We start from the raw sequence: 72089 nt of genomic DNA, 5'->3' as shown, positions 1-72089 counted from the left end.
GAAAAACCCTTGAATGAGTAGGTGTGTCCAAACTTTTGACTGGTAGTGTATAATATGACAGGTGTAATAACATTCCTATAAACAGTGGTCTTTCATTCCGTAAGTTCTAGACCTCAGCTGAATCTGGCAATGAATGGTGTGGCTGTTGAACAAGTAGAGGACAATAAATTACTTGGTGTTACCTTAAATTGTAAACTGTCTTGGTCAAAACATAAAGATTCAAAGGTTGTAAAGATGGGGCGAGGTCTGCCCGTAATAAAGAGATGCTCTGTTTTTTTGACACCACACTCCACAAAGCAAGTCCTGCAGGCTCTAGTTTTATCTTATCTTGATTATTGTCCACGATTATTGTCCACGGGGCCCGTGTAGCTCAGTTGGTAGAGCATGGCGCTTGCAACGCCAGGGTTGTGGGTTCGATGTGCTGCAAAGAAAGACATCTTGCTCTTCATTGTGATCAGAGGGCTAATATTAATACTCTGCATGCCAGTCTCTCTTGGCTAAGAGTTGAGGAAAGACTGACTGAGTCACTTCTTCTTTTTATAAGAAACAATGTGTTGGAAATTCCAAATTGTTTGCATAATCAACTTACACACAGCACTGACAAACACACACTTACCCCACCAGACATGCTACCAGGGGTCTTTTCACAGTCCCCAGGTCCAGAACAAATTCAAGAAAACGTACAATATTATACACAGAAATGAGTGCATGGAACTCCCTTCCATCTTATATAGAGCAAGTGAACAGCAAACCTGATTTAAAAAAACAAATAAAGCAACACCTGATGGCACAACGCCTCTCCCCATGTTGTGTGTATGAACTGAAATGTATGTGTAACTGATAGATGCACACACACACACACACTACATGTTAATGTTTTTAAATGTATGTAAATTGTAAAGTATTTTGTCTGTAATGTCTTTTCCGTTATGTGTCGGACCCCAGTAAGACTAGCTGTCGCCATTGGCTTCGGCTAATGGGGATCCTAATAAATTTAAAAAAACGAATCAAAATTCCTGGTCCTGAAGCGCCGCAGCTGTAGCTATACATTATAGTGTGTGCAAGATTCACTGTCTGAAACACAGGTCTCCGCTAATCATCAAAACCATGAGGGTTTTGTCACAGCCCAGCACTCTCTGACACAGCTGATAATCAAGACCATGACTTGCTGAATCAGGAGTGTTAGTGCTGGGCTGGGACAACAGCCTGCACACACTGCGCCCCCTCAGGACTAATAGGGAAGACCACTGCTATAGATCAAAGTCAGACATGACACTAGCTCACCTGGACTCCGAAGAGGGGCGTCCCACATCCATTGGGTGGGGATGGTTTGTAACCATGCCAGGGTTCTGGTTTGTAACCTGCAAGGAAACAGCAAAGGTAGAGGTGTTCTGAGTTATCCCACCTTCTTTTATCTTGTTGAGAGAGATAACCTGTTCAGAGAGACTACAGATAGTGTTGGGGGTCGCACTGTACCAGTTTAATGTTTACAACCCAAGATAGCTAAAGTGGTGCTCATCTTTTTTGTATGTGGATCATAATCACTTTCACAAGGGTGGCAACCATCCTCCAGGATAGCTACTGTGTGTGCAGGCTTTTGCTCAATCCCTGGTCTAACCACATTGTAGCCTAAACAAGAGCTGCTCAACAAGACCTTGATAAGCAGACTTGGGTGTTTCAGGGCTGGATCAAAAGCAAAGCCTGCACACACAGGAGCTCTTCAGATGGAGGGTTGACCACTAACAGTGCAGTTCTACTTTGTGGGGGGTTAAGTGCCTTGATCAAGGGCACAATGACAGGAGGTGGTAGGTTTACATGGGATCAGAAACAGCACTCGGTTAACCAGAAGTAAAATTCTCTCGCGAAAACGTGTAATTTCCTGTTTACTTCTGGGGGGATTACCTTTGTGGAAAGGAAGGAAGCGAAATCCGAGAGGAAGAGGCGAAGCGAGAGGACCAACTCGGCCAGAGATCTGTCTTCTCCAGCAGGTGGCGGTTTTGTTTCATTCGCTCACCAAGCGAGGAGTTTTGTATGGAGGTCAATGAGAGTGTCGAATTTGGTTTAAAAAAATAATGGAATGGCTTATTTGCTACGTGAGGTTTATTTGATCTTATAGAAGTTTCGTAATGCATAGGTTGTTACGAGTGTACTGATATAAGTAGGACACGTGACATCAGGGCAACTTTGAGAAACAACACTTTATAATGGAGTTGTTTCGAGATGTCAATGCATATTCATGATAATGAGGCTAGTAGGCTTGCATAGCATATCTCTCTGTTGAATACAGGCGGTTGAAGTCTACAACCCTCATCGAATATTCAAAAAGTATTAAAATAATTAGATGTATCCACCAATCTAAATAAAGGATAGACAGGAGCTAGACAGCCCACCGTGCAGCTTTGTGGGTCAACGACTCCCATTGTTAGGGAGGAGAGACAAGTAGGCTATCTTGTCAGTATATCCATCATCTTTGGCGAAGTCTCGTCTCGCAAACGGAAACTTGGCCAAAACCCTCCTTCTGCTAATTTCGCCCGTGTTTATCATGGCCAAAAAGCATTTTTTTTCTTTTTACGATACAAACTATTTTGATTTTGTGGCTGTTGAATCTAGTGGAAACCGTTTATCATCCGCACAGGGGCTTGAAAACCACTGCATCAGTTAAAGCAGTAGAAACAATAACATTTACATTGACATTTTAGTCATTTAGCAGACGCTCTTATCCAGAGCGATTTACAGTTAGTGAGTGCATACATTTTCATAACAAAGCGGTTGTCGGTAAAAAGCTGAAGGATGGGGCTGGAGAAATGTAACCACTCTCAAAATCATAGACAGAGCTATGGATGCAAGGACTGATCAGCCATTATATCAAAAGTATAGTTTAACCATGTTTTGAGGCTGTAGTAGGCTATTTGTTTAAATTTTATTTGATTACAAACATTGTAGTAAAACACGTTTTTGTAACTGGGGTTCTGATGTTGTATGCCAGTTGAACTAAGTTCATGAGGCATTTATAAATTATAGCCTATTCTTCAAGAATCAATGGGTACATATCATTAATTTATAAATCAAAAAATGGATGTAACTGCTGATTGTCACTTTATGCACCGCCTTCGCTCAATCCTGGCAGCATGATCAATCGTCCAGAAACATGCATAGGCCTACATCTCTTTTCCGTGAAATATATTTTTGCATTTTCAAACTAGTTTTCATTGTGAAGGCAGATGCTTTTTTATATCAAAAGCAATCACCTTTGCATGTGAAAACACAGAATCGTACTCATTACTCCACGTGCTAATTACGTCGACCTAGCGGTGGGTTTTGAAGCGGGCACCTGTCTCTCGCCCGGTTCCAAAACAAACGCAATCAACTTTCACCCGATGCAAAACACGCCAATCCGGGCGCCCGGGCAGATTAATTGAATCCCCTCAATGCTGCTCATAATCGCATAATCCTACATGAGCCTTGACAGACTCTCGCCGTTTCATCTGTCCACAAGAATCTGTCCCCGAGAGATTATGGTCTGGTCTCAATGAAATAGAGTAGGCTGCCTATGCATGGGCAGAGAATCAAGTGGCAGTCATTTTTTTCAAGAAAATTACATTAAATATGATTAGACTACAGTTTACTAGTGTCTGTAAATAAATATACTATTGATAATGGAAAGAAGTGGATGGCACTCAACCAACGTTAGTCAAGGTGCAATAAATAAATAAAATGATTGAAAAGGAAAAGGCGTAACGCGCGCATAGGTTACCATTATTTTCAATCAATATGAATTACCCATTTATTTGTCTCCGCCTGCAAATCGTCCTCCTAAAAGGTAGGCTATATCCTATATACAAAACGTAGTGAAAATAAGTTCAAGAGAACGCAAGTGCTCTCAACGTTCTTGCTGCCTCAAATTCAGTAGCCTTACATGCGAAGTAGAGTAGATTTTAGCCTATGCATGGGCGGATAAACACGGGGCAGTTATCTTTCGAAGGCAATGTACTTCCTAAATATGAGTTGGCTATAGTTTACTACATTGCCTAGAAATATATATTGATCATCCATGTGTCACTGTCTGAAAATCGTCCCACTCCTAAAAGGTAGGCTATAAAACGTAGCTCAAGAGAAAGTGCAAGTGTCCCCAACTGCTCTCTCAAACTGCTTCTAGTTTATTGGCTGATATAGCACAGTAATACCGATAGCCTAATATAATGGGCCACTTGAAAATCTCTTGAAATTCAACCTATTTCTTGGGTTATTTTTACACATTTTATATTGCTTATATAGGGCGCAAAATTGCTGCGACCATGGCTGGCAAATGAGCTGCGTCGCATTCGCCGAAAATAATTTTGCTGGACTTCGGTTGGGTTCGGGACCAGTTCTTGCGGTTGCGGGTGGGACTCGGACAGAAAGCCAGCGGATGTGGTGTAAAAAGCTGCGGGTGCGAGCGGATGCGGGCTGAATTAGTCAGTCCCGTGCAGACCTCTATTGCAGGGCGTGACAATGGGCCAGTTCGTTTTGCATGGTACGATGACCCGGGCGAGTGAAGATTTCAGTGAAGGACCATTGGAATAGTCTAAAATATTTAAACTCCTCCCCCCTGAGGCACCGGGCCATGCAAAACGAACGCCCACATTATCAACGCTATTTATACATATTTGGACATTATACAGAGGGATACCATAAAAACAAAATGCATATTTGTGTATGCCTGTGAATGAGGCAAGCTCAACAAAGGTCAAACTACAATACAAAAATAAAAGAAGCTGGGGTTTTCCAAACATTTGATTTACCTACAACATAACATTTTACATTTACATTTTAGTCATTTAGCAGACGCTCTTATCCAGAGCGATTTACAGTTAGTGAGTGCATACATTATTATTATTATTTTAGTAAAAAAAAAAAAAAAAATCGTACCCCCTGTGGGAATCGAACCCACAACCCTGGCGTTGCAAACGCCATGCTCTATCAACTGAGCTACATCCCTGCCGGTGATTCCCTCCCCTAACCTGGACCAATTGTGCGCCACCCCATGGGTCTCCAGGTCGGGACCAGCTATGACAGAGCCTGGATTCGAACCAGGATCTCTAGTGGCACAGCTAGCAATGCAATGCAGTGCCTTAGACCACTGCACCACTCGGGAGGCCACAGGGTCAACACTCCATAGTGGCTCCATCAACAGGTAAACATGCCTATTTACACATTCAATATAAATAATTATAAAGTAACCAAAACAATACAATTACTGGGCAATATAATGTAGCCATTACCCTTATCACTGTATGATTATGTGCTTGTAGTCATACATTTGTCTTTCAATTTCTTCTTACCTTTTATAAACATTCATATTCGCTCTCTTAATTGATACTCCATATAATGTGTAGCAGAACAAACAAATTACATACACAACAACCACTAAACAACCTTTGCATAGGAGAACAATTCTACAAAATTATCAGCTCATAGATCCCTCTTGACTTCAAATTTGCATATGCAGGAGTCTCTCTGGCTGTCCATGTAGGGTTTACACCCCATGTGCATGACAGCCTCAAACAGCAGGGTCACAGTATTCTCACACGCTGTAGAGAGAGAGACATGGAAACACGAGTAGATCATGTTATACAGACATATGAAACACACAGAAAAACGAATCAAAATCAGTTTTTATTTGTCACGTGAACTGTTTCCAGCAGGTGAATGAATGCAAAAAAAAATTCGGGTCAAATCACCAGTTGGCAACCCATCCCTTATGGGATTAATTGACACATAAACAAACATTACAATAATTCACTGTGGTAATTAAATGATAATTCTTCTTCCGGTGTTCTCTGCATTATGCATCGCATAAAGAGTGAAAAAATGTAAGGTAAAAAATCAATACATAATAGTAAATAAGGTTATTCAAACAATTATATCCCTAGAGCAGTAAAATAATATACATACATACACACACACTGTATACTGATAGCAGGTATAAAAGGTGCAGCGAAATGCTTGTGCTAGCTCCCTCAACATTGCAGTACTATAATTAAGCAATAAGGCCCGAGGGGGTGTGGTATATGGCCAATATACCACGGCTAAGGGCTGTTTTACACACGACGCAACACAGAGTGCCTGGATACAGCCCTTAGCCATGGTATATTGGCAATATACCACAAACACCCGAGCTACCTTATTGTTATTATAAACTGGTTACCAACGTAATTAGAGCAGTAAAAATACAAGTTCTCATACCTGTGGTATACGGTATGATATACTACGGCTTTCAGCCAATCAGCATTCAGGGCTCGAACCACCCAGTTTATCATCAATAATAAGACTCAAGTCAAAAATTACAAGTAATAGAAGACGTAGTACACATAGTAATATGGATGAGTTGTATGATTTTCCCCACCAGCAAGATTGTTAGCCTGGTTAAACCAGACTGAATGCTGCACTTACCAGTGAAGTGAAACAATTGACAATTGTGAGCGCAGAGTTCAGTATGATTTAACCAGGCTACAAGATGGTGTACACATTATTGAATTAAATGTGAGGAATGCTTGACACTGGGAGCATGTCAATACATGAATCAGGGTGGTGTTCATTAGGCAACACACGGGAGAAAACAGACAAACACTCGTCGTGTTCCGTTGTAAAACGTTTTCTGTTGCATGCCCTAATGAACATAACCCAGGTGCCATCTTACCTTGGACACTCTGGGCCAGTCCCAACATCTTCTGTAATCTCCTACAGATGGTCTCCAGGCATTCCTGGAACTCATCGTCACAGTCGTGTTTATCACGGTTACAGGTGTCATAGCAACGGTCGTGCTGGTTACAGCACTTGGTCAAGGACGGGATGCCGATGTCAAACTGTAGAGTAGACAAAAGAGATGGCCATTAGATCAATGCTCACAAATATTAAATGCAATATATGACAGGTGTAATCACATTCCTATAAACAGTGGTCGCTGTACAGGGTCGCCACACTACTATGGCTGACCCTGTAACACAACACATTTCATTGCACCTATCCGGTGTGCAGTGAAATTCCTGGTCCTGAAGATCCACAGCTATAGCTTATACACTATAATGTGTGCAGGCTTCACTGTCTGAAACACAGGTCTCCGCTAAACATAAAAACCATGAATTGCTTAATCAGGAGTGTTAGTGCTGGGCTGGGACAACAGCCTGCACACACTGCGCCCCCTCAGGACTAATAGGGAAGACCACTGCTATAGATCGAAGTCAGACAGGACACTAGCTCACCTGGACTCCGAAGAGGGGCGTCCCACATCCATTGGGTGGGGGTGGTTTGTAACCAGGCCGGGGTTCTGGTTTGTAACCTGCAAGGAAAGAGCAAAGGTAGAGGTGTTCTGAGTTCTTCTTTATCTTGTTGAGAGAGATAACCTGTTCAGAGGCTACATAGTGTGTTGGGGATCGCACTGTACCAGTTTAATGGTTTACAACTCAAAATACATACGGTGGTTCTTATCTCCTTTGTTTGTGGAACATTAATCACTTTTAACTGTGCTTTTGAGTAAACGGCTTGTCTGCATAATAAGCAATGAGCAAAGTAGTTATGGCCATGTTTTATTTCCACTACCAACAATGATTTACTGTGTGTGTAGCCTGAGAGAGACCTTACCATCGCTGCATTCATAGTGACACAATCCATCATGACCTCCAAATAAGTCCAGAGCAACGTTGAGGTATTTGTCAATGTTATGGATCCCATTGCGAATGGTTTTTAATGTCATTCGCCAGTCAGGTGTTTCTGGTTCAGGTTCCTTACTACAGGAAGACACACAGCTCAGAAATCCATAGGAACACAGTAAGCCCACGAGAAAAACCGAGATGCAACTGTTATGATGCATGACGACAGCACCGGATGCTAGAAAATAGTTGCAATTGGTCGGCATGTGACTCCAAAGTTAAATGACTCGACCAAACGTCGGTAGAAAATCATTTCACACTTTCCCAAATGTTGTTTCAATATAAATCCTATTCGACGTCAACTGATCCGCTGTCATAGAATTCCCTTTCCGGGTTGTGGGAGTAGTCACATGACAGCAATACGCCTATCAGTGACAACATTTACATTTGCACTTGTAGTACACGTGGTCACTCATAACGCATCAATGTTCAAAGTTCATGCATGCCAGCGATACCAAATGTATGTTCATGACTGATTTGATGTTTTTTTTAAACTGAGAAATTGACTTGGTTTCTGTTTTAAGGCAATATTAAATCAATAAAAGTGATTTTCACTGTAGGCCTATACTCTATGTAGTTTGCTACGGATTCTTCAGAAAACAAACCACACTACAATTCACATGTGGATTTACAGGAAAAAACAGCAAATTACCCATTCTAGTAGACTTGTTCAGTTGCATTGCAGTTTTATGGATCACAGTACCGACCTGTTTGGGTACCAAGCTGGAGCATGTAGCCATAGAAATCCATGTCAACACATCTTTGACCAGCCTCATAAATATGGTGAGGCCATATTGGGTTGAGAATAAGGCCTCCTGCAAAATGAAAGTGAAACTGTATACAAACTACTAATAGAGTAAGGGATCTGTATGCCAGGGAGACTATTCAGGTGTGGAAAGCACAGGCCTACACAGTCTGAAAGAGTGCTAATATAAAACATTTAAAAAAGATGCAATATCCAGTCTACTGTTTAACCTGCACTACTATGCCATCTGCTTCATAGCAAAATTGCACACGCTCTTGTGCTTGGAACAAATTAAAACTGCTTCTGGTAATAATTTATCGTTTATTCAAATGATTAGTCGAGCAATGAAGAAAAACCTTGTTTTTCTACTTAAATAACTTTCAAAACATTCAAAATGAAAAATGTACAACTTGATGAAGAAGAATAAGTGAGTTTAGATGTCCGTTTGATTATGGTTCCAACTTCACATTTTTCCCAGGCCAACAAAGTTCTCGAGTGAGACTGTGGTCATTTCTTCATCTGCGGAATGAACTTCAAGGTCCATGGAACTCTACACAAGGTTCCACTGTGGTAGCTAGGAAGCATTCTCTGGGTTCCTCACGATATTAGCACTGCTAATGTATGGATTGGAAGGAGGGCAGCATCTCCAGATGAGCCTAAACATCTTGTTAAGTCAAGCAGGTGAAGTAGTTATCTAAAGTGAAGAAGATTGTGATTTGCTTGTTACAGCAGAATGCTTGGCGCCTCAATACTCAGAGGCACCACCACGATGCCTTCTGCTTTTACCGTCAGTGTTCATTTCCAGAGTGGGTTCTTATTTCCGGAAAACACAAAAAAGACAAGCAAAGAAAGAAGAGAAAAAGAGGTTGTGGTTCTCAAGTGTTTTGGGAGGTTGGTTGATCTATTGTTCAGTCGGTTCATTGAGATGCAGCAAGGCAGCTCCCAGGGAGGAGGGGGTGAGGAGGATGGAAGGACGGTACTGGGGGAGAGACAACTTAGAACTTCAACAGTAAGGCTAATCATTTTTATATATTTTTTTCTCCTTTCCATCTCCATGGTTTTTCCTTAAAAAAAAAACATTTACATACATATATCTATTCATATATCTCCTCTAAAAGCGTTCTGTGGGAGCCTGCGGCGTCGGGCGGGCTCAGCCCCCCCTGAACAGGTCATTTAGTCTGTCCAGCTCCCTGCAGTTATCCATGGTCATCAGCTCAGCTTTCTTACGCAGGCGGTCGTCCCTGTAGACCTTAGCAGCGTACATCAAGTCAGTTTCTGAGAGAGAAGGGGGAGATGAACAGAGAAGAGTCAGTCAATATCAACCATATCACACTAAGCTACTTTGAGGGAAAGCTTTCGTCACAAAATAGAATGAAATGAATGCGTGTTTGTAGGGGTAGTTGTATTGCATCACATGGGGCTTATTTGATTGAAGTCATCACTGTAATTATACCCTGCGGGGGGTGACGGGGTGCGTGCTACACCACTGCTTTTAACTATAAGTTAAGTATAACTATAAAAAAAATCTAAGATGTGTCAAATAAATGATCAAGCTCAGGGCTCCAGCTATGCATTTGGTTTGCTAACTAAGTGGCTAGATGTCAAGATAAAGCTTCTTGGTTACAGCAGAGACATTCAATCTCCTCCTGGATCAAGATCCCTGTTGCCTAAATTGTTTATTGCACCCTCCCCATCATAAAAAAAAATACTTCTGGTAATACCGTATACCCCGGTATGGTACAGAAACGGTATGACGGTATGAAAATCTGGACACCGCCCAACTCTAATAAGACTCTTACTCGTCTGCCTCTCCTTCCAGCAGTTGTTTCTGACATTAGACACGTAGTCCTCCTCCACGTTCTTCTCCAGCTTCTGCAGATTGGAGCCCTTGTACTCGGACTTGAAGTCTCTGTTGACGTAGTAATCTACACGCAGGTTCTCGGTCTGCCGTTTCACCGTCTGCCCTGTGGACCTGGAGAGGACAGGCATCAGTCAGGTTACATGTCGCTGTTCTGAGAACAGCTAGATCCACAGCTCTTTTCATGCATCATATCTTTATACCAGGTGAAGAGAGGAGGCTATGGGCATGATCATACACACACCCGAAATGTTTCAGTACTTTACTGAAGGTAAAGGTGTGTCCGTTACATACAGCATGCATCACTATTTGACAGTATTTTTCAGCACTGAGTGTGTGGAGCAGTGGTCCAGAATAAAAGGTTTGTGTCGTGTTCAGCTGGGAGAAAACATTTTGAAAAGGAGTGGTACCACCGAAATGCGTGATGTGTCCAATAGGAACACAGATTTTTGTTTTCCGTTGCAAAACCTTTAAGTACCGTGAGCCATACTGAACACGACCCTAGTGTGTGTGTGTGTGTGTGTGTACGTACGGTCTGGAGTAGAGGCTGTAGGGGGGTGTGGACACCATCAGTTGGCTCAGGATGGACACCAGGATCAGTACAACGATGGGTATCAGCTGGATAAACATGGAGAACCCTCCCTGGACAACAACACATTACAAATCATTAAACATATCAGTAAACATACACTATTTTGTCCTCTAGCTCAGTTGGTGGAGCATGGCGCTTGCAACGCCAGGATAGTGAGTTTGATTCCCGGGACCACTTATATGTAAAATGTATGCACGCATGACTAAGCCGCTTCGGATAAAAGTGTCTGCTGAATGGCATATATTACTATTTAATATGTAAAGACATGTACTGTCCTGTTAGTAACTTTGCACTTTTCCTGCTTTCCTATGCATCACACTGAAATTAACTAGAGCTCATCCCAGTCAAGACTGGAAGAGTTGTGTCCTTCACAAAATTAGAGCCTGCAATATGCTGCCGAGACTCCCATAGCTGTAGAAGGGGGTCTGCTGGGGAAATCTGACCTGAAGTTATCCCAGACTCACTAGGTATTATATTGACAGTCACAGTATTCAGCTGGCAGTGCAGATGCCAGACATACGTACCTCTCCCCTCTCCTCTGCTCTCTCCCGTCTTTGGTCCGTCTGCTGGCTGTATCGTGCCCTGCCGTTGGTGAATGTGTGGGCAGCCGCTGTGGAGAGGAGTACCCGGTTAGTGACTCTGCTAAGACTTGCAATACAATACTAATTTAATAAGCGTTCATGTTTGAGCAAGACAATTGTATTTAATTAATGTAATGAATTAAGACTTGTTTATTAAAACATTGGAGACAAACTCTGGAACCCCGTAATGAAATTAACTTCAGGTGTATGTGTGTCTCTTACAAGAGGGGAATCCTCCTCCGAAGAACATGTTGAAGAGGTCCTCGGGAGTGATGTCAGCCTCGAAGCCTCGGTGGAAGTCAAACCCTTGGCCGTGGGCGTGGCCAGGGCTGGTAGGTCCTCTGCTCCCGTGAGGTCATACTGCTTTCTCTTGTCCGTGTTGCTGAGCACGGCATACGCGTTGCCGATCTCTGTTAGAACCACAACGACACACCCTCGTGTCAATAAGTGTCACACTAAATCAGAGAAAAAGGACACCAGACATTGGCTCGGTTCCGACGCCCCATTTTACACTGATCTGCAAACTTCACATCGGGGGAATCCCAAAGAGACCCAGACATGGAAACTCTGCCAGTCCTCCAATTAAATTAATGGCAGGTCAAATTAATGCTGCTAACAATGCTGTGGGGGGAGACCCGGTCCGATCAGTGAGGGAAGCAGAAGAAAAGTAATTTTTTAAGCTACTTTATTAACCTGAGCTGATAAAGCGTGAGTGAGAGAGCGAGCGAGAGAACAGTGCCGCTCTAGCAGGCGGGAGAGGGAGGGAGAGACAGCAACCAACCAAGCAGACTCGCTATAGAAGACTAATAGCTGCCATTGCTAGGTTATTTATCATCAAATATGAGTGCGTAGTGCCTGTCTTGACTGCATCAAACCGGGAGAAGCAAGTTAAGCTAGCTAACGTTAGCTAGCTAGGCTAACTGAGGCTGCAGTGCATGCACTTTCTGATCCTACAGTTACAAACAACTCCATTCAGAATATTAAGTAGCAGCCTGCCTACCTGTTGGTACTCGGTCATTGTAGCCTATCCTTCTCCTTTAGCTCCATTATTTTAATACCATCTTCGATTAGATAGCTCCTAACTTTAGCCTCACACGGCGTGAGGCTCATGATCTCTCTCTCCACACACACACACACACACACACACACACACACACACACACACACCCGAGACCCATGTCAATCATATCCGACCTGATACATTATTTAGAATTCTAGGTCCCGGAATCGGGTCTTGGGTACAGGTGGCTCTACACTACAGCTAAATGAGTGATTAGCCCCGCACTCAAAAACAATCCATGCAAAACATCTTACTTTTGAAGGCCTCTGTGGCTCCGGGGGCTTGGTTTTTGTCTGGGTGGAACTTTAGCGCTAGTTTCCTGTAGGCTTTCTTCAGCTCCTCCTCATTGGCCTCCTTACTGATGCCCAGGACTTCATAGTAATCCTTACACCGCTTTATCCTGGAGGGAGAGATTGTAATAAACTATGGTGCTAGTAGTCCTAACACATCTTTATCCTTTAAGAGGTTACAGTGGGTCTGATTCATCAGGGCTATATTACACATCATGTAGCAAAATAGACATAGGCCTAGTTTATTACAATGCAGTGGATCTGATTCATCATGAGGGTTGTAGCACACAAATCAAATTTCGCCCAAGAGCAGGACAAAAACCTCTAATGGATATTTTTTAGCTTCAAGAACTAGCGTTTGGAAAGTTTAATCAAAAGACAGTACAGTATGAAGATAGGCAGAAACTGCTTCTCCAATAGAAATCCTCGATCACACATGTAGGTGATGTCATGTTGACGTTGGCTAGCTAAGCTCATGTGCAGAAACACGTCATCGGGTCTAACGGTTGCCTCGCGCCGAACTGTGCATGTGCAGGCCGTCAAATCAAAAGGCACTCCTTCGATATAAAGTAGTTTTTGACGAAAATGTGTACATTTGTCACTTTCACAATGTTGGAGTAATAACATGGTCAACTACTTAAGACATTGTCTCAAATCTAGGTTGTGCCTTTAGATTTAGAGAAAACGAACAACTAAGGAAGAATTTTCATTTCTGGTCTGTTGGTCTGTTTCGCAAGCGTTCCCGGAAGTCTCGCGATGTTGCGCCTCTGGGGCTGCGTTTCAATCTCAAAGTAGACCGCCCTCGGCCCCAAACCCTCAGCCCTTGAATGACGTTTTACATCGTCACATCCGAGTGTACCTTAAATGTCCTTTGCCCAAGCGAGGGCGAGTGATGATCGGAGAGGCAACGTCCTTGGTGGGAATTTTGAAGTTGAGCTTAAAAAACAACCAACCTAAAGCTATTAAATGTACCTAGTAAACTAACGTATCTTTTATAGTTTGGTCATTTATTCCAATACATTTCAGAATTCCAAAAAATATGTTTATGTATTTAGCTACGTTTTATAGGCTCCTCACTATGAGACTAAGCCAATTTGCCAATGCTAAAATCAATATATATATATATATATATATATATATATATATATATATATATATATATATTATAGCAAGCTAGCTTCATACTTTTTTCTGACATGCCAAAAATGTAGCCTTGATAAAATTGGACACTTTGCAGCCACCAGAGTTTGACATGTGACTACAGATTGAATTGTGGGTCATTTCAACCCCACAAGTGACCAACATTGTTCACTCGCTCCCTCGAGCTAAATCGAGGGCTCAACGTTAGTGAATTGGACCTCCCCTTAAGATGGCAATCAAACTGCATCCGGTTTCAACAGGGATTCCCCCGAGGGAAAGTGGCTAGAGCAAGGGCTGAGGGGGTTTAGAAAACTGTGCTCCTGGAGCACCATTTGAAACCACAAGAGGGCAAATCAACACTCGTGGCAGAACAGAGTAGGAGAGTTCAAACGCAATACACCGAGTCGATTGCATGACCTGCAGAAGAGATTGCCTCCAGTCTCCAAGGATAACCACCTGAGATACTTGCCAGACATGTTACATTAGCATTCAATTAGAATAATCAAATATATAAACAATAAAATATGCTCTCGGATGTCACTCAGTGTACCTTTCAATTGAGGTTAAACCCTACGCTGCATGTAAGCCTGTTTTAACCCAAAATACAGGTTAGCCTCTGAACATATAAACAAATACAGCATCCTAGTAAACTAACATACTATCTGTCTAACGCTCTTCACTATGGGACTAGAAGTTGGTCAGGCCTACCAAGAACTATGTGAGTGTTGCCATAGCGAGATGTGTCACAGCTCTCTTTTGTCTCTCTCAGTCCCTCTCCCTTCCCCTCTCTCACTGGCCTCATGGGCACCTTGCCAAGTCCCAGAGGTTCCCATAGCGATAGCTGGGTGTGTAGAACACTGCGGAGACTGCAGTGTCCTCATTGAGCAGTTGAATAACGGTCCACACACACACCATCAATGGGGCAAAGCCAACCACAACAAGCCATCCAAACAGCTCTGCCATGAAAGACTCGCATAAAAATACACAGATAACTCTTCCGCTGTCATTAGCTAAGCAAACACTGCAAACCCAACTGCAAAATGTTGAGCTGAGTAAGTGTTTCAACAGCAGCCTTCTCCCATAGAACAGTAGAGAGAAGTTTAGCCTGAGTACACCACACTAGACTGGGGGATTATGAGTGCTACTGTAGGTCAACTGCAGGGTTAATTAAACGCAACATAAAGATGTTAGAGCAAACAAACATGGAGCCCAATAGAACCATCTAACTACAGTCAAACGACCTCGCTAGGGGAAGGTGGTGGAGGCCTAGGCTACACTTGGCCCAATATTAGAAACACTTCTGTTCACCAGAGACATCAGTCGCTCGGAGCTCCCAGTCCCAGCCACCTCCCTGGCCTATGGGGACAGCAGTGATGCAACAGTGACACAGAAAGAGATGTGTTAAACAAGAACTCTCAGGGGAGATCATTCTAGAACCCCTCCCCAAGGTTGGTATGACCCAGTGTCCAACAATAATCAGTGTCCGTGTCCAAAGACCCATACTAGCTTACTACATACTATTTAGCACGTACCGTTTAGTAAAAAGTGTGCCACAGCCGCAACGCAGTAGCGGCTCCTGATTGGGTGGGGCAGGCCGAATGCGGGTGGCTTTTTCCAAATTCAACAGACATGCATCACATTAACCAGCCTGATAATAGTTCATTTCCAATTTGATTAATTTCTCTAAACAGGAATGGAGTTGTAGGCCTACTCAGGCTGGTTATAGGCAGACTATCACATTCAACCTATATCATAGTAGACCATGTAGCCCAGGGGTGTCAAACTCATTCCATGGAGGGCCTAGTGTCTGCTGGTTTTTGGTTTTTCCTTTCAATTAAGACCTAGACAACCAGGTGAGGGGAGTTCCTTACTAATCAGTGACCTTAATTCATCAATTAAGTACAAGGGAGGAGTGAAAACCGTTTCCCATACAATAATCTGTACTCTTAATTGTTAGTTCCCCCCTCAAAAAAAGTTTGTTTTGGGCGACTCCACTGACCCAGACTTTGAATACCACTTCTTTAAACCAGGATGGTCATCTGAACACAATGGATCGGTTACATCACTTGCCTTTATATAATCCCCAGCAGGGATCTCCAACAGGTCGATCAGTAGCTCGCAGCCCACCTATGAGTAGCTCGCCAAACAATTCTGAAAGTACATGCAATTTTCACGTGTTCCACCGCCAACTGTCATAAACAAATCTCACAAGTATCAGACACCACAAGCTCCCAGCTACTATTTAACCAACGCAATATTGACATTATCCCACCCCCGGCTAGCCACTATTGGCTTAATTATTTTTTTTAAATTAAATGTCTGCCAATTAATTTCCAGCAATATTGCCTGTGTGGTGCGCACGTTTGTTTATCACTCAGTGTGTAGCCATTTGATGTGATATGATTTTTAAATGTTTTTTTAATGTATGCACTCACTAACTAAGTCGCTATGGATAAGAGCGTCTGCTAAATGACTAAAATGTAAACGTTGTGTCGTGCAGAAGAACAGCCCTTAGCCGTGGTATATTAACCATATACCACACCCCCTCGGGTCTTATTGCTTAATTATTTTACCAGGTATATTGACAGAAAACATACTGCACTACTTTCTCTTGTACACTAAGGACCCGGGAAGAGTCACAGGGGAGAGGAGAAGAATGGGCCTATTTGAAAGCTCAAAAATAAGTTGAAGCATGCCATACGTTGATTTTTTTTAAAAAGTAGCCCTAATGCTAGAAAAAGGTTATAGACCTCTAATCCACAGGCTAGTAAAAGTTTGTGCGGACATGGATTTTAGAAACCCAGGCATAAGGGTCTTACCATGATAAAAAGACTAGGGGGATTAGGCTAGTAAGGGTTAGCTACTGTCAGAAGGTCAAGCATAAAGCACTGACTAATGGTCCCTCGATTGAGACAGACTGACACTGAGAAAGTGGGTTAGTTATTTTTGGTGTGTAGGATACACTTTCAGTTTCATCTAAAATATATCTGATTTGTGTGTTCAGAGAGCATGCTCACGTGAGGTGAGACGGATCCTTGTCAATTTCCTGTTGTGGGAAGAACCACCATCAGGTTATCATGTAACCTATGATCTATTTACACACAAGCAACAGTGAGGGAGAGGTGGGGGAATTTACAATCCACCATTTCCTCATCTTCACTTAACAGGTAGCCAAACGAAAAAGAAGAACACCCAAATGTGTCACAGTGTCAGCCTCCTAAATTCCCATTGATTGTAAAAACTCAGGGTCAAGTGATACTCACAACAACCCCAACCAGGCTGAAAGTGGCCCTCCCTCCCTAATCGCCACATGAGAACGCACCAGAGTGAAGCAGCACAACTAGACACACAGGCCTGCCTGCTGCACACATGAGAAGTGGGACAGAGGGCCGCACCATATGGTTGTCAGGGAGGAGTGCAAGAGAGCGGAACAGACTTTTACACACAGATAGCCATTCCCAAACAGATTACGGGACTGAGCGATCAAGGGAAAAAAAGAAAGCAAAAGGTTCCTGCTCACCTCTGCACTCCCTCCACCTGGTCCTTGGTGAAGCCCTTGGTGCTGGGCTCGCCCCTCCGGCCTCCTGGCCCTCCCCACCAGGCCGGGCATTGGTGCTCTCCGAGGAGCTGTCTGTAGTGCGCTGTCTGCAGTGCGCGCCATTCCCCGCAGAGCTGCCGTTCCTCGTCAAGGTGTCCAACAAGGCTAGGAGGGAAGAGAAAGCGAGAGAGAGAGACAGAACGAGGCATGACGTGGCACATTCAGAAGGAGAGACAAAGCTAAGCATTTCGAAGAGAACTCACAGGGCCAATTTCCCAGAACCAGATTAAGACGGGTCCTCGACTAAAAAGCGGTCTCATTCTCAATCGAAAGTGTTTTTTTTAGTCAAGGACTAGCCTTAATCTGGTTCCGGGAAACTGGCACTCAATCTTACAGGGCAAAACACTAGGCTCTTGAAAGTCAGACTACCATGCGAGCGTACATCAGAGACACACACCGAAACTAAGGTTACTTTGTTCCCAGAATCCAGTTGGCTTCCATAGACGAGCTGTAGTGGAGATCTGGTCATGCTTCCATGAGAGCCGCCGGCGAATATATCCAGCTCTGGTTGCTCAATGAGAATGTGCTAAGCTTTTCCACCAACACAAAGCAGCTCTCTGTGTCTGTCTTCCCATGACCACTGCAGCAGCAGCCTAACCAACAGTCTGAGTATACTGCCCAGTGTTTCACTGTTCTCTCCGGTAGCACTTAAGCCTCTGCGATACATCGCTGCTATTCCTGTGAAAGCTTACACAGGTAACGGAGCACTATGTTTGATGGACACGGCGGAGGGAGAATAGTGACAGGTCGGGATAAGATACTCATCTTTAATGGTTGAATAAGTAAACTTATTAATGCATGATACTGAACTGAAGAGGGTGGCGGTTTTTCTTCAATCAAGATGCAATCTTCTTGAATCCATATATTCTTCCTTGAAACATGAGTTTTTAAATAAATAATGAAATAAATATAAAAACGGAATATGTCCGATCTGGTTTTCCCTGGCCCACTGTCCTATCAGACCTTACTGTGGCCCGAGCTTAGCCCTGGCTAATGCTCTACCATTGTTCCCCTCAGCTCTAGGTCAATCATTCAATTAAGGGATTGAGGTGGACAAGCCTGTTCATCTCACTAACCTCGGTCCTGCACGAGCCACGCTAACTCCTCTGCTCCGACAGTGGAATCCCCTACAAACTCCTTACCTTGTCCTGCACGAGCCATGTTACCTCCTCTGCTCTCAGTGGAATCCCCACAAACTCCTTTCCCTATAAATACCCTTCTGCCGAGAGCGTGAAACAGCCACTTTTCTATTTCTTTCCTTGATATTGAATACTGCATTGGTGAGGAAGAGCTTGCAAGTCAGCGTTTCACTGTAGTGTTTACACCTGCTGTATCCCATGCACGTGACCAAATCAACTTTGATTTGAGTGAGGCAAATAGGCTACTATAGTCATCTCCCCGGTGACCATTATAAAAAACACTCTTGAATCAAACCTTGAGTACTCAGTACAACTAAATATGCCTAGTGAATGTAAATGGTCATGTTGAACTGTATGATGTGACAGTTAGGCTAACAGGCGAATCATTGCTGTCAATTGTCACATAGCCAAGTGTTTAGCTAACAGAATGTGTTCTGTTTTATAAGACAAGTGGTACGCTTAGGTTTTATTACAATATGGCTGCTGTGGAAATTGCCATCTACCTTGATAACAAGGTTAATAGGTACCCTTCTGCATGACATACTAGCATTGACATAGGCCTACTATTTTTTTTTTTATAACCCATGATATGTTACCTGTCACAGATGGCAAAAATATATATCATTTTAGAAGTTTTGAAATATGATTGGTAGCTGGCAGGCTGCACGATTGACCATAATGCAAGCAGCCGATTGCAAGCACACGATTAACTCACAAACATAAGTGTTTCATTACAGACAAAAACACTTTTAGGACAGACAAAGCAATGAATTACAAAATATCACGGCTGCTGTGAGCAATAAGCAGATCAATTGATTATTGCCTGAGGTAGCTGTTAGATCATCATCATGCATCAATACAACCACAACCAGGCATGGCTTGTGGCAGGCTAGCTAGCCAAGTCCCTTACTAAACTAGTATCAAGCCTATATTGATACCAATTTTAAATTACATTTCTCTCATGAGGACACTGGAGACAACCCCTAGTTGGCTAACTTACTGGTGCATAGTCATCACTTGCTTAGTCAGTTGACCTTGTTATTGCGAAAGAAAAATACCATAAATTAGGGGAGATAACATCCCAGACTGGGAGCTTGGCTCCACTGACCACATAATGCAAAACTGAAATTGTTGGCAATCCAACATTTAGCTAGCTCATACTAGGCTAGCTAACGTTAGTAAATTATAGCTAGCTAATTGTACAAGTTAGCAATAGCATTGCCAGTTGGCTAGTTAGCATAGCCAGTCCACATTCGTCACTGGGCTAAAACAGAACTATAAAATGAAACATAGCTTGTCAATTGAGACATTCAACAGTGGATGATGTCAACCTTATCAAATCAACAAAATTGGCTAAGAAATGGCTAACGTCAACTAGTTAAAGACCTAGTATACATACTGTTGGCATGCTAATTAGCAATTTAAAGAAACGTCACTCTTCCTTCGCCGTGAGCAGTTTTTAAAGCGTTAATTACGTTAAGTTAACCATTTCATAATTTATTCGTTTAGGTATTATCCGTGCACTGCAAGTGACAACATTACAAGGCAAGTTGCCAAATCGTATTTTAAATCGATGTTTAATGTGTAACGGGCTAGCTAGAAAACGTCAGCTACGCTAGCTAACGTGGCTAATGAACTAAAATCTGGTAACGTAGAGATTTACCTTTTGCTTTGTGGGTTGGATAGAGCTTCTCTGCTTTATTTAAGAATTTCACCGCCTTGTCTTTGTCCCTGCTTCAAGAGCTTTAGTTGCTATATTTATACATTTTTCTGCTTCGCCTCTGTTCCCTTCCCATCTTTCTTCCTCCCCCGGCTCTCAGTTGGCACTAGTAATGGGTCGTTCGCGAACGAACAGATCTTTTTGGTGAACGTCGGGAACCGAATCACATCGGTGAAAGAGCCGTTCATTTGGCTCCCTGAATTGCATACTGCTACTACTGCTTTTATTTTTTATATCAAGTTTTTATTATTTCAATTCACAGGATCCATACAATACATTTATAGATTATTTTTTTATCCTCCTTACTGGCAATCTGATAGCATTTGGCAATCTGATAGCATGTAAAATAAATGAGAGAAAAACTAATAAATATAATAATATAATAATTATTGCCATTTACGTTATCCAAGCGCGCCATACATTTATTTATTTTTTTTGTATGAGTGGTCCCACCCCTACCTTGGCACAAGCGCCGTGCTCTACCAGCTGAGCACAGAGGACCACTGAACAATACATCATAGAGCCTCAGAAATAGTGACAAATTATTGATACACATTCATGGATGTAAAGGCCCGTTGGTTAAGAGTTCAGAAATGTCCGCTGCTGCTTTTTTTCCATGTGTCCAGAGTGGACACCCTGGCCCTGTGAATCCTGGTGCTGCTACTCCTTTTTGAGCTCAAATCTTTTTTTCTGCAGATAAATTACAAAATAATTATCTAAAGAGGGTGAATCTTCACTGCAGAAACAATAAAGTGGGAAGAGCGTGTCAATCTGGTCCACGCTGATTTGTTTCAGTGCCATCTAATAATTTGGCCAGGTAAAAATGTATTTGGAGGTGCGTTTCATGATCTGACATAATGGTAGCCTAAATTTTGGGCTTTACCTTGGAAATTAGCATTTTTTTCATGGTTCTAGTTCGATTTTTAAAGGGACATTTCTAAAATGTCAAACTTCATATTCATCATGTCCAGCACCACCACAACATATGTAAAAACCGCACGTTTATATGTTTTGCAGTCAAAAAGATTGGAAACATCTTCCTATGAAGTCAACCAATTAGACAATTAGTAGGCAATGCCTTCTCATAATTGGTTAAAATCATGACACACACCAATGATGTCACTGGAAACACTTACCTTCCTCTCATTTTCCAATAAACATAGAAACGTGCTGCCATTTTCACATATGTTGATGTTGGGAAGGTGCTGGAGATGAATCTGAAGTAAAGAAATAAATACAAAAAAGTGACATTTCCCTTTAAACATTTTAACGAAGAGCCGTTTGGGAGCAAAATGAGCCGGCTCTTTTACGTGAACGGAGTCGAATGAGCCGGCTCACCAAAAACACTCTTGAAGCATCACCGCAAAACACTACAAACACATCTGAGCGTTCGAGCAGCACTTTCGTCAGTGATCCTCGGATGCTGCAATCATTCTGAACGCATACAGTGGGATTGTTCTGCATTTTTCAATATTAGAGCATAACTTCCAACCCACTGAGATATACACTACATGACTAAAAGTATGTGGACGCCTGCTCGTCGAACATCTCATTCCAAAATCATGGGCATTAATATGGAGTTGGTACCCCCTTTGCTGTTATAACAGCCTCCACTCTTCTGGGAAGGCTTTCCACTAAATGTTGGAACATTGCTGTGGGGACTTGCTTCCATTCAGCCACAAGAGCATTAGTGAGGTCGGGCACTGATGTTGGGCGATTAGTCTTGACTCGCAGTCGCCTCCAATTCATCCCAAAGGTGTTCGATGGAGTTGAGGTCAGGGCTCTGTGCAGGCAAGTCAAGTTCTTCCACACCGATCTCGACAAACCATGTCTTTATGGACCTCGCTTTGTGCATGGGGATACTGTCATGCTGAAACAGGAAAGGGCCTTCCCCAAACTGTTGCCACAAAGTTGGAAGCACAGAATCATCTAGAATGTCATTGTATGCTGTAGCGTTAAGTTTTCCCTTCACTGGAACGAAGGGGCCTAGCCCAAACCATGAAAACAGCCCCAGAGCATTATTCTTCCTCCACCAAACTTTACAGAGTTGGCACTATGCATTGGGGCAGGTAGCGTTCCCTGGTATACGCCAAACCCAGATTTGTCCGTCGGACTGCCAGATGGTTTAACGTGATTCATCACTCAAGAGAACATGTTTCCACTGCTCCAGAGTCCAATGGCGGCGAGCTTTACACCACTCCAGCCGACGCTTGGCATTGCACATGGTGATCATAGGCTTGTGTGCAGCTGCTCGGCCATGGAAACTCATTTCATGAAGCTCCCGACGAACAGTTCTTGTGCTGACCTTGCTTCCAGAGGCAGTTTGGAACTCTGAGTGTTGCAGACTACAGACCTTTATTTATTTTTATGCTTTTCAGCTGTCCCGTTCTGTGAGACTGAGGCCTACCACTTCGCGGCTGAGCCGTTGTTGCTCCTAGACGTTTCCACTTCACAATAACAGCACTTACAGTTGACCGGGGTAGCACTAGCAGGGCAAAAATTTGACGAACTGACTTGTTGGAAAGGTGGCATCCTATGACAGTGCCACGTTGAAAGTCACTGAGCTCTTCAGTAAGGCCATTCTACTGCCAATGTTTGTCTATGGAGATTGCATGCATGGCTGTGTGCTTGATTTTATACACCTGTCAGCAACATGTATGGCTGAAATAGCCGAATCCACTGATTTTAAGTTGTGTCCACATACTTTTGTTTGTATTTATATACACACACACTGTACCAGTCAAGTTTGGTAAGTGCTCAGCATATGTGGGAACTCCAATACTTTTGAAAAAGCATTTCAGGTGACTACTTCATGAAGCTGGTTGAGAGAATGCCAAGAGTATGCAAAGCTGTCAACGCAAAGGGTGGCTACTTTGAAGCAAATATATTTTGATTTGTTTAACACTTTTTTGGATACTATATGATTCCATATTTGTTATTTCATAGTTTGTCTTCACTATTACTCTACAATGTAGAAAAAAAACAACCCTGGAATGAGTAGGTGTCCAAACTTTTGACTGTTACTATATATATATATATATATATATATATATATATATATATATATTTACACACACACACACATATGAAACATGTCAGTTGCATTTAGATTATACAGTAAACACGCTATAACAGAGCAAACCTCTGATTTGGATTTGTGTACAGTACTACCAAAGTCTGAATAGTAACAAAGAGAGTCCTCTGATAAAACTGACTGAACAGTTAATTTGCTGCTCAGGGAACATAACAGTAATGTGCAGTTTGTAGGTGTGATGCATTTTGTTATTGAGATCTGACAGTGACAATAAATGTGCTCATTGTAGGATCTAATTGTCAGTGAGTTAATGGCAGACAATTCATTAAAAAAACAAAATCTCAAATTCATCCATTACAACGAATACGTTTTTATTTGTCAAAATATTTTGAGCAACCCATCACTTAGTACAATGACAGGTAAAATGTTGCAATACCATTACACCTTCATATCTGCAGGTAATAAAGTACCATGTGTTCAAATGTAATTTAATTGGTTCAATATTAGCACACAATTAAAACAGAGCAGAATGTATAACAGCATAAACTATAAGAGAACAGACAAAACCGTACAGGTACATGTCTTTAAAGACTCAAATCATAGGCTATTCAAAAAATAGAGGCCAAATCCTAACTTAAGACCAAGTGTGTAGCTCACTTTTCTTGTAAAGTGAGCTACATGCATCGATTACAATGGAAGATTTGTGCTTTAATGAGTTATGCGCTCAGATCTCAAGTCATGAGTCGGCCCTACAGAAAAGGGTCAAATTCTCATATTGCAACATTTACATTTTAAGTGCAGGCTTTTTTCTAAGTGTACTCTACCATACTATAATCAAGGCTCTTACAAGTCTGTACACCTCCATACAAGTTAGAATGGACCCAAGACATTCAGCAATTCCACGCTGGCAGTAGCTCCCGACCTTAGCGCCCCCGAGCTGACGGGCGCTGGGGTGGAAGTTTGGCCACCGAGGTCCCCATTGTGTTAAGTGCAGCATGGATACGGAAGTGAAGCCTCGACTCCATGCTATAACCCTTGTAGTTCATCCTGTAAAACATCCAGATAAGTCTTAATAACATGTCTTCTTCATCCTAGGCAGTAAACAATGCATCTAAAGTAGTGCTGGTTTCAATAGAACACTTACTTGGCATTTTCTATGGTGGTGGTAGCCTTCCCCAAGTCTCCTTGCTGCTTGTAGAGAAGACCCAGTTCATACATGCTGTATGGCACAAGGTAGAGGTCATGCTTGATCCTGTTTTCACTGTAAAAAACAAAAAACCACCACAACAAATCAGATTGTAAGAAAGCAAACCGATCGATTACATTTGGGGATGCATCTCAATAGTCTTAGAACATGGTGGCATCTCGAGACTATTGAGATTAACCCCCGGGCTGCACCCTGAGGAGCAACACTACCCACATTCCTAAATGATCAGTGAATGGCGATAATGGCCCTTGTGAACTCTGACTGTCACTTAAGTGAACCTTTAGGCCATTAAAATGTAAACGCTTAATGGCTGCCCAGCTTCACCCCAAAAAAATGGCACAAAGACTAAATATAATGTCCCAAGCTTGAAGTATAGAGATGCACAACTTCCTCTCGGATTATGGCTGAGCAATGCCTCCATTCTATTACTTTTTTACACACAAGCTAACTATTAAATTATATGAATCTGTATTGTCCATGTACACCCCACACAAGAAAAATGAAAACATGACTAATAAGATAGCCGTACCTGGAGATGACGGGTTGAAGCAGAGCTGGGCCTGGTCCAGATGGCCCAGGTGTTCAGACACAGACCCTTTAGCATCTGGGACCATGCACTGGTCATCCACATGGTACTCTGATGGATCTGGGAGGGGGAAAAAAAAGAAAAACTATTATTCTGTATTAGACAGGGGCTGACAGACCAGAAATCGGCCCTGGCATTTCTACCACACCGGACCATAGATTAGACCTAGAGCATTGTGACGGTAAACTCACTTGGGTCATTCTTCAGTTGCTCCTCTGCTTTCTCGATAGTGACCAGAATGCTCTGTGTCAGTTCAGGCCTTTTGCCAACGATGGTGAAGCCGCTCCAAACATATATCATTTCCTGTTATGAGGAAAATGCATTTTAGACCTAAATAGCACATTTAAAAAAAACATGTGAACATGTTTGCTTTGAATGAAGTAAAAATAAATAAATAATTTTTAAAAATTAAGTGTTCACCATGGCAGGAATCAACAGCGCCACTGGGGTTACGGCACTGTACCGCAGAGCCTTCTTCGCGGCAAACTTCTCAGTTGGGATGGATTTCCTGCAACCGCAGCCGCAGGCTCTCCACTTGCCTATACAGACATTAAATTAGCCATAGCTACAAACCTTAACAACCCACCTTCTCATCAGTGTGACAGTGCCTTTGGTTCAGTTTATGATTCATGTAAATTACATTTATGCTGTCCTGAAAATAGAGTAATCTTTTTTGGGGGAGTGTGGACCTACTTTATTTTCAAGTTGTATAGTATCTTTGGGTGCCATACAAATAAAATGTGTCTTTATTGACAAAACATACCTGAACAACAGTTCCACATTCTCCCCGGTTTTCTTCACCTCCTCCCTGGCATCATGCTGAGGATGGAAGCTTTCTGGAACACGTACATAGCCTGCCAAGAGAGACCAAAAGTCAACATTTCAAATGAAAAAAAAGGGGGTAGACAGCACACAGACCTCCAGTTTTATAACATGGGGGAGCTGTAAAGAGCAGGGAGGAAAGACAGTAGCGTATGGTAAAAAAAAGAGGCTGGGGAAGAAAGAGGAGAGGAGAGTTAAAACTCAAATTACTGGAAGAGGGCCCTTAATCTGTGACCGGGAAGTCATTCCTAAATGTTTTAGTTAGGCGCTAGGGCGGCAGGTAGCCTAGCGGTTACGTTGGGCAAACCGACTCGCTGGTTCGTATACCCGAGCCACAAGGTGAAAAATCTGTCGATGTCCCCTTAAAGCACTTAATCCTAATCTGCACCAGGGGTGTCGTACCACTATGGCTGACCCTGTAAAACAACACTTTTCACTGCACCTACCCGGTGTATGTGACAAAACTACACCCAGGAAGTAAGTCCTAAATGGTTTTAGTCAGGCTGCTACAGGTGTACTATACCTGGGACCACTTGCTCTCTTTGCAGAGAAGGTCTGCATACTGGTAGGCCTCCAGCCAGTCCTGCTGGAAGGAGTAGGACCACATAAGCTCCCAGTAACACAGATGGTGGATCTGACGCCACTCCTGCGCGCCGCCATGCACTCCAGGAACTTCTTCTGGGCCTGGGGGGACGATACACAAAACGGTGAGATATGGTTCTTGTTAGACAGAGGGCTTGATTTTATGACTTGTAGCATAGCAGACGGGGTCATATTCATTAGGGCACGCCATAGCAAAATGCTTTGCAACAGAACACAAGCGTTTCTCATTGGACAAGTTTAGGAAGTCTCTCCCAGTTTGTCGGTTTTCTTCCGTTTGGTACCAATGAATACTGACTCCAGGAAAATGTATGAAGACACCATTCTTAAAAAGGGAGATTACTCACAAATTCAAAGTTACCCTTGAGCACAGCAATCCTGGCCTGGTAGAATAGGAATGAGGGCCCCCTGGAGAACAACCACAGTCGATGTTAACGGGAGGGGGGGTCAAGTGGGAAGACTTTGCAGGAAGGGGACTGTTCACTTACATTGGGGAACTTCTCAATGTAGGGCTCCAGAAGAAGTTCAGCCTCTACCAGGTTCCCCTCACCAGTACCTATAGAGAAGGAAAGACAAGGCATCACTCAACCCTAATGTCTGTTGTAAAGTAAAACCCATTATCTAAGGCTGTGTTTACTCAAGCAGTCCAATTCTGATCTTTCACTAATTTGTCTTTTGACCAATCAGATTGGTTCTGAAAAAGATACCACAATTGGGCTGCCTGTGTAAACGCAGCTAAATAGTCAATACAAATGGATGAAATGCTCGTCACATAAGAAACCAGCAGGAGACTGACTTTTTAAAGCACAGTGAAAGTGCGTGACTGCGAGAGTTGATGATCACAGTACTGCAGTAACAATGGAGCAGTTTAGACTTTTCACCACCAGAGGGCCTCCTTTATCCACATAAAACTCCAGTGGCCAGTGTGGCGTTTGGGGAGTAGGTCAATGTTGCGCCTGGACACAGGTCTTGGGACCTTTTTGGGTTTTCCCCAACTTACAGTTCCCAGGTTACGGTAAGGTTTCGGGGAGGGAAAGCTGATCCTAGATCTGTACCTTACCCAGTATGACGCTGATGTAGAGGTGGTACGTCAGGAGGCACATAGTGCTGAGGATGGAGCGCAGGCTGCTGCTGGCTGCCCCCCCCCCAGCTGGGACAGACCCACTTCCTGCACAACAAGCCTCTGTCAACAACATCCACTTCATTGCATCGCCATTGGCTGAATTACGAGGGCATAATGGTGAGTGAACTAAAGAAATTTATCATTTCAAACATTTACAGATTTATTATTTTCTGACATATGCAAGCACTCAGTCGCCAGGGGACACTAATTACTTTGTTTGTCTCTTGAAGGCCCGCTCAAAAAAGACTCCCACTGACTATCCAAGAGAAAAGGAGTATTTTGCAAGGCGGCCGGTGTGTGATGCGGCATAGTCTGTCAGTGAGAGAAGTGGTGAGACTACTCCTCGCCACCTACCCGGTCTCCAGAGAAACCCATCCACTCCAGTAGTCGGAGGACCTTGCTCGGCAAGAGAGACAAATACTGAAAGAGGAAAACCAAACGGTGAGGACAGTGACCTTTGACATTTGAGGAGCACAAAACAAAAACCTTCTGTGTCAAAGAAAAATGGCCAATAGAAGATAAACATTCATAATTCGTAATCTTACATTTGACCGCTTTAGTGACTCTTACTAATCTGCCTGTCCTACCATCTTTGACCTCACCCATAGTGAGGAGGTGCAAACACTAAACACCAATGCGCTTACCAAGTTAAATGAACCAATGCCCATGTTCACGCCCGCACCTGAAGTGAGTGTGTGTGCTCATCTGGTCAGACTGGTTCTTTGCCATGGCTGACATAACTTCACACTCCCTGGTAGAGGGGAGAAAACATACAGGTATTCTGTTCTTTTATTAGATCCCCATTAGCTGTTGCTAATGCAGCAGCTACTCTTCCTGGGGTCAGCACCAAACATAATGCAGAACATTAATAGACAAGAACAGCTCAAGGACAGAACTACATACATTGAACTATGAACTTGAGTACAATATGTTTTTTTTTTTACATTTAAGTAATTTAGCAGACGCTCTTATCCAGAGCGACTTACAGTTAGTGCATACATTATTTTTTTCATACCCTGTGGGAATCGAACCCACAACCCTGGTGTTGCAAACGCCATGCTCTATCAACTGAGCTACATCCCTGCCGGCCCTACCCTGGACGACGCTGGGCCACCTGCGCGCCGCCCCACGAACCATGCAAGGTCCCCAAAAATACTTGACTGCCAAATGTGACCTTGCTAAAAACAATCACTGCTTGATAACATTTGATACATTTCCTTCTAGTGCATCAATTCTGTGAACACAGTCATTATTCTACTGGAAGCACAGGAGGCTGGTGAGGGGATGACAGTGGCTAATAATAATCATCATCTGGAATGGAGTGAATTGTATCAAACATATGGAAACCATGTTTGATACCATTCCAGCCATTACTATGAGCCAGTCCTCCCCAATTAAGGTGTCACCAGCCACCTGTGACTGGACTCCAAACATAATACCCTTTTCACATTATCGAGTCAACCAGTTCATGCGTAACCAGGCCAGCTCTGTAAACTTGCTTTGGGTCAGTAGTGTAAAAAGCCCTTCAAATGTTTGTTTTATATAATAATAAAAAAAAAAAAACACACAAAATAAAAACCCTGCCCACTTGTAGATCAGAAAGCTGTTGCGGATCTTGATGCCTCCTTTGATGAAGCTGATCATGCTCTCGGCCCAGAAAGGTGAGTGCAGCCTTCTGCATTAGCACCTCAGCATAGCACAGCTCTGCATGCATTTCCTCTGCAGTGGGCAAGGAGCAAACCAAGAGATGCCCGTCAGTCAAAGACCAGAATAAACCCACCTACATTTAAACTAATGTGGATGTAGTATATGTACACAGTGCCCTCAGAAAGTATTCAGACCACTTCCTTTTTCCACATTTTGTTACATTGCTTTATTCTGAAATGGATTATCTACACACACCCCCATAATGACAAAGCGAAAGCAGGTTTTTAGAAATGAGCAGAAAACAGAAATACCTTTATTACATAAGTATTCAGACCCTTTGCTATGTGATTCGAAATTGAGCTCAGGTTTCCATCCTGTTTCCATTGATCATCCTTGAGATGCATCTACAACTTGGAGGCCACCTGTGGTAAATTCAATTGATTGGACATGATTTCAAAAGGAACACCTGTCTATATAAGGGCCCACAGTTGACAGCGCATGTCAGAGCAAAAACCAAGTCTTGAGGTCGAAGGAATTGTCCGTAGAGCTCCGAGACAGGATTGTATCGAGGCACAGATCTGACGAAGGGTACCAAAACATGTCTGCAGCATTGAAGGTCCCCAAGAACACAGTGGCCTCCATCATTCTTAAATGGAAGAAGTTTGGAACCACCAAGACCCTTCCTAGAGCTGGCCGCCTGGCCAAACTGAGCAATCGGGGGAGAAGGGCCTTGGTCAGGTAGGTGACCAAGAACCCGATGGTCACTGACAGAGCTCTAGAGTTCCTCTGTGGAGATGGGAGAACCTTCCAGAAGGACAACCATCTCTGCAGCACTCCACCAATCAGGCCTTTATAGTAGAGTGGCCAGACGGAAGCCACTACTCAGTAAAAAAAGGCACATGACAGCCCGCTTGGAGTTTGCCAAAAGGCACCTAAAGGACTCTCAGACTATGAGAAACAAGATACTCTAGTCTGATGAAACCAAGATTGAACCCGCCGGCCTGAATGCCAAGCGCCACGCCTGGAGGAAACCTGGCACCATCCCTAAGCACACAGCCACGACAACGCAGGAGTGGCTTCGGGACAAGTCTCTGAATGTCCTGAGTGGCCCAGCCAAGCCCGGACTTGAACCTGATTGAACATCTCTGGAGAGACCTGAAAACAGCTGTGCAGCGACGCTCTCCAGCCAACCTGACAGAGCTTGGAGGATCTGCAGAGAAGAATGGGAGAAACTCCCCAAATACAGGTGTGTAAGCTTGTAGCCCATACCCAAGAAGACTCCGAGGCTGTAATCGCTGCCAAAGGTGCAACAAAGTACTGAATACCTATGTAAATGTGGTTTCAGTTTATTTAATAAATTAGCAAACATTTCTAAAAACCTGTTTTTGCTTTGTCATTATGGGATCTTGTGTGTAGATTGGATGAGGAAACAATTTTTCTGAATACACTGTGCATATATTATCATTTTGTTTTGCTACAGCAAATATGTTTTATAAGCCCATGTGGGCTGGGCATCTGAAGATCCTGAAGATGAAGTATGATGACCCTAATAATAAAATTAATCAAAAGTCCATAGTCATGAAACATGTATACTTCAGTATGGATGACCCACACTACAGTGAGTTTCCATAGTCATGCATCATACTACATGTACAGATGTCCAGTTGTCGACATACTGATATCATCCTGCAAGCACCACAACAGATATGGTATGCCCATCTCACCTTCAGTTAAGTTGTCAGTGGCTGCTTGTAAAACATCTCAGTGATGGCCTCCACTATGGTAGTCTCCTCCGGAACCTGTGATGAGATAACGTACTGTGTTAAAGCTAGAATCCTTAGTTGCTACAGCCACCTTTGGACATAACTTAATATGTACACAGCGATTGATTTTTGAAGAATATAACTCCGATAAATGCCTCATGGGCTTAGTTTAACTGTTCATACCCCATCAGAACCAAAAATATAAGCTTGGTTTACGCCAACGTTCGTAAACAATGTAAATGTAAACAAACAGCCTCAAAACTTTAATTGTTATATCATGGCTGGTCAGTCCTTGCATCCATAGTTACATTGCTCCAGGTCCATCCTTCAGCTTTTTACCAAAACAGAGGCGGGGTGACCTCTTTGCTAATGTTTCGATTTAGGACTCTAGCTTTAAGTCCTGCCATGGCGCAACAATGTCTGAATCTGACATGTGAGATTAAGCTTCTTCAACGCATTGGCAATTGAAAATCCATAGAACTAGATGCCCTACATTCATGTCATTTCTGAGAGAGAAGCAAAACCGCACATCTGGCATGTCTGCAGAGACTCCTTCAGAGCAGTCATGGCCTTGTCAATGTCCTTGGGTTCAAAGGTCATGCCCGCCTGCATGACCAGCATGCTGCTGTAGCCCATTGCGTGGTACATACTCTGGCTCCTCCTGAGAGAACATGACAAAACCCTTCAGAAAGAGAAGAAACTCTAGAAGCAATTATTCACTATTATAGACAGACATGAGCAGTTATCTTAAAGGATGGGATGCCTCAGGTCCTCCCACACGCTACTGTAAGCCTCAAGGCAAGCTATCATGATTGTGAATGGGACATACCAGGGTCTGAGGAGATCCAAGGCTTCTGAGAAGCGGTTGTTGAGGAAGAGGTCAAGGGCTTTGGCGCCATCCTGCAATGCAGTTCTAAATCCATCTGGGATTTCCTGGGAAGGGAAAAATAGAAGTTTAAAGGGTTTTTGGAGGCCAATGGGTTTGGGTCAAATTCATTTTTGGCACACATTGGGCTAGCATGATTTATAAGGAGCTAGGGGGTCACCAAAGATTGCGTAAACTTGTCAGACCCTCCATCTGGTGCATTTTCATTAGTGGCAGACAGTGGACTTCCTAAGCAACAAGGGAACAAACTCCCAAACCACACCAAACTGTTCAAACCACTTTGCTAGAGTTGAGAATTTAGCCATTTTAAAGCATGTTTCCTGTAATTCAACACACTCTTCCACATCTTGTGTGTTTATATGATACCAGGGGTCGAAGCACAACAGAGTTCCTAAAAAAACTGGATTGCAGTCCACCAGTTGAGTATGTGGGCTATAGCAATCACAGCATGCAGCAGACAGTATTAAAGATCTATTTAGACAACACAATCTTAAATGTGCCTGCACCAGCTGAGATGTGTGCTGTAGGCATTAATACTGTAACTATGGTTACAAGGCTTATGGACTTCTGATAACTATTTTACATAAGAGGGAACATCTAAAGCAGTGTATAGCTTAGCCTCGTGAAGTAGGGGGACTTACATCGTTTCAGGCACCAGGAGAAAGAGATCCTCTGGGTCCATCTGGAAAGTCAGGGAAATCTAGTTTATCAGCTACGCAAGGAGCCATCATTTCCAATCCTTACACTAGCGCGCAATACCTGACTGAGAAGGGTACATGCAGAACTGTGCCTAGCCAAACTGCGCCTAGCCAAACTGCAAGCCCTCTGGCTGCGGTTTTAGGGGCAGCCCACTTCGGATATTTTTTTTCTACTAATTGGTCTTTTGACCAATCCCACCGGAGCTTTTTTCACACCAGCTCTTTTTCAGAGCTGATCTGATTGGTCACAGGCCAATTAGTGAAAAAATATAAGAAATGGGCTGCCTGTGCAAACGCAACCTCTGAGAATCAATCTAAACGCCACAGCAGTGCCTTTATTTATTTGTCTTCTTCTTTGGTATAGCAGTGCATTTGTCACAGGTGTGACTAATTTACCAATTTCACAAAGGAAATATAAGCAATGCCACCGATGTTTCAAGTCTTGAGGGAGCGTGCAATTGTCATGCTAACTGCAGGAATGTCCACCAGAGCTGTTGCCAAATAATTTAATGTTAATTTCGCAACCATTAGCTGCCTCCAACGTCATTTTAGAGAATTTTGCAGAATGTCCAACCGACCTCACAACCGCAGACCACGTGTAACCACACCAGCCCAGGACCTCCACATCTGGCTTCTTCACCAGCTGGATCGTCTGAGACCAGTCACCCAGACAGCTGATGAAACTGAGGAGTATTTCTGTCTGTAATAAAGCCCTTTTGTTGGGGAAAAACTAATTTCAAGTGGCACCCAAGTGGGTGGGTCCTGCCCGGGTCCCTGCCCAGTCATGTGAAATCCATAGATTAGGGCCTAATGCATTTATTTCAACTTACTGATTTCCTTATATGAACTGTAACTCAGTAAAATCGTTTAAATTTTTTGCACCCAAAATTACGATCTGCTTCTCTGGATTGCCTTGTGGAAGTCTAACACTGTAAAATCGTATTTTGTAAATTAGCTAGCCATGTTGGCAATATAACACGCTTTCAAATGCCCACCTGACCAGATTGCGATTTAGAATTGACCTTTTTGGAATGCCTAAACAGCAGTAATTGTGTGATGGCGGGGATGCAAGGCTGTGTTCCAAACAAAACAACTACAAGTATTCTTGCTCTAGTAGTTCCTCAACAGCACAGCTAGGAGAGTCCTATTGGTATGAAAATGAACAACTGAAAAACTTGCTATTTAGGAGCATTTCCCAAAAAATACATGTCTTTTTTTGGGGGGCTTCGAAGATAATAACAATTGTAGGCTATAATAAATGTGCATTGTCATGCAGTGACAGAATGATAATTGAGATAATCCAAATAATTAATGATTACCTAGTTGGGCTAACTTTTTTTAACTTCATGCCGTAGGCCCACATCATCATCCTCTGCCTTCATCCGTACTTGTCACCTACCTGCCTCTGGTATAATGCATTTTCACCTTTCACTCTATCAGTCTTGTTCGTCCATCTTCCTGAATTAATATGAGATATTCTAACAGATCAATCGAGCTTGCTAAACGTCATTAAATATTGCTAAGTTATTTAGCTATAGTGTGGATGTAGGGCTGTTTTTTCTATATAATGAGCACCCAGATGCTGCGTAGGCAACAATAATATCAGACAGAGAGACAAGCTGGCCTGGTGAAAAAGTTTCGCGGGCCGCCTCGGTGTTGGCTACTATATTGCAATATAAATCTTCTCGAGCAGTCTTGTTGATACAACATTTTGTAATATTCGCATAATGTGTCCCTTCCTTGGCGAATAATGCAGACAGGCAAATACAAAAATTAGCTTATAAGGAACATCTCTGAATGCAGAGCAACAATTTTGGTGGGAAGCGCACAAGACAATGATGCTGTCATTGTACACGGTATGCGCCGTTCCGCAAGGGTGACTTCATGTAGCAGGTTGTCTGCAACCTTTTTCATATGCGTGACAATTTACAATGTATCCTACAATTTCTAAAGATCTGCGTGCCAGTTATGATTTTCATATAAGCATTGTAGGCTACTCAACTGTGCCCAGAAAATGTCTGACTTCCCACAAACTGAATAGCTTAATTCTAGCTGGCTACTGGACAGAGACGCTGTCCATTCAGCCACAACCCACGGAGCTCCACCGTGCCTACCCGTACCGAGGCGCTGTCCATTCAGCGGTGCTGGAATCATGGGCACGGCCTTTAGGTGTAGATTTTTCTTCATTCCTTGGACGAGTTTGTTTGTCTTTATGCATCCTTGTCAATTGTAGGCCTAAGTAATTCATTTGATGTATGCCTTTTATTTCAATTCATGTGTAGGATTTATCTGGCATAGTTTGCATTCGCAGTCAGATGTTTTATGCTCTGGGTTCCTTTCACATTGATGTGAGTATTTGAAGTCGGCATTGATAGCGTGTATAATGCATCTATTTCATGTTGCACTGTATGAATTGTTCCATAAGTAGGCTAAATTAGTCAATGTAGCTTATGTATGATGAGGTTGAGTAGGATATTGTACACGCCATTCCACAGACCTTTAAACCTAATATAAACATAATATTGGGGTGATAATGTCTGGGGGACATTTGTGTTTGTTTTTGCTGTTTCTCCAAAATAGCATTTTAGAGTTTCAATGAGATTCAACTGGTGAGTGTATTTCTACACACTTCACTTTGCCATACCCTAGGTTAAGGGTGCACTTTTACCACCCTGTGAAATTCATCATAACTTATTTCATCTGTAGCCTATAAACTGCATGGTTTACCGAGTGTTAGTGGGAGGACAACACACCATATCATCCCCTGACTCCACGTTTACTTGGATATGGTGGTTATTATATCAATATTTGCGCATAAAGGCGTTTCCAATGCCATTTCTCGCATAATGAATTTTATGACACAAAAAGATCCCACCATGTCCAACGAACAAATTAGGCCTATCTGTCTGCATTTATAAAATTGTACCGACACTTCCTATTTTCATCACAGCTGTCTTTTAACCAAAAAAATTATAAGGTAGCCTATGACTTTACTAGCATAAAAACTGGGGATGGAAACGTGGTTAGTAAGGTAGCCCACTTAATTGTTACGCAGAAATGATTTGATATTGAGATTAAAACGGCTGCATTAGACCTTTAAGAACAACAAAGCAATGTAGCTATTAGGACCAAATTACCCTTTCCAACTCTAAAGTAATGGGTGTGATGCTATACAAAAAATAATATTTAATGCTTCTATAGAAAGTAGGATTAGGTTTAACATTTTAGATGAGTTTTTATGGTCAATCCCATGATAGCAGATTATTTTTGTGAAAATACACAAAATACCTAAACAAATAATATCATGACATTTTATCCATAGAAGGGTCCTTTGGACGAAGGATTGTTGACATGTATTTGAAGGACTGACCATCAATGATATCAAAATCCCAGATTTCCCCTTTAAATAAATGTAGTAGGCCTATTGAACGTTCAAATAAAAAATAAGTAAAAAGGCTAAAAGCGTCTTACCTTTTGGATGTTCCTATTCTTCACGTGAGCCATGTTTGACACCTTTATAAAATAGCCTACTGAATTATGCCCGGTGGGGTTTCGTAATCAAGGACACACCCACCTAAGTCACAAGGCAAAACTCAGCCCCATAATTAGCCTATGCTAATGAGATGCTTCTACTGTTTGGCGTGTTTTGCCCCGGCTGAAAGTTGATTGCATTCAATTTGGAACCTGGCTGCTTCCCGGGGCTGAGCCCGGTACCCCATTCTGTCCAACCGCTAAATCGGCGCAAAACAAAAGTGACGTAATTAAGCACGTGTAGAAATGATTAGGATTCTGTGTTTTCCATGCAAAAGGTCCTCTGTAGCTCAATTGGTAGAGCATGACGCTTGTAACGCCAGGGTAGCGGGTTCGATCCCCGGGACCACCCATACGTAAGAATGTATGCGCACATGACTGTAAGTCGCTTTGGATAAAAGCGTCTGCTAAATGGCATATTATTATATTATAAAAGCGATTGCTTTTGATAAAAACGCTTTATCTGCCTTCCCAATGAAAACTAGTTATGGAAATATATGTTGTATGTTTCTAGACAATGCACCATGTTGCCTTGTTGACAAAATGACCAAGCGGCGCAGATTACTGTTCGATTTGAGATGGGCGCTCCTCCCTCCCCACTTTCACTGGATGACGTAAGGGGTTTTTGACTGGGCCACGGTAAAATAACTCCCACAATCTGTAGTTTACCTGGTATTTTCCTATCTCGAGACACTACATTTCCCAGCGTTCCCTGGGTATTTTTACGTCATTTAGATGAAAAAATGGCGGCGGGCAGCAGCTCAAACGTGAACGAAAATATTCCCGTTTTTGAATATAAAGACATAAACACCAAACCATTCCACGTTGGCTCATTCAGAACCGCATGGCTTGAGAAATTGAAACGAATTGACTATTCCTACGAGGAAAAATACGAAGAGACTCAAGATGCCGACTTTGCAAAGGAGATGGGAATCGCACCAGAAACGTTGGATGAACTGAAAGCTATCTGCAGGTTTGTACAGTAAGGGTTAGTTATACATGTATTTGGGACACTAGTTAGCTGGATAGCCATTGTGTCAGTCTAGTTGACAAGCAGTAACTTCTCAATATGCTAGTTATCGTTTGTCAATAATAAGATGTTTGGTGATGAACTTCAGAGTCTGTAGTAGTGGACTAGGGATATAATTTAGGGGGGCAGGAAGGATCTTCCCTTTGTTTTTGTTTTGTGACCCATTTTAGAATCTTGGTCAAAACTAATTGTATCAGAGATGTTTTTTATAAAGTAGAGGTTCAGACTTTTTGCTGTCAAATTACCTATATTTTTTCCGTAATCTTCACATGGTCGATTTTTTTCCAGCATTGACAATCTTCGCTGTCAACCTGAAGAGGAGCCCCTTGACACCAACGTTGTGCCACCTGACCCCACTCTGCAAACACTAATGTCAAACATTACAACATTTTACTGTCATTTTACTATTCAAATTACATCCTAGACCATTTAGACATAATGCACCAATTCCATGTTCTGCAGATAGATACTCAATCACTGCATTAAAAAAGTGTTGCCTTGTTCGTGGTTCTGACAGACAGAGAAAGAAGAAGCAGGATTACAAAGACACCCTGAGGATCGATAAGATAAGCAGAGTTGACCACTACCAAGATGAACTGGTGAGTTATACCCCGTGAAAGTAACCACCCCTTCCGCTTTACTTCCGTGGGCTTGACGATTATATAATTGTAAGTAATTTAAGATATATAAACTTATATTCGTGTTTGAGGATGAATTTACTTCTACCGGGTGTTTGCGTCGGAGACCAGTGCGTTAAATTTTTTTGTCCATTGAATACCATTCAAAAAGCCTACAAAAGTTCAAAAACTTCCAAGGCTACTTCTGGAAAAACGCCGCTCACTTGCAAAGAGTATAACCTGTTGATGTGACCTTGACTTGTAGCGTGACTGACACCCCAGCAGTCTACACACCCAGACCCTTGGGTCATATTCTTCAGTTTGGTGCCTAATGAACATGACCCACAAGAGCTAAGATGGGCTGTTTTTAGACATTTGATTGACTTGTGTGTGTGTGTGTTTTTGTTTGATCTTCTAGGAGAGCCTAGCAGTGGGTAAAAGGCCTGAGGACCTTGTTGACTTGGTGCCAGAAGGGGAGATCATTTTGAGCATCAACGTTCTCTACCCAGCCATATTTGAGAGAGTACGTGCCGCTTTCACTTCTTCGATGCCAAGTCTCTGTTGGAATTTTCAACTTTTGGTGATTCTCACAATCTCCATCATTAGACACAACAATATTGCCTATTAATATAATTTATACCATGGCATTGTTGAATACTTGTTTCAGTTTGGCTTGAAAGGCATTCTAGAGCGTGCATTATTTCCCTATAACGCACGTTATATCAGCACGGTAGAATGTTTTTTGTATCCATTGTGTGGCCCTCTCTGCTCTCTTCCAGTTTAAGTATGTGAGGCCCCACATGACCTTTCAGATGCTGGGCTCCCATAGGCTGGTGGACCTGAGGGATGCTATCTGCTGTATCAGCGACCTGCAGGTCTTCGGAGAGTTCAGCAACACGCCCGACATGGCACCGGACTTCATCAGCAAGGTGACACGCGCACACACAAAGAGATACTCACGCTCAAACCATACTATTGTGATGGTAGGTGGGTGCTTATATTTTCCTGTTTCACACATGTACAAGTGTGTATTATATGCATATGTGTGAAATGGAAATGTGTTTTTTGCATATCCCAACTCCCCTGAGACACCCTCGGAAAGTGGGGTCATGCTCAGGGTCAGCGGCGACCCTGGAGCAATTAGGGTTAAGTGCCTTGCTCAAGGGCACATCAACAGATTTTTCACATTGTAGGCTCGAGGATTCGAACTAGCGACCTTTTGGTTACTGGCCCAACGCTCTAAAGGCTAGGCTACCGTCGGAATGTAAATCTACAGTCAGTAGACAGTTCGTCTTAAATAGTCGACCCTTACATCACGAGCAGTGCACAACAAACTAATAAATCCAATTGTTAGATGCTACCACCCTACTTCCAAATCAAAACCAAACATTTAGTAGATGCCAGTAGATTTCTTGTGCACTGCTCGGTGATGTAAAGGACAACTTTTCAAGAAGAACTGTCTACTGACTATGGATATACAGTACATTCCGACGTGGAACACGTGCTGCTTCACAGGTACAGTCATTGATTGTGAGTCTTGAACACATTTGCTATGGCATACGATTAGACCACATCTTATTCATACATTAGATAATAAGGAGGTGTACATTTGGGCTACTCAGCCACATACTCAGACACCCTCATAGAGAAAGTATAAGCCTACGTAATAGGACTTGATCATCATGTTGGTGTTGGGTGAACCTTTTCACTGTCTGTTTCAGGATCACTTCAAATCCGCCTTCTTCTACTTTGAAGGGGTCTTCTACAATGACATGCGTCACCCTGAGTGCCAGGACATGAGCGAGTAAGTGTCTTTCTTGCTCTCTCTTTCTCGCTTTTGCTTTCTCTGACATCTATCTGTCATCTCCATCATCCCCTCTCGCTACATCTACTGGACTGACTGAACTATCATCCCCTCTGGTATCTACTGGACTGACTGAACCATCATCCCCTCTGGTATCTACTGGACTGACTGAACCATCATCCCCACTGGTATCTACTGGACTGACTGAACACTTCAGACTAGGCTAACTTGAACTCTCACCTTAGCTGATCCTGCTGACTCTACCGTAGACTGCCATTGAATTAAAATTGAGAGAACATCCGTGGAAATGGGCCCGTAGAAGCCAGGGGGTAACCTGAAAAAGACAAAACAGGCTTGTTATATTGCAGAGACAATACTGTAGAGAGTGAGAGGTAGGGGCAGATCCGCATATTAGGTTACATCAGGACTATACTTTTTTCAGCCATATAACTTTATATTGGACTGGAGATGAGAATTTGGGGAGGTATTAGGTGAAGAACATTGCATTCGGTTTGCCTATCTATGACCCAGACACAACTCTATGGCTGGGTTAACCTTGGGGATGTGACAGCAGAATAAACAGAGATGTGTTAGATTATAATGGGCCACAATCCAATTCATTAATATGCCAAACCAGGCCACTACAAGACCCACTGGAAATTAGAAAAGTATTTCTACGTGCTCCCCTCTCATCCACTTAGCATTTGATTGATGATGAACTGGAAACAACCTTTAAGCCAGAGTATAATCAAAACTATTTTCTCAGACAAGGCTAGTAGAAAGCATACTGAACAAAAATATAAACACAACATGTAAAGTGTTGGTCCCATGTTTCATGAGCTGAAATAAAAGATCCCAGAAATGTTTCATACACACAAAAAGCTTATTTCTCTAAAATGTTGTGCACACATTTGTTTACATCCCTGTTAGTGAGCATTTCTCCTTTGCCAAGATAATCCAATTGTTAGGTTCTAAAATAAACAGAGTAAAACTCACGCAAGACTAGGAAAAGCTCAAACCAAGTTTATTCACCCAATGGGTGAAACAGCTGAAAAGACGTTTACAGTACCAGTCAAAAGTTTGGACACACCTACTCATTCAAGAGTTTTTCTACATTGTAGAATAAAAGTGAAGACATCAAAACTATGAAATAACACATATGGAATCATGTAGTAACCAAAAAGGTGTTAAACATATCAAAACATATTTTATATTTGAAATTCTTCAAAGTAGCCATCCTTTGCCTTGATGACAGCTTTGCACACTCTTGGCATTCTCTCAACTAGCTTCATGAGGTAGTCACCTGGAATGCATTTAATTTAACAGGTGTGCCTTGTTAAAAGTTAATTAGTGGAATTTCTTTCCTTCTTAATGCGTTCGAGCCAATCAGTTGTGTTGTGACAAGGTAGGGGGAGTATACAGAAGATAGCCCTATTTGGTAAAAGACCAAGTCCATATTATGGCAAGAACAGCTCAAATAAGCAAAGAGAAACGACAGTCCATCATTACTTTAAGACATGAAGGTCAGTCAATACAGAAAATGTCAAGAACTTTGAACGTTTCTTCAAGTGCAGTTGCAAAAACCATCAAGCGCTATGATGAAACTGGCTCTCATGAGGGCCGCCACAGGAATGGAAGACCCAGAGTAACCTCTGCTGCAGAGGATAAGTTTATTAGAGTTAACTGCACCTCAGAAATTGCAGCCCAAATAAATGCTTCAGAGTTCAAGTAACAGACACATCTCACCATCAACTGTTCAGAGGGGACTGTGTGAATCAGGCCTTCATGGTTGAATTGCTGCAAAGACACCACTACTAAAGGACACCAATAAGAAGAAGAGACTTGCTTGGTCCAAGAAACACGAGCAATGGACATTAGACTGGTGGAAATCTGTCCTTTGGTCTGATGAGTCCAAATGTACAATTTTTGGTTCCAACCGCTGTGTCTTTGTGAGACGCAGAGTAGGTGAACGGATGATCTCCGCATGTGTGGTTCCCACCGTGAAGCATGGAGGAGGAGGTGTGATGGTGTGGGGGTGCTTTGCTGGTGACACTGTCAGTGATTTATTTAGAATTCAAGGCACACTTAACCAGCATGGCTACCACAGCATTCTGCAGTGATACGCCATCCCATCTGGTTTGCGCTTAGTGGGACTGTCATTTGTTTTTCAACAGGACAATAACCCAACACACCTCCAGGCTGTGTAAGGGCTATTTGACCAAGAAGGAGAGTGATGGAGTGCTGCATCAGATGACCTGGCCTCCATAATCACCCGACCTCAACCCAATTGAGATGGTTTGGGGGATGAATTGGACTGCAGAGTGAAGGAAAAGCAGCCAACAAGTGCTCAGAATATGTGGGAACTCCTTCAAGACTGTTGGAAAAGCATTCCAGGTGAAGCTGGTTGAGAGAATGCCAAGAGTGTGCAAAGCTGACATCAAGGCAAAGGGTGGCTACTTTGAAGAATTTCAAATATAAAATATGTTTTGATATGTTTAACACCTTTTTGGTTACTACATGATTCCATATGTGTTATTTCATAGTTTGGATGTCTTCACTTTTATTCTACAATGTAGAAAATAGTAAAAATAAAGAAAAACCCTTGAATTAGTAGGATGTGAATGTGTCCAAACTTTTGACTGGTAGTGTATATTTATACCCTCTTTCTAGGCGGAGACCCCTCCTTGCACATCTGGACAGCCAATACATCTCTCTGTTGCTAGGCAGGAACTCGAGTGGCAACTGTTCCTTCTCACTTCGTCTGACCTGACCTCGGCCCGCATTCCTCACTCCTCCCTAACTCACGGCTGTCCTACCTTATCAGTGACTGAAACAAGACTGTTTCCCTTCTCCTCTCCATAGGATACATGAGATTTAACAATAACATGTTCTGACAGAATGTAAACTTTCTGCCCTCCCCTTTCTCACTCAGTAACTTTCCATACACCTAGTTCTTATCCACCCTCCATTGTTCTAATATGGTAACATGAATAAGGATATTTCAAGTTAGAACCCAACACCATCCACCTGACAGGTGTGGCATATCAAGAAGCTGATTAAACAGCATGATCATTACACAGGTGCACCTTGTGCTGGGGACAATAAAAGGCCACTCTAAAATGTGCAGTTTTGTCACACAGCACAATGCCACATGAACGTTTTGAGGGAGTGTGCAATTGGCATGCTAACTGCAGGAATGTCCACCAGAGCTGTTGCCAGAGAATTGAATGTTAATTTCTCTACCATAAGCCACCTCCAACGTTGTTTTAGAGAATTTGGCAGTATGTCCAACCGGCCTCACAACCGCAGACCACGTGTAACCACACCAGCCCAGGACCTCCACATCTGGCTTCTTGACCTGCGGGATCGTCTGAAACCAGTTACGGACAGCTGATGAAACTATGGGTTTGCACAACCGAAAGATCTCTGCACAAACTGTCAGAAACCGTCTCAGGGAAGCTCATCTGCGTGCTCGTCATCCTCACCAGGATCTTGACCTGACTGCAGTACGGAGTCGTAACCGATTTCAGTAGGCGAATGCTCGATGGCCACTGGCACGCTGGAGAAGAATCCTGGTTTCAACTGTATCGGGCAGATGGCAGACAGCATGTGTATGGCGTCGTGTGGGCAAGCAGTTTGCTGATGTCAACGTTGTGAACAGAGTGCCCCATGGTGCAGTGGGGTTATGGTAGGGGCAGTTATAAGCTATGGACAATGAACACAATTTCATTTTATCGATGGGACTTTGAATGCACTGAGATACCGGGATGAGATCCTCAGGGCCATTGTCGTGCCATTAATCCGCCGCCATTACCTCATGTTTCAGCATGATAATGCACGGCCCATGTCGCAAGGATCTGTACACAATTCCTGGAAGCTGAAAATCTCCCAGTTCTTCCATGGCGTGCATACTCACAAGCCATGTCACCCATTGAGCATGTGTGGGATGCTCTGGATCGACGTATGACCGCGTGTTCCAGTTCCCGCCAATATCCAGCAACTTTGCACAGCCATCGAAGAGGAGTGGGACAACATTCCACAGGCCAGAATCAACAGCCTGATCAACTCAATGCGAAGGAGATGTTGTTGTATCTGTGACCAACAGATGCATATCTGTATTCCCAGTCATGTGAAATCCATAGTTTAGGGCCTGATTTATTTATGTCAATATGAACTGTAACTCAGTAAAATCTTTAAAATTGTTGCATGTTGCGTTTATTTTTGTTCAGTATAAATTAAGATTAATTTCCAAAGCGTGTTTTCTGGGTGTTGAAGTTCATTTCTCTTCCTCTCTACTTTCTACTGTACTTTTCAAATTGGACAATAAAGTTGCATTGTATTGTATTTCCAGGACCACCATTGATTGGGCAAAGACTAGAGACTTCCCCACGTTCCACAAGGCCAAGATGGAGGACACCAGGTTCTACGACCTGAAGGTGAAGGTGGGCTACCCCTACCTCTTCTGTCACCAGGGAGACTGCGAGCACGTTGTCATCATCACCGACATCAGGTCAGAGGTCATATTTTGTCATTCATATTGATCATATTGATACCTGGATGTTGAGCTTTGACTTGGTGTGTTGTTCCCCCCCCTACAGTGAGCTTCAAAAGTATTGGGACAGTGACACGCTTTGTTGTTTTGTCTCTGTACTCCAGCACTTTGGATTAGAAATGATACAGCTATGAGGTTAAAGTGCAGACTGTCAGCTTTAATTTGAGGGTATTTTTATCCATATCGGGTAAACCGTTAAGAAATTACAGCACTTTTGTACATAGTCCCCCCATTTTAGGGGGACCAAAAGTATTGCGACAAATTCACGTAAAGTAGTAAAATATTTAGTATTTGGTCCCATATTCACAGCACGCAATGACCACATCAAGCTTGTGACTCTACACATTTGTTGGATGCATTTGCTGTTTGTTCTGGTTGTTTCAGATTATTTTGTACCAAATAGAAATTATGGTAATAATGTATTGTGTCAGTTTGGAGTCACTTTTATTGTAAATAAGAGCTAGCATCAACATTAATGTAGAAACATATTATAAATATATTTACAATAAAAGTGACTCCAAAATGACACAATACATTATGTACCATTAATTTCTATTGGGCACAAAATAATCTGAAACGCAACCAAAACAAACAGCAAATGTAAGAGAGAGCATAGTAGACTGTTGCTGTCAAAAAGTGATTGATGTGCTTTGCTGTGTCCTTTTGGTTGACCTCTTAATGACATCCTCCGGATGGGGCACTATATTTATTGTCATTAGGTAACTTGATAGTGCACCTGTTTCTTTGAAGTAAAAAATGTGTTTGAACTTGTTGATCTCTTAGTGACATCCTCTCAGGTGATGTGTAGTGAACTTGTTGAACTTAAAGAGATGGGTGCAGGGGTTGGTGTCAGGTTACAAGTAGGGGTATTTACAAGCAGCTACAGGGTCTGCAAGCTCGGGACTTAATAAATCACTCTCTCCTCCTCTCTAGGTGTCTAACAGATAACGCCTTAACGCATTCAATATTGTGACCCTAGGTTCACAACATGCTTAATGACTTGGGTACCCACAATGTACCCACCTAAAAAAGATAATTGTACTCTTATAATAATAATAATAATAATAATAATAACTCTTTAACGATGTGCCCTTTACTAATGACTGAAACAGATAATTTTACCCCCTTAATAACCTTTTACTGCAGTGGGCTAAATCAGGGTCACACAGAGGTTCTTGGTAGTCTTAACAAGACACCAGTACCATGTCAGATATAGAGTTTACATTTATTCAATTTTGAGTTTGCGTCCCAAAATGACACTTTGTCTCTGAATGGCCTTGAGGGCCCAGCCAGAGGCCGGACTTGAACCCGATCGAACATCTCTGGAAAGACCTGAAAATAGCTGGCAGCGACGCTCCCCATCCAACCTGACAGAGCTTGAGAGGATCTGCAGAGATAAATGGGAGAAACTCCCCAAATACAGGTGTGCTAAGCTTGTAGCGTCACACCCAAGAAGACTCGAGGCTGTAATCGCTGCCAAAGGTGCTTCAACAAAGTACTGAGTAAAGGGTCTGAATACTTATGTAAATGTGATATTTCAGTAGTTAAAAAAATAAAAAAAATATATATATATATATATATTTGCAAACATTTCTAAAAACCTGTTTGTCATTATGGGGTATTGTGTGTAGATTGAGGGGGAAAAAACTATTTAAGGCTGTAACGTAACAAAATATGGAAAAAGTCAAGAGGTCTGAAATACTTTCCGAATGCACTGAATGTACAAAGTGTGTTAATACGCTCAAATTAAAGCCGACAGTCTACACTTTACTTTTGGAACTCGCTGTATCTATGAGGAATCAATGTGTCAGAAATCAGGTCACCTTACTCATATCAGTGCTGTGTGTCAATAGTCAATACTGTGAAGAAGGCTAGATTTCTGATAAGGCAGCAGGCCAGGGGAAAGTGCTGCCCTTTCTAGATGAATAGGATCAATTCACTTCTTTGATCAATTCACTCACATGATAAAGAGCCTAGAGGCTTTCAAAATGTCATCGTTCTGAGACTGATTTGATTTGTTTAAGTATTTTTAGCATTCTTCTGACTGGTTTTCTTTGCTGCAGGCACTGTAACTGTGCATGAAGGCTGGTTTTGTGGCATAGCGGTGTGATGTTTCCAAGAAGGACTCTGCCTCAGTGCTGCCAGTGAAACAGTTCCCAAACTGTGCTGGTTCAGATATCCCATCACTTTGTCCTTTTTCAGCACGGTTTATTTATTTAACCTTTATTTTGACAGGGAGTCAATGCTGAGACCAAGGTCTCTTTTCCAGATGAGCCCTGTTTAACACAACAATACATATCAAAATTACAGTATACACAAATTATGATAGTGTTTTGCTTTTTATGTATTGTTGTGTAGTTTAAAGACACATTCTTCAGTAAAATGATCTCCTAGGAGCCGTCAAATGCCCCAGGCCAGTGTTTTTCCAAACTCGGTGCACGTTTTGGTTTTTGCCCTAGAACTACACAGCTGATTCAAATAATCAACTAATTATCAAGCTTTGATAATTTGAATCAGCTGTGTAGTGTTAGCGCAAAGAACAAAATGTGCACCGAGTTTGGGAAACAGTGCCCTAGGCCTACAGCACAGGGGTCAAACTCATTCCAAGGAGGACAGTGTCTACGGGTTTTCGCTCCTCCCATGTACTTGATTGATTAATAATAATAATAATATGCCATTTAGCAGACGCTTTTATCCAAAGCGACTTACAGTCATGCGTGCATACATTTTTCTTTGTGTATGGGTGGTCCCGGGGATTGAACCCACTACCTTGGCGTTACAAGCGCCGTGCTCTACCAGCTGAGCTACAGAGGACCACATTAATTAAGGTTAATTAAGGTTAGTAATTAGTGAGGAACTCCCCTCACCTGGTTGTCTAGGTCTTAACTGAAAGGAAAAACAAACACCAGCATACCGTAGGCCCTCCATGGAATGAGGCACCAATTCTTCCTATTTGTAAAGTGCATTGGAGATCATTCCACACGACAGGTGAAAGGTTCCAGCAACTATGGTGGATACGTAACAGGGCTAGTTCAGTACAGTTTGGCTCATTAGTGTGGACATGGTATGTACGTTTTTTTTATTTTTTCCCCCTGCCCAATGTTTCTAGACTGGCCCATAAGGATGACTGCCTGGATAAGAAACTGTACCCTCCCTTACCCACAAGCACAGGGTCATGACCAGAAAGTGCGCCGTGTGTAACGTCTACATCGGCAGGTGTGTAGAGACAAAATGTCCCCCACAATAAAAGATAATCATTACTTGGGTTATGAGTTTTCCCTGTTTACATGACCTGGCCAAAAAAAACATATCCCTAGTAATTGACTGTACATTAGTTTTAAAAATGATGAGTTAAAGAATTATCTGGCACGGAAGTTGTCAGTGTACTAACTGGCCTTTTTTTGTTTCGTTTTCAGATGGTTAACCACAAATGATCCATTTGCCCCAAATGACCCGTGTCTCTTCTGTGAGCGGTGCTTCCGCATGCTGCACTATGACAAGGAAGGAAACAAACTAGGACAGTTCCTGGCCTACCCTTATGTGGACCCTGGTGCCTTCAACTGAGACTGAGCTGCCCACATTCTACTAACCTTTCTCCCATCTACTGCTGGGCAGTATTGGCACATAGGGAGGAGGTTTTCTATTTTCTGTTGGAATTAAAGCACTTTACCTACTGTTTTTCTACTTTCATCTTGATTGGGATTCACGGTCACATGGAAATGTTCTGGTTAATAAAGCATTTTTGGGGGGTACATTTGCAGTGATATTTTTCTGTAGTCGTCTAGAATTGTAAAGCTCATATTGAGAACGTTAGTTTAGGATTGATGAACCTTCAGTGGTGAACTGGTGACGTCACCAGTTCATGCTACTCATGATGAAAAGTTCACATGAACGATTATAGCTTTTACGAAGTATTGGTTTCACAAATTAAGCTTCTATGGACAGTGGGACAATACCCTTCTCTTATACATTTGAAACCCCACCTCTTTAAGGAATACCTGGGATAGGATAAAGTAATCCTTCTACCCCCACCCCCCCCAAAAAAAAAAAAATATATCGTAAAGTGGTTATCCCACTGGCTATAAGGTGAATGCACCTATTTGTAAGTCGCTCTGGATAAGAGCGTCTGCTAAATGACGTAAATGTAAATGTAACACCTGTAGTGCCTCTGGCTAGGGAGTTGGATAGCACTGTATATCTTGCCCTGCGACAGCTCGGAGTGATGGTGACTTGGAAAGGCACTTTAGCAACATCTTTATTCCATTGAAGTGTTTTGAATCGTCTTAACCGATCTGTTAAGCTAATGATGGCCATTTGTTTAGACCCGAAAGCTCAGATCTGAGAAAAGATTACGCAAATACTTGTTTTCCATGTGACTATTGTTGTGACCTGTGAAAAGATAACCCGTCGACTTGACACTACAGTACCATTGATTGAAGCAGCTTCACTTGAACACATACAGATGAGGTCAATTATATTGGCACCCCCTTGTACTTTACAATAGAGCAGAATGTTGTTTTCTCTTAAACATGTTGAATGGCTATTTTTACCCTGTAGGCACCTGCAACTTACCACAGGTGAGACATTACTCTGTTAACCAGAATCATTGCCTCCAACCAAATTTAATGCATTTTGAATAAGCTAGTCTAGGCCAGTTTTGATTTGGACCTGTGAAGTGTGAACAAGTTTTTAATTTAAACTTATTTTTAGAATAAATAGTGAATCATGCAAGGGTGCCAATATATTTGACTGCATCTAAAAACTAATAATTAATCATTTGTTTCGATAAGCAAAATAACTGAATATCAATCAATTAATGTAGTTACTGACAAAAGGAATGTTATTGAACCATTGCTTTATTTAAAGGAGGCAAAAACAGGCTTTCAGACAGGCACAAAAATACTCTTATTTACATCAATGTCAGCAAAATGGAGGACTTAAAAACACATTTAAATGTGGGTGTGCGAGAAAAAGAAAAGCACTTTATTGGCAAAATAAACTGTCACACTGGAGTAGTATTTCCTTTCTGTGCAAGAACATTCTGAAAAAAATATGTACACCTACTCTAGGAGTAATATTGGTCAGTATTGATTACATTTACTAAACTAACAAGTAATACAAAGACTCCTCTACCAGTAACTACCGTATATGTAGTCTTACCATACATCATCCATCTTGTATAATTGGGAGAATTGAGTTGAACTGAAAGATATTGGGATGTCAAACGTTAAGTGATTCTAAAAACAGACTATCTGGTCAAATATTCCAAAACAGAATATACAGCTTCGTTGACCCACTCCATTTTTGCCATGACCTTCTCAAACATGATATGGTCAACATTTCACTTTTAGTAGAATAGTTTAAACAAACAATATGAGGTCAGGGATGGGTTAGATATGCCTGTATTAAACTAACAATATATCTTCCTTATGGAACCACTTTTTACTACCATCAGTTTAAAAACAGCCATAGTTAAATCGTTAAAAGAAATCTAAAATAAGACTATGGAAGACACTGCTCTGTAAGGTTTTAGAAGGACGTGGGTGTGCAAACCAGAAAAGAGCCTGGATTTGTACTATTTGAGATGGACATGTAGTCATAGCAACAGGAGTTAACCTCTGATTGGTGGTGTTTGGACTAGTGTGTCAAGTGGTGGCAGCACAGATCAGTCAGGACTCAGGAGCAGTGAGTTCAGGTCAGCAGCACCAACATTCCCTTCAGTTCAGTCAGTCAGATAGGTTTCTTCATCATCAGGTGGATTCCTCTTGGGCCTTCACTACACTGCATGTAAAGGGATTATGAAATGGGACGCAACTAGCACACAGTGCAGTTAAGAACGTTTATAGAAGATATACAAACACAAATGGGGATATAACTAGCAAACTGACAAATGCTGATACATTTATTTTTGTGTGAAAATTTGCTTGGTTTAGGAATTCTTGTTCATTAAACCTACTGAGACCCAAAGAGATACAGTGAACAGAGTGAGATGGAGGACATTCGTCAACGGCGTATGCACATGTAGGTCTGGTGGCTCTGGTTAAGTCTGTTGTTGTGAGCAAGCACAGACCTCCAAACACCCAGAACTCATTGGCCCCCGTCTGTCTGTCCGTCCTACAGTCCATCGGTCTGTCTTACCTGCTGTTATCTCCTGTAGAGGCCTCTTCAGCAGGCTTCTCCTTTGTCCGACTCCTGCTTCTTATCATCAGGACTGGAGTCACCATTAGTCTTATCTAGAGCAAGAGACACACACAACGTGAGGAACAGACACACACGCTTTCAGTTTCAGCCTGCATACATCATCCAAACACAGACACCCAGCCTCTTGCCCAGATACACATCATTATTTTTCTAGCTCTCATTTTACGACCCATAACACTGAAATCTCCTGGAGGAGTCAGGAGGGGATGACATGTGACACACTCATGCCTGCACCCTGGCCAGGCGGAGACTAATCTGATATTCCATCCATTGGAAATGCCTGATGGTACGGATGTGGTCCCGACTATAACACAACCCTCCTGATCGTGTTAATACTTACTGAGCCAATCATAAAAAAAGGGCATAGTGCCTACAGACCAGTCATAAAAAATTATAGGAACCACATAAATATAATTCTATGGTGGTAAGGCCGCTGTGGCATCTTACTCTTAAGCCTTGTTCACATTGGCAGTTTGAAATGACGCCAATCCTATAAAAAAAAAAAATTACATATCTGATTAGAATCTGTTATTTCTCCTGCAGTCTGAACAACCAAAAATCACATGGAATCAGATATTTCAAGTCAGATTTCAAACCACCTTCGTATGTGGTTTGAAATCAGATTCAAATCTGATCCCTGGCCATGTGACTAACTATTTTGTTAATTATTTACAAACAAATGAGTGAATGTGCTAGAAAGCTAAACAGCTACCTAGCTAGCTAGTTGACTGCTGTGGCTAGTTAAAAAGGACTCGTTTTGAAAGTTGGATCATATACCTTGAGACTTTAAAAAGGTGTTCTTACTATGGGTCACCCATATTACCCCCACACCGGCCGTCATGAGTCATGACCGCAATAAAATTCCATGTGACTGTCCATGGTAATCTCCTTTTATGCAATCTGGACATGCTTTGGTAGTACCCAACTTGCTAACTACCATCAGGTCCTAATGGCCTGTTACTCAGGGCTCTATTGTCCCTCTAACCACTGACATCGATACAAATGCAACTGAAAATCACATCAAGCACTTATCAAAACAGTAGGCCTATCTTACTTTTAAAACTCACTTCACTGTGATGATCAATTTGAACAGTATTAAACATGGTTGTTGGGGATGTTGTTCCAAAGCCTAACAAATGAAAAACCTTAGCGCTTTCTAAGGTGAAGATTAATTCAAAACTCCAATAAGCATACTAGTGCTTATGCATATGAGCCCAGGCAGTGGTTGAGGCGTGGAGTGAAATAAGTGTTCTTATATTTATTTCTCAGCTGCTCATATTAAAACACATGCTCCGCTATAAACCTGAAGTAGCCCTACAAAACGGACTGGTGGGAAAGCGCGCGGCCTCCATTCGCTATTTGAGTACATATGGATTACGGCTTTTTCCCCCCATGCCCATTTGATAATGGGCCATTCTAAATCTAAACAAATTTTACATATTAGTAAAGACAAGATTAAATTGAGAGTAGTCGGATGTGTGAAAATATGACCACTCGATGAGAGAACAGCTGTGCAGACTGGGGCAAGGAACAGCTTTTTTTGTTACTTTCTCAAATCATCAATAGCCTGTAGTCACACCATGCAGCCGATATCCGTTTTGGTTTCTAAGACATTCTAAGGTTTGTATCATTTGCAACTAAAGTTCCCAAATAACTATCTAGCATATAGGACCTGTTTCAAAATGATCACTTTTATGCTCAACATAGCCACTTCATATGCGCACTCGCTCCGTAATGGGAAAAATATTCTTTATATTTTATTCAGCTAAGTTCAATAATTATAGGTTAAGAACTTTTGTGAAAGAGCACAGTTTGAAAGATATGGCATATAGAAGCTAACCGGATGGACATCATGAAAATGATCAGAGAGATTGAGGGTAGAGGAAGTTCAGGAGTAAAAACAAACAAAATAGAACTATTGTAAAATTGTGTACATAAAATGTATATAGTATGTATAAGCTGGAAGTAGAGGCCTAAGTATTGTTGTTCACTAGTTTACCCAAATTAGGGGAGGGGTGGTAGGGTTAGAAAGTAATAAAGGAAAAGATATATTTTTAAAGGATATGTATATGTTTTTATTTATATGTGTATGTATGTATGTATGTATGTATGTATGTATGTATGTATGTATGTATGTATGTATGTATGTATGTACAGAACCAGTCAAAAGTTGGGACACACCTACTCATTCCAGGGTTTTTCTTTATTTTTACTATTTTCTACAATGCAGAATAATAGCGAAGACATCAAAACTATGAAATAACACATAACACGGGGGGCCAGTATGAAAAAAGAATGTATGCACTAACTGTAAGTCGCTCTGGATAAGAGCGTCTGCTAAATGACTAAAATGTAAATGTAAAATGTAGTAACCAAAAAAGTGTTAAACAAATCAAAACATATTTTATATTTTAGATTCTTCAAATAGCCATCCTTTGCCTTGATGACAGCTTTGCACACTCTTGGCATTCTCTCAACTACCTTCATGAGGTAGTCACCTGGAATGCATTTCAATTAACAGGTGAGCCTTAAAAAGTTAATTTGTGGAATTTCTTTCCATCTTAAGATATGAGATAATCAGTTGTGTTGTGACAAGGTATTCAGATGATAGCCCTATTTGGTAAAAGACCAAGTCCATATTATGGCAAGAACAGCTCAAATAAGCAAAGAGAAACGACAGTCCATCATTACTTTAAGACATGAAGGTCAGTCAATATGGAAAATGTCAAGAACTTTGAAAGTTTCTTCAAGTACAGTTGCAAAACCATCAAGCGCTATTGATGAAACTGGCTCTCATGAGGACCGCCACAGGAATGGAAGACCCAGGGTTACCTCTGCTGTAGAGGATAAGTTCATTACAGTTACCAGCCTCAGAAATTGAAGCCCAAATAAATGTCTTCACAGAGTTCAAGTCACAGCCATCTCAACTACTCAACTGTTCAGAGGGGACTGTGTGAATCAGGCCTTCATGGTCGAATTGCTGCAAAGAAACCACTACTAAAGGACACCAATAAGAAGAAGAGACCTGCTTGGGGCCAAGAAACACAAGCAATGGACATTAGACGTGGAAATTTGTCCTTTGGTCTGGAGTCCAAATTTGAGATTTTTTTGTTTGTTCCAACCGCTGTGTCTTTGTGAGACAGCCAAAGTGCGGGTGAACGGATGATCTCTGCATGTGTAGTTCCCACCGTAGGCCATGGAAGAGGAGGTATTATTGTGTGGGGGAGCTGCTGTGACCTGATTTATTTAGAATTCAAGGCAACACTTAACCAGCATGGCTACCAAGCATTCTTACAGCGATACGCCATCCCATCTGGTTTAGCTTAGTGGGACTATAATTTGTTTTCAACAGGACAATGACCCAACCACCTCAGGCTGTGTAAGGCTATTTTACCAAGAAGGAGAGTGGAATGCTGCATCAGATGACCTGGCCTCCACAATCCTCCGACCTTAACCCAATTGAGATTGTTTGGGATGAGTCGAGACTGGCGAGTGAAGGGAAAAAGCAGCCAACAAGTTGCTCAGCATATGTGCGAACTCCTCTAAGACTGTTGGAAAAACATTCCTCATGAAGCTGGTTGAGAGAATGCCAAGAGTGTGCAAAGCTGTCATCAAGGCAAAGGTGGCTATTTGAAGAACCTCAAATATAACATATATTTTGATTTGTTTAACACTTTTTAAGTTAATACAATGATTCCATGTGTTATTTCATAGTTTGGATGTCTTCACTATTATTCTATAATGTAGAAAATAGTAAAAATAAAGAAAAAACCCTTGAATGAGTAGGTGTGTCCCAACTTTTGACTGGTACTGCCTCTATATATGCAAAAAAAATACTATGGGGATTGGAAGTGATGCAGACAATTACATTGATGGAGGTTGGCAATCTGCAATACTAAAGACTGATCTACCCCTAACAAAAAAACAACAACAAACAAGTAAAAAAAGTTCAATTATATTATTCTTACTATAAAATCATATAAAATAAAAGAATCTGACGGGACTTATATGTTGTCAGCTAAATGAACAAGCCTACAGCCTATGGCAGTGGAGCATAACCAGATAACATAGGCCTACAGTAGGCCAACAAATATTTAGATCTTCTGGAAATACATTTTCTTCATATCAGTTTCTTACTAGACCTGACTACAACAATGGATTTTTGTGATGGTGTACATTAAATTGATTTATTATACTTTCTTAAAGGGTGCATCAGTGGCTTGTGTGTGTAGGCATGGAGATGCTAAGGTGTTTGTTAATTAACGGTCAATTACCGTGAGACTGGCAGTCTTTTGCCACGACAATAACCGGGCTGACAATTTAATGCCCTCCACAACCCTAGTTCTAACACTATGATTTTGAACATTCAAGCAACTGGGAAAATGTCCATGGCAGGCATTGTTGTCACCTTAGCTTGCCACACTTCCGGAGTGATAGGAAGCACGTCATGAAGCACCACCACCAATCAACACCACCACGATCATTACTATGACAACTAGCTTGCCATGTCAGCAAATGACTGCTGTCTGAACACACACAAATCCGATTTGGTCACATGTAACTTCGCTGTTTGGACAGTCAGTATTCGAAATGGATTTTAAAAAACAAAACCCGATCTGAGCATTAAGGCTTGCAGTGTGAACAAGGCTTTATTCTACGCACATGGCCTAACCGGTCATAAAGGGTGGCCAATGATGTGACCAGAACCTCAAAGCCTATATGATCAGTAGACAATATTCTTTTCATACAGGGATGAATGCACAACGCTAACTCCAATTTTCATGCGAATGAATCTCCCATTGACAAAGCATGATGATTTATGCAAAAGTTGCGTGTATTTCCAGTTCGGAGTTGGCCCACCATACCTGATTAAATACAGTGTCAAATCCTAACCCGATATGTGCACATAACTAGAATTTGAGCTAATTCTCCTAATGTTGTCCCCGCCTGACTTATACGAAAGTCAGATTCACGTGTGCATATCACAAGTTGGCATTGAGCCAAGAGCGGATACGCTCTTAACTACCTATACTAAGTGACTGTTTGCCTTTCATCACAATATGTTCCCACAGTAATTGTTTATGTAAAAAATGTAATAACACAATATTCTAAACAAAAAGGCACATATCTATGAAGTCTCAGAGTCGGTCTGGTCTTTATCTACCCTTTCTCTATACTGGCTGGTGAAGAGTTTTTCTCCCAAACAATTAGTCGTATGGACATAAATTCACAGGATATTTCACAGGCCACACAACGAGCATTGCAGAACACTGAGAAAGACACAGAGCCTTCTGAATCTGGAATGTTTGAGTTGATGCTCATCACATCTAGGATTTCTATCAGATTCCCAAGGAGGAATATGTAGAGCGTTGACCCTAACCACAGATACTGGGTAATATTTCTTCATCTTTCTGAAGGATTCTGTTGGCTAATCTGATCTGAGACCAGTGCTTTTGGGCAACCTCTAAATCCAGCTATTGTGACTGATCAGGTATCAAACCAGTGTTCCGCATGACTCAAAAACTGCATTAGCCCACTGAGCTAAAGCGTTAGGTTTAGCTCTACGTCAGACATACATAAGTAGTGTCACCAACCCACCTCCATACATTTATCACTTATCTCCCACTCCACAAGACCCCCATTCCTCCCCTCCCCAGTCCCATTCCCAGTGTTGTTTTCCCCTGACCTGCTGGCCTTCTTCAAAGCACCATTCTTGGCTTTACTAAGTTTGCAGTTAGCCAGTGTGCAGTTCGCTAGTGTGGCTATAGGAACAGAGCCCCAGTCCCTCTTTCCTCCCAGTACCTGTGTTGTTCTCCCTGGCCCGCTCTGCCTTCTTCTGGACTCCCTTCCTGGCCTCCTCCTGCTGCTTCTGCTCTGCTATGGACTTGTTGAGCACCTGGCTGAGCAGCTGGTCCCCCTCCCCCAGCAGGAACATGCTCTTAAACTTGTTGTACAGCATGGTGGACTTGTCCATAATGTCCTGGCTGGCCTTGAACCTCCGGATCTGGCCACCCATGGAGAGCATACAGTAAATACAAGAGATATAGGTGGTCCTCTGTAGCTCAGGTGGTAGAGCATAGCGCTTGCAACGCCAGGATGGTGGGTTCAATTCCCGGGACCACCCTTACGTAAAATGTATGCACAAATGACTAAGTCACTTTGGATAAAATATCAATAGCATTTAACTTATTAAACCTCCAGATCTGGCAACAAAGAGCAGCATGTACATGGGGGATAAAAGTTTGCATGCACATAAATATTCACCCGTAAACATGCACACAATAACATGCACCCACAGTTGTATACAATTAGCAGATGTTCTTATGTACTCTTATAATGTGACGACCTAAGCAGAAGGTGAGGGCTAAGTGGCAGCAGGTGTGCGTCTTTGTAGGGGAAGCACTACCCTCAACCATAAACCCCAGCAGTCAGGGTCAGCACATGCATTCTGGGACACAGCTCTGACAGGGACATTACCTTTTTGAGTGTTGCTATGAGCTCTGAGTGTTTCTGCAGGTGCTGGGTGGTGACCTGCAGCATACCCAGCTCATCCAACGCCACCAGACACTTCTTCACATCCTACACACACACACACACACACACACACACACACACACACACACACATTTATCTTCTTCAACCAGGTGAGTAACAGCCTACTAAACAAAATTGCAAAGGTCTGACAAAAAAAAGTATTAAATAAACAAGAACTAAGATCGAGATCCCTCAAACTCAACTCTGGACCTCGAAGCCAGTTCCACTGCATTCATTGTTCCCCTCTAATCAGGGACTGATTTAGACCTGGGACACCAGGTGTGTGCAATTAATTATCAGGTAGAACAGAAAACCACCAGGCTCCGGACCTCGTAGGGTCAGAGTACCCCTGATCAGGGGCAGTCTTGAACTTACTGGGTTGTCAATCTTGAGGGAGATTTTGATTTCTCCATGCAACCTCTGCAGCCTCGATTCTGTCGATATCTCTGCGATGAAGGGAAGAAAAACAAACATCAGTCATGATTCGGTCATGAAAGCCAGAGTTGACCTAATCTCCACAGAGGATAACTAGGCCTAGTAGCAATGATCTTCACAATGTCCACAAGAAAACACCAATACACAAACTCACCTTTCTTCTTGTCACCTTTCCTTTCATCCACTTTTTTCCCATCCTCTTTTTTTTGCCTGATAGAGAAACACATAAGACCATTAACGCACCAAATCAACTCAGGTCACACGTCAATTCAATTTGAAGTCCACATGCAAACGACTAACCAAAAACCTCATATGTACACACAACCAAACTGAACTGCCAGTCGTTTTAAGAGTAGCACCACTGGAAATTCCATCAACATGTCAACTGGAGATAATTTGAGATGGATGTACAGAACAGGGAACCCAATCTCCCCCCCCCCATCCAGAACAGTTGACCCCTGTTGTGCAGGCCTCTTGTGACCTGTGCACATGGAATGACCCTCATGTCTGGCATCCAATTCTGTCATTGCCCTGTCCTCCCGCTGCGGCTACCATTCGACATAAACCCTGACCCTGCCATCTTGTCACAGTGACCTCTGACACATGGTGTTCTACACAAACGACCATCACGTCGGGCGCCATTTTTAGACGGAGTAGTAAAAAATATATCACTAGCCATTGAGAATGTGGAGCCCCTGTGGGGTGATGTGGAGCCCCTGTGGGGTGATGTGGAGCCCCTGTGGGGTGATGTGGAACCCATGTGGGGTACTAAATAGAAAGGTGAGTGTTGGGTGGACGGACAGACAGATACAGATAGATGGACAGACAGGTAGATAGATGGACAGACAGGTGGACAGACAGACAGGTGGACAGAGACAGACAGACAGGTAGGTGGACAGAGACAGACAGACTGGTGGACAGAGACAGACAGACAGGTGGACAGAGACAGACAGACAGGTGGACAGAGGGTCACCTTACTCTTTCTGATCGTCTTTGTCCCCCGTCTCGGTCGGAGTGGGCTGCTGCCGCTTGCTCTTCTGATGGTTACATTGGTTAACGGGGTGGAGAAAGAGATGTTGATTGGATGTTCATACATGTAGATATGCTTGGCTGGTACAGTTTGTCATGACATGGTATCACTGTGTAACTGTATGCTACACTAGGCTGGAGCAAATGTTCAACATGCACCTTTAACTATGGGTACTTAGAAGGTACCAACTACTGGCAACCCCCATATAGTGAAACAGTATCTGAATTAGAATTTACCAGCCTGTCTGGTCGGGACACCACCCCCTTCTGGTCGTGGGACACCACCCCTGTCTGGTCGTGGGACACCACCCCCTGTCTGGTCGTGGGACACCACCCCTGTCTGGTCGGTGGGACACCACCCCTGTCTGGTCGTGGGACACCACCCTGTCTGGTCGCGTGGGACACCACCCCTGTCTGGTCGTGGGACACCACCCTGTCTGGTCGTGGGACACCACCCCTGTCTGGTCGTGGGACACCACCCCTGTCTGGTCGGGACACCACCCCCTGTCTGGTGGTAGGACCCACCCCTGCGTCTGGTCGTGGGACACCACCCCTGTCTGAGTCGTAGGACACCTCGCCCTCTGTCTGGTCGAGCTAGACACCACTGTCTGGTCCGGTGGGACACCACCCTGTCTGGTCGTGGGACACCACCTCCCTGTCTGGTCGTGGGACACCACCCCTGTCTGGTCGTGGGGACACCACCCCTGTCTGGTGGTGGGACACCACCCCTGTCTGGTCGGTGGGACACCTACCCCTGTCTGGTCGTGGGACACCACCCCTGTCTGGTCGTGGGACACCACCCCTGTCTGGTCGTGGGACACCACCCCTGTCTGGTCGTGGGACACCACCCCTGTCTGGTCGTGGGACACCACCCCTGTCTGGTCGTGGGACACCACCCCTGTCTGGTCGTGGGACACCACCCCTGTCTGGTCGTGGGACACCACCCCTGTCTGGTCGTGGGACACCACCCCTGTCTGGTCGTGGGACACCACCCCTGTCTGGTCGTGGGACACCACCCCTGTCTGGTCGTGGGACACCACCCCCTGTCTGGTCGTGGGACACCACCCCTGTCTGGTCGTGGGACACCACCCCTGTCTGGTCGTGGGACACCACCCCTGTCTGGTCGTGGGACACCACCCCTGTCTGGTCGTGGGACACCACCCTGTCTGATCGGTGGGACACCACCCCTGTCTGGTCGTGGGACACCACCCCTGTCTGGTCGTGGGACACCACCCCTGTCTGGTCGTGGACACCACCCCTGTCTGGTCGTGGGGACACCACCCTGTCTGGTCGTGGGACACCACCCTCTGGTCGTGGGACACCCACCTCCTGGTCAGAGGAGTCAGAGGAGCTCTCCTCTTTGGCCTGTCTCCTCCGTTTTAGCGTCAGGTCCTTCCTCCCTTTGCTCTCCTCCTTTCTCCTCCCCTCAGGCCTCTTCTCCTGCTCTCCTCTCCTGGACTTGTCTTCCGGCGTCCTCTTCCTCTTTCTCTCTGACTCAGCAGTGTCCCTGAACGGAGAGAAACGTCTTTTAGGACTTTTTTTTTTTTACCCAAGAAAGTCAAAGCAATGTTGTTCAACGGTAGCTACAGTAGTATTGATCCTCTGTTGTTTTCTGACAATGCATTTTAACAGCCCATTAATTATGGATTACTAGTGGATCCTTTAATCAGTGGATGTGTCTCATATAGAGATTCTATTAGATACATAGAACTGAAATTGTTAAAATACACCTGTGCAATGAAGACATTTATTGTTCTTGTAAATGCACATTTGCTCTTATTGTATGTGTGCTTGTCTGTTGCTCTAGATAAGACTAATGGTGATGATAAGAAGCAGGAGTCGGACAAGGAGAAGCCTGCTGAAGAGGCCTCTACAGGAGACAACAGCAGGTAAGACAGACAGACGAACCATAACCACATTATGCAACCGTACATGTCACTGCCTGAGCCCTGGGGGTCCTGCTGCTGGAGTAGGAGCATCTTCTCAGCTTTGGTCTTCCTGCCTCGCCGCTTAGGAGTGGGGCCCTCTCCACCTGGGCACAGGAACACACACGAACACATAGTGAGCACAAAGGATCCAAATGTTTTACAGGTCATAGAGTTTGTAGTTGTTAGTCCTCATCAGTTATCATAATGAGAAGGACACTACTGTCCCAATACAGATATGAGAGCCATGCAAGCTGTTTTCCATTACTGTGGTTGTTGTGTTACCCTTTGACAAAATAATAGAGTGCCTGAGGTAGGACTGATGTCTTGCTCACACACACACATACACTCTCACAACACCTACAACAGCGGGAAAGGTTGAGGGTTGCATTGACAGACGCTGTACCTTGAGGGCTGGATGTGGGACTGTTGGCAGTGTCCTCTTTCTCCGAGTCGGCCTCTACATCACTCTGACAAGAGACACGGAACGCAAGACACCGAGTTTAGTTTCAAAGTGATCGACAAGTTGTATTGTATGTCAGCTGCATTATGTCTCGATTGAGTTCATTCATGTTATACATGAGGATATGGGACACCTTTTTCTTCCTTCTTCTCTTGGGTTTGGGAGTGTCTGTAGATTCCTTTGGTGTGGGGTCCTAGACAAATAACACACACACAGATGCAGTCAAATATATTGGCACCCCTTGCACTTTACACTATACTGTAATGGAGTAGAACGTTCTGCCTTCTCTTTTAAACGTGGTTGAATGGCTATTTTTACCCTGTAGGCATCTGCAATTTACCACAGGTGAGATAAATTACACAGTAAACCAGAATCTTTGCCTCCAACCAAATTATTTAGAATTTTGAAGGCCATTTGTTGACTTAGGTAAAAAATCTAAATTTCAGTTTATTTATATATATATATTTTTTTTTGTTTGTTTGTTTTTGTTTTGTCCTGTGCAGTTGTAAATCAAACAAATGCACATGTAAACACCAAATGTTTTTTCAACGTCAACTTATTTTAGAAGAAAGTGAGTCATGCAAGGGTGCCAATATATTTGACCACATCTGTATAGTAATAACTCCATCCCAACTGTCCTTGCCATAAAACAAGGGAAAGTTTAGCGTTTCATCCCCATCTAGTGGATTACTGTTGTATTACACCTACCAAGTCAGCCGGCAAGAGTGTAGTTCCCAGTACAGGTTCCTATCAAGTGAACGGTCAGTCATTAAACAAGAGAGCACCTTACCTTTCTCCAGAGACATAGAATGCCATGCAAAAATAAAACATAAATACGTTGCTTTAACTGATAAGAATTGCTGTAGTTCAGCCCCCCAATTAAAAGCTTGATAAAAACAACCCAAGGAGCGAGGGAGGGAGCAACACATGCCACTGATCAACAAGCAGGCCTAGGCATGTCAATGTTGAATCAGAAAAACAGTCTAGGACATCAAACCTTTAGAGAAGTGTGAAGGAAAGGGAGGGTTCATTCATTCAGGTCATGCAAATTACATTTTGAACATACCACATCTAATTCACCCCAAAAAATGAACAGATTTATTTACATTTTTTATGGTGAATGCCCACTCTCACTAAACACAACATTTGCATGATCCCCCATAGTGAGAGCCCAGGTTAGTTTAAAATGAATGACAGTGGTTATTTTAAGGACACAATCACACCGCTATCCATATCCATAGTAAACTAAACTTACAGGCTTCTAGACAGGTACTGAAAACTCTCTCTCTCTATGCCCTCTCACCATTCACTACGGAAATAACCCTCCTACCCCTACCCATCCCTGTAGTTCTGTCCACAGTTCTAAAACACTCCCCTCAAAATACTATTGTTACCAACAGAAAAACCAGGCTAGCTAAGAACAGAGGAGGATACGGAGCCAAACCATCACCTATACACCTTTTGCAATGTCGTAGTCGTGCAAGCCAATGGTAACAATAGGGACAAAAAACAACAACTATAAAATGAAAATCACCAGGTGCCACATCATGCTTTCCCTAAGTGGGGTGGGAGGGTCACCTATCCCATCATGCAACAGTACGTACATCCTGGGGCTGTCTCTGTTCAGAGACCTGCATGCCCCCATCCTCCTCCTCACCATCCTCCTCCTGTCCAGCCTCACTCTCAGCCCCCGACACCTGGGTAACCACACCAAACACACAGTGCCCAGGGTATGGGGGGTTAGGTTAGTTATTTAGTTGGGCCAATTGACAGCTAGCCAGAGAGAGAAGTTGGGCCCCCTCTCTCCCTTGACTTCAGTCCTTCGCTCCTAGACACTTCCACACATAATTGGGGTTCAGCTTGGGCAAACAACTCTGGTCAAATACTAGTAACATACACCCCCCCTCAAAAATAACATTTCCCAATTAATTGTCAATTCACAGCCGATGGTTTGCCTCTTGGGGTATTACGACACAAAGCACGGTACCATTGGCAAAACGAGACAACATCAACAGCAGACAGACACATTGGTACAAGAGCGCACGTCATTCAATGTTCGTAGGCATGGTGCTAGTCAAGAAAGTGAGGTTAGTCAGTATTCTTACACGTGAATAACACAGTCCATATAAATAAAATTAACTATGAAATAATTGATTCTACTTCTATGGTAGAATGGTTAGCCTACTTTGGGTTTCTTCCTCTTCTCATAATCTCCCTCCTCGTCCCCTTCTGGGTTACTGTCAGAGTCCTTCTCCGTTAACGTTATCCGACAGCATCATTTGCTAATGAAAGAAAACCAAACATGTTGCCAAAAAAACATTCATAAATCACAGACCTAGGATCAGACTACTTTAACTCCAAAACCTAACCTTAAAGGGGGCAATCCGCAGTTGAAACAATAACAAAACGTGGTCACCCATCACTTGTGTTGGTAAACAGCTGAGGGATGGGCCTTGAGAAATAGAATATTACCACTCTTGCATTCATAGACAAGGACTGACCATCCATAATATCCAAATAATAGATTTAACCATATTTTGAAACTATACAGTGTTTGTTTACATAGACTTTGTTATATTTTGGGTTCTGATGGGGTACGACAGTTGAACTAAATTCATGAGGCATTTATAAGTTATATTCTTCAAGAATCAATGGCTATATTTCATTTATTTAACAGTCCAAAAATGGATGTAGAAATAGCAGATTGCCCCTTTAACCATTAGGGCAACCCCCCCCCACCTCCATAGAAAACTCCAGGGGCATGTTCATTAGGCACCAAATGGAAGTAAATTGATTAATGTACTGCATTGTTGAGGGAGCTAGCACATAAGCATTTCGCTGCACCTTTTATACCTGCTGTAAACTGTGTACGTGACAAATAAAATTAGTTAAAATGCTACAGTCCCTGGCAGCGACTCGAACACGCAACCTAGACAGTCACGATTAGGCCCGCCCATCCTCCCCGCTTTTGTTTCTGTCTAAAGTAACTAGACCATTAGTAGGTATCATACGTCTTGGAGGTGCTTAGAAATACGTAAAGTATATTTCGTATTGGGTCTGAAGCCAGGCTGAACGCTCATATTCATTTTCTGTTGCATAACGTCTTCCGTTGTGTGCCCTAACGAACACGAACCAGAGCAAAATGACAACGGTGACAAAAGAGAGGAGATAAAACAAACCTTCTCTCCATTCAGCTCCACCTTCGGGTTGTTCTCCAACCTCCCACAGGCCTTCGTTGAAGCCCTTTCTCTTGTTAGGCTTAGCATACTTCTCTTTATTGGGCAGGTAGGGATATACATCTTTGGGGCCTAGGAATGCACTGCAATAGAGGAGGAAAGTCAATGCATAGATGCTTTTCTGGTGCTCAAGCTGATGTTTGTATATTGTACACAATGCCAATATCAAGCACTGGTGTATTGTTGAGATAGAGGGTGTATTGTATTGCAGTGTAGTGTAGTGTAGTGTAGTGTAGTGTAGTGTAGTGTAGTGTAGTGTAGTGTAGTGTAGTGTAGTGTAGTGTAGTATAGTATAGTATAGTATATGGGTGAGACCGAGGGAGCTAGCTAACTTCTTACGTTTCATGGGTACCAAAGAAGAAGATGGGAAACTTCATGTTGGCCGGCTTCACAGCTCCATCAGAGTAGTCATTAATCTGGTAGAAAGGGAGAGAGCAGGGAATTGATGAGCCTAGTCTGTACATATTATGTAATTGGCAGACAATTCAAAACACCCGTCTTTAATAAATGCCCTGCATGACAAATTATCTGTGTAACATGTCTGCTTTAAAAGTGTTCAATATAAGTTTAGAATGGAAGTAACAACTCTAGAATACCATGAAATTAAAGAAAAATTACTATATGTTAGCGCTGGGACGACAAACCGAAAACTATCGACACCGATCATACCCATCACTTATCGCAAGCATTTTGCTGATATCGTTCATTACGATAAGTAGCCTATACTAGAGAAATATGAAGTTTGAAATGAAATAATTGTGCTAATATTGGTGATTGTTAATGGGACAATTGATATCTACAACCATCAAACTAGTAGTAGTAGTTTAAAAGGATAATTTACACAAAATTGTGGTGCACATTAATGTTATTATAAATGTATCGTTATTGCATAATTTCTGGCAATTTATCGCGATATGGATTTTTGTCCATAGACCAGCTCTACATACGTCGTTATGATAACTGGGTAACTTGTCTTGTGTGATTGTGTATTGCCTTACCCTGGCAGGCCAGTGAGGGTAGCCCTTCATCTTCGCAAAGATCAAGTCACCAGGTTTGTAATCCCGAGCCATTTCCTTGCGACGTAGGGCACTCTGTTGACACATAATAATACACAGATCATCTACTCAGTGCAAACTTGGAAACAGAATGCAACTTTAGCCTACATTCACAGAAAGAACATAGCTATATGAAATGCGTGTAGTCCTACGAAAAAGCCAATTGGGAAAATGTTTCAGGACCATGCACCTACCTATTGCACACCTGAATTGAGTTTAAGATGTGGGAACATTCTACAAGTGTCCGACTCAGAGGGCATGCATGATTCGTGCATAACAGTGTGGGTGTGTAGCAAGGGCACTAACCCTTACCCCCATGCCATGCATTAGCCCATCGACTCGTGCACACAAACAGAAACGTGGACGGATACAGTTTCATTCATTAATGCCGAATCTCCCGCGACCCATGAAGAGTGCATTATTATGTTTACAGGTAGATACTTTTTCATGCTTGTCAACATGTAGTTACTAACTTTAGCTACCTAGCGTTGCGCTACAATGTTTCCTTTTCCCGTCATTCTAGTATTTTCCGGTGACAACATGAACATGCGGACTGTCTTTATAGCTTTGACCTCAGTTCAAAACGAACTAATTCATACCGTTAAGAAAGGAATACTATTATGTGTATGTTAGTGTCATATTCACAAACAGTCTGAATGGTGTTTACTATAGGAAAATGTAAAATGCTTACCAAATTAGTACTATGTTCGTAGCTAGCTAAGCAGCCTGCACAACTTTTCCTGATCCCGCGCAACACGGTAATGGATTCTACCATAATAGCTCTAAAATAGGGTAAGCTAAAATCCTAAACACTCAAATTCTAGTCCTTGCAATGCGCATCTTGGTCTTTTTACGTGAATAAAGTAATTGAATTGAGATTATTTGTGCTTCTGATGTGCACACAGTTGTATTTGTAGATGTAGTCAATGCAAGACAATTCAAGTGGATGAGGTACACCCCTCCTATAAGATGTACGTTTAGGAGAACTGCGCAAGTACATTTCCTTGGTAATGATGCCGCATTATGGTATTATGGTTGAATAAATCCACATGTGATCATTTTGACAGCTATCACAGTTGACTTGAGGAACTATGCTTTTCGTTTTCCTCAAGTTGCCTCAATCTGAAATATGAGTTTGTCTAATACCCCCAAATATGACATGTTATCACATAGTAATACATATCACTCCTTTGAAGGTAAGAACATTTGGTAAAGCGTTTATCCGACTCCTGTGTGAAATAACTTTATATTTAAACTGTAGGCTACTTTGGACGTCAACGTGGTCATTATAGCTGTCTTCATATTTTACAGAATGCTGACATCTAGTGGAGTATTCGAGTCTTGCACCACTACAGGAAATCATATTCCTTACTGCTTGCTATTCATTGCCCTCCAGTGGTGGAGATATGTACTGAGCCCCACTAACTTTTATCCAAAGCGACTTACAGTCATGTGTGCATACATTTTTACGTATGGGTGGTCCCGGGGATCGAACCCACTACCCTGGCGTTACAAGCGCCATGCTCTACCAATTGAACTACAGAGGACCACATACCATAACAGGAATTGAGTATTGTTCCCTCACTTCTCTTTCATTGTATTAAAGTATTTAGTTACATTCTCTTTTGCATCTTCTGAATGTATCATTCATTCAGGAACATACATGTTTGGTTACGTGTACGTTGTAGTGCAGGGATGTACTGGTAAAAAAGGGTAGATAGACCCTATTCACACAATTAAAAAGGTTTTAGTTGACTTGAGTTTATCTTCCACTACATCGCTGAGTTGGAATTATCAGAGGTCTCGTCTAGAAAGGTGAATCTCTGTGCACTGACAACAACAATGACATCACATCAGTAATACTAGGCCTGCAACTGCTTCCTCTGACACCACCACTATCAAATCAAATTGTATTTGTCACATACACGTGTTTAGCAGATGTTATAGCGGGTGTAGCGAAATGCTTGTGCTTCTAGCTCCGACAGTGCAGTAATATCTAACAAGTAATATCTAACAATTTCACAACATATACCTAATACACACACACTAGTCAGGAATGGAATTTAAGAAAATATACATATATGGACAAGCAATGACAGAGCGGCATGGACTAAGATACAGTAGAATATTATAGAAAATAATGCAGTATATACATATGAGATGAGTAGTGCAAGATATGTAAACATTATTAAAGTGACTGTAAACATTATTAAAGTGACTATTGTTCAATTTCCAGGACCGTCACGTCTACTTGAACCTTTCTACTGTTGAACAAACACAGCAGGCAGGACTGAATGAAGGTGACCTAGGTGTGTGTGACCACAAACACAGGACAGAGCAGTGGTGTGTGTGTGTGTGTGTGTGTGTGTGTGTGTGTAGAAAACAATAGGAGTAAAGGAGATACTGATGAATGTGGAAGGACAGCCCCGTCACCCCAGAGAGGGGGATTGGGGAGGAGAGAGGAGAGGAGCAGGCTCCAGGAATAACACAGAGGAGCAACCAGGAGGAGGAGGACCCTGCCCAGCCTGTGGGGTGAGAGACCTTGGTGTTGGAGACCTGAGCCAGCTCAGTAGGGTTCAGACACCAGGCCTAGTGGGGAGGGAGGGAGGGGGGAGATGGAGGTAGGTAGGTGGGGGGGTGAACGGATGGATGGAGAGAGGGAGGGACGGAGGGAGTGAGGGGAGGGAGGGACTGAAGGTGGTAGTGTGTCTATCTACCCTTCACCCTGGCAGACGAGGTGTTGGCACAACGTCCCATCCCTCTTTCTCTAAGGAGCCCCATGATGTCCTGCTGCTCTCACTCACTCCATATCACCTAGTAACATTCAGAGTATGTGTAAATGTACTTGGCGAACATACCCTTAAAATAATAATATACCCTTAAAATAATGAACTTAACTATTCCCTGTATGTGTGTTCAGGTTTTGGCATATTTTAGGCCGATGTGTGTAGGGTTTAGGGCACGCCAGGACTGTGTGTGTAGTGTGTAGGGTTTATGGTACTCCAGGACTGTGTGTAGTGTGTAGGGTTTATGGTACTCCAGGACTGTGTGTGTAGAGTTTAGGGTTTAGGGTACTCCAGGCCTGTGTGTGTAGAGTTTAGGGTTTAGGGTACTCCAGGACTGTGTGTAGTGTGTAGGGTTTATGGTACTCCAGGACTGTGTGTAGTGTGTAGGGTTTATGGTACTCCATGACTGTGTGTGTAGGGTTTAGGGTACTCCAGGCCTGTGTGTGTAGTGTGTAGGGTTTAGGGTACTCCAGGACTGTGTGTGTAGTGTGTAGGGTTCAGGGCACTCCAGGACTGTGTGCGTAGTGTGTAGGGTTTAGGGTACTCCAGGCCTGTGTGTGTAGTGTGTAGGGTTTAGGGTACTCCAGGACTGTGTGTTTAGGGTTTAGTGTGTAGGGTTTAGGGCACTCCAGGACTGTGTGGCTTCTTCTGAAGGGCACCTTGCCAGATTTCAGTGAACGATGGTGTCCTTGAGTGTGTGTGTGTGTGTGTCAGTCGTGCCCGTGGATTGGCAGCCTTTCCCTCGCCGCTGCTGGCAACTCTTCAGCTCGTTGGGGGGTGGGCAGGGGTGCCATTGGTGAATGATAAAGTAATCGCCAGACAGGTCAGTATCTTCATTAACACCACAGCCATGTTCAGGGGGCCTATTTTTTCTTCATGAAGTGTTACTGTCGACCTGGTGATGAACTATGGAACCCTATTAAATGACCTAGTATGAAAGTAAAAGAGCCAAATAAACGTAATATGATTGAGTAGGTGTTTTTTATACTATAAGTGAGATGTCGGCCAAAAGTATGGATTTAATTAAATGTCTGAAACAATATTTGGGACTGAGTGGCACAGGTCATGTATTATCAGTAATACAAAATGTATATTGTTGAAACACTGGATGGCTGGTGGAGACTTGGAAAATAATCTGAAGTACAATTAGTTTGTAAACGGATAGTGGCAGCATATGTGTTTTTTTACCCCCAAGTCCGAAAATGGATGTACCTATCCCAGATTAAACAAGAACAAGAGATGGCAGAGTTTTTCTGGAGGAGGCGTAGGAGAGCTTCCTATCAGCTCTGCAGTGAGAGAGAGAGAGGGAGGGAGGGACGAGATGGGGAGAAAGAGAGAGAGAGAGAGAGGGAATGAGAGAGTCAGGCCCTCGGACAGCAGGTGAGTGTGTGAAGGCAGGGGATGACAGATGCTTCTGTCAGGGTTCCAACAGTCACCAGTTTGTGGGAGCGCCACAGATGCCTCCTCCTCCATCCTCTCCTCTCGACAGGCTGCGATGGGGGGATGACAAGACAGGATCAGTCCTCTCAGTGGTGGAGTGACCACACTGGCACGCTGGCGGGCGGAGGAGGAGTAAGGTGATGGAACGGGCCAGAGCTGGGCCGGGGGCTCGGGTCTAGGGGGGGATGTGTGGGGCTGCTGGCGGGGTTATAAATGCGGGGGTCAGCGTGCGAGGACAGGGAAGGGCTCTCTTGCTGGGCTAGAGGAGTCAGCTGAGACGGGGGTCCACCGCGGCTGGTCCGCCCCTGCGGCTAGGAGCAGATGTTTTCACTCGGGGGCGAGCCAAGTTCCGGAGCAACCTTCAGCTGCTTGGAGGTCAGGTCTTCAATAAGGGGAGCGGTGCATGGGACATTTCGGAGGCAAACGCTTCAACTTTGATACAACAACATATTAATTATGGCGCTAGACCCAGGGCCGAGGGTTGTAGTGGAACATCCCACCCCACTGGGTTGAGCCTCGATCAGGTTGACATTAGCCAAGGTGGCTGGCAGTTCCCTGCGCCGTCCCAGAGCTAGCCTACTTTTTTTACCCAGAAACACACACACACACACAGCAGACCTCTATGGCCACATCTCTGTCGAGGAGTAGTTAATCCATGATAGATGGACCAAGATACATTTAGATAGCAGCACCTCTGTCACAAAGAATAAGAGTTTAGGACAACAGCTCAACTACTGAACTTTTACCCCAGTGGTTTATGGAGTAGGTTTGCTCATGTTTAAGGATATATGTGACTGACTCCCTCTATTCGGTCATATAAATCAAAATGTGAAATTGTGTTTTTTTACATTGGATCAAAGTAGAGACTCAGAGCTAGAAAATGGTATATCATACACTGCAGTTGAGGAACAATGGGAAAGTAATACTGCTTTCAAAGTTGATAAACTTGTAACCCCACTTTTGAGAAAATGGCTCTTGAATGTTTTGGTACACCTACTGGAGAGCTCTTCTTTGTCTACACCCATTCAGCATCGTTCACACCCTCTTAAGCCTTAGCCCCACCCATCTCTTTAAGATGTCATTACATTTTAGTAATTTAGCAGACGCTCTTATCCAGAGCGATTTACAGTTAGTGAGTGCATACATTATTTTTATTTATTTTTCATACTGGCCCCCGTGGGAATCGAACCCACAACCCTGGCATTGCAAACGCATGCTCTACCAACTGAGCTACATCCCTGCGGTCATTCCCCTCCCCTACCCTGGAGACGCTGGGCCAATTGTGCGCCGCCCCATGGGTCTCCCGGTCGCGCCGGCTACGACAGAGCCTGGATTCAAACCAGGATCTCCAGTGGCACAGTTAGCACTGCGTTGCAGTGTCTTAGACCACTGCGCCACTAGCGTGTCATGTGTGAGGCCATGTGCTAAACAGAGTGGGTAAGGAAGTGTAGTAAACAACCCAAGACTAAAAGTGGTGAAAGTAGTAGCCTGCGATAAGGAAAAACCCAGGTAAAACAAAAAACACTTTTATCTAGTCCTTGGTCTATATCCTAATCTGACTTTGGTGCAGGTCATGTTGTTCTTCACATTACCGTCTCTGGTAAACACACACTATATCAATTAAAATCATAGTTTATTTGTCACATGCACAGGATACAGAAGGTGTAAACGGTACAGAGAAATAGTTACTTGCATAGTAGCAAAATCAAAAATAGAAAGTGTCCAGATAAAGATATTTTATAATTATTAGACGATGCTTACCCAGACACACTTGTCTAAATTGATGGGTCATGTGAAATAAATGCTATAACCAACCCCAGCTACATCTAGTTAAGTGGATGGGTCACTATTGTCTAGATGGCCGTAATCACCCCCAGACACACCTGGCTAACTTGATGGGTCATATAATCATCTGGCGAAGTGGAGTATTTGTTTAGAGATGTAGCTAGCTAGCTGTGAACCATAATCCCAACCCATACAGTAGTACTACTAATAATGTCCATTGCTCGTGTTTCTTGGCCCAAGCAGGTCTCTTCTTCTTATTGGTGTCCTTTAGTAGTGGTTTCTTTGCAGCAGTTTGACCATCAAGGCCTGATTCACAAAGTCCCCTCTGAACTGTTGATGTTGAGATATGTATGTGACTTGAACTCTGTGAAGCATTTATTTGGGCTGCAATTTCTGAGGCTGGTAACTCTAATGAACGTATCCTCTGCAGCAGAGGTAACTCTGGGTCTTCCATTCCTGTGGCGGTCCTCATGAGAGCCAGTTTCATCATAGCGCTTGATGGTTTTTGCGACTGCACTTGAAGAAACTTTAAAAGTTCTTGACATTTTCTGTATTGACTGACCTTCGTGTCTTAAAGTAATGACGGACTGTCGTTTCTCTTTGCTTATTTAAGCTGTTCTTGACATAATATGGACTTGGTCTTTTACCAAACGGGCTATCTTTCTGTATACTCCTTTTTTTTTTTTTCCCCTACCTTGTCTAATGTCAACTGATTGGCTCAAACGTATTAAGAAGGAAAATAAATTCCACAAATTAACTTTTAAGAAGGCACACCTGTTAATTGAAATGCATTCCAAGGTGACTACCTCAGAAGCTGGTTGAGAGAATGCCAAGATTGTGCAAAGCTGTCATCAGACAAAGGGTGGCCATTTGAAGAATCTCAAATATA

The 72089-nt window shown here is 42.9% G+C and overlaps 5 protein-coding genes and 1 pseudogene across 5 annotated transcripts in view; 1 reads left to right on the top strand and 5 right to left on the bottom strand.

Annotated features, from left to right (window-relative positions):
* Positions 1-1975, bottom strand: part of LOC121584869 (group XIIA secretory phospholipase A2-like) — a 4478-nt gene extending 2503 nt beyond the window's left edge. The window contains exons 1-2 of the mRNA XM_041901054.2: positions 1903-1975; positions 1285-1361 (exon numbers count right to left, since the gene is read on the bottom strand). Coding sequence (XP_041756988.1) covers positions 1285-1312 — 28 coding nt within the window. The 5' untranslated portion in view covers positions 1313-1361; positions 1903-1975. The remainder of the gene's footprint in view (positions 1-1284; positions 1362-1902) is intronic.
* Positions 1976-5064: 3089 nt separating this feature from the next.
* LOC121580790 (group XIIA secretory phospholipase A2) lies at positions 5065-8874 on the bottom strand. The gene is made up of 4 exons (XM_041895829.2): positions 7621-8874; positions 7242-7318; positions 6680-6845; positions 5065-5570 (listed from the first exon to the last, which is right to left on the bottom strand). Exons 1-4 carry the CDS (start codon positions 7892-7894, stop codon positions 5452-5454), a joined length of 636 nt encoding a protein of 211 aa, XP_041751763.1. The 5' UTR covers positions 7895-8874; the 3' UTR covers positions 5065-5451.
* A 554-nt stretch (positions 8875-9428) lies between these two features.
* Positions 9429-20927, bottom strand: LOC121580783 (dnaJ homolog subfamily B member 14). The gene is given in 12 exon segments (XM_045225470.1): positions 9429-9708; positions 10233-10405; positions 10824-10933; positions 11408-11493; positions 11687-11798; positions 11801-11874; positions 12779-12924; positions 17475-17524; positions 17527-17657; positions 20355-20420; positions 20423-20504; positions 20871-20927. Coding segments are annotated over 12 exon segments (1212 nt in total). The 3' UTR covers positions 9429-9583.
* Positions 20928-24368: 3441 nt separating this feature from the next.
* Positions 24369-32384, bottom strand: LOC123492689 (annotated as a pseudogene).
* Positions 32385-37026: 4642 nt separating this feature from the next.
* On the top strand, positions 37027-47985 carry LOC123492609 (snRNA-activating protein complex subunit 3-like). Its single transcript, XM_045225273.1, is given in 10 exon segments — positions 37027-37281; positions 37627-37710; positions 37856-37937; positions 38374-38478; positions 38735-38884; positions 39677-39759; positions 44111-44269; positions 47421-47461; positions 47464-47527; positions 47728-47985. Coding segments are annotated over 10 exon segments (1146 nt in total). The 5' UTR covers positions 37027-37051; the 3' UTR covers positions 47876-47985.
* A 1977-nt stretch (positions 47986-49962) lies between these two features.
* Positions 49963-66118, bottom strand: LOC121580819 (lens epithelium-derived growth factor). The gene is given in 19 exon segments (XM_041895885.2): positions 49963-50092; positions 50450-50544; positions 56315-56516; positions 56990-57091; positions 57422-57492; positions 57636-57691; positions 58460-58518; positions 59837-60017; positions 60443-60542; positions 60842-60905; positions 61032-61091; positions 62503-62595; positions 63084-63155; positions 63157-63180; positions 64078-64113; positions 64115-64217; positions 64474-64550; positions 65133-65225; positions 65881-66118. Coding segments are annotated over 18 exon segments (1545 nt in total). The 5' UTR covers positions 65965-66118; the 3' UTR covers positions 49963-50092; positions 50450-50476.
* Between the last annotated feature and the right edge of the window lie 5971 nt (positions 66119-72089).

This window comes from Coregonus clupeaformis, chromosome 15, assembly GCF_020615455.1.
Source record: "Coregonus clupeaformis isolate EN_2021a chromosome 15, ASM2061545v1, whole genome shotgun sequence".
NCBI lineage: Eukaryota > Metazoa > Chordata > Actinopteri > Salmoniformes > Salmonidae > Coregonus > Coregonus clupeaformis.
The sequence above is the reverse complement of the archived record's forward strand: the minus strand, read 5'-3'. Positions and strand labels throughout refer to the sequence as shown.

Bases quoted from the DNA above. Each gene is read 5' to 3' on its own strand.
- LOC121580790 (XM_041895829.2), bottom strand. From the start codon at position 7,894: ATGCCGACCAATTGCAACTATTTTCTAGCATCCGGTGCTGTCGTCATG. The intron at 7,319-7,620 runs GTAAGGTCTCTC...CTTTCCTTGCAG, and splicing joins TCACTATGAATGCAGCGATG to GTTACAAACCAGAACCCCGG. The intron at 6,846-7,241 runs GTGAGCTAGTGT...TCTACTCTACAG, and splicing joins CGCCCCTCTTCGGAGTCCAG to TTTGACATCGGCATCCCGTC.